Source organism: Carettochelys insculpta, chromosome 2, assembly GCF_033958435.1.
Source record: "Carettochelys insculpta isolate YL-2023 chromosome 2, ASM3395843v1, whole genome shotgun sequence".
Taxonomy (NCBI): domain Eukaryota; kingdom Metazoa; phylum Chordata; order Testudines; family Carettochelyidae; genus Carettochelys; species Carettochelys insculpta.
Genome location: NC_134138.1, coordinates 262,084,036 through 262,155,897, shown reverse-complemented (window position 1 = coordinate 262,155,897; position 71,862 = coordinate 262,084,036). Strand labels below are relative to the sequence as shown.

At 46.9% G+C, this 71,862-nt stretch overlaps 1 protein-coding gene across 1 annotated transcript; it reads left to right on the top strand.

Annotated features, from left to right (window-relative positions):
* Positions 1-27,881: 27,881 nt before the first annotated feature.
* On the top strand, positions 27,882-56,598 carry NOM1 (nucleolar protein with MIF4G domain 1). Its single transcript, XM_074985067.1, has 11 exons — positions 27,882-28,800; positions 29,759-29,883; positions 30,869-31,064; positions 32,751-33,074; positions 34,271-34,381; positions 36,034-36,201; positions 36,785-36,906; positions 40,922-41,054; positions 52,282-52,413; positions 54,383-54,492; positions 55,781-56,598. Exons 1-11 carry the CDS (start codon positions 27,913-27,915, stop codon positions 55,956-55,958), a joined length of 2,487 nt encoding a protein of 828 aa, XP_074841168.1. The 5' UTR covers positions 27,882-27,912; the 3' UTR covers positions 55,959-56,598.
* Positions 56,599-71,862: the final 15,264 nt, after the last annotated feature.

The window sequence follows — 71,862 nt, the reverse complement described above, 5'->3', positions numbered from 1 at the left end:
TACCATACTACTATAAGTATAGAGCCAAATCCTCAAGTTTTTATTTCATCTTTACTGAATGAATTACTGAGTCCTTCATCTGGCAAAACCGAAGTTTTGTCTTAGTAAAAATGTGGTAGAGACTTCACGATTTGGCCCACAGCGTTTATTGAAATGAAGTGATAGATGGCATGAAGATGCCAGGATTTAGCCAGGTTAGTGACAAAACACCGGTGTGCATTTTCACTGTAATTACAATGATGATGTATTACAATTTTTACCCCCCCCTATTATTTTTCAAGATGCTCTATAGTAATTTTGAAATGGACACTGAATCATCCAGGTTACTGAAGAATAAAATACTGTAACATATGTAAGTTCTATTTTCAGAATAATAATATATTATCAATCACTGGGTCCAACATCGGAAATAAGGGCAAGATTATTCTCATCCCATAATTGTTCACAGACATTATTTAATATAAGAAGAACAATCATGGCCCTCTTTAATATATTAACCTATGGTCAGTCTAGCATCTAAGTAGGCATTGCAATGTGCTGTATGAGACATTTAGGTTTAGAAATGACCTTGAATCTCTCAATTTCCTCATTACTGTTGGTTGGGATTGTTCCATGGCTACATTCCCAGTCTGCATCAGAAGGGTGCTGGTCACATCAATCTTAAACACTGGTCCATAGAATAATGTTTGATGTTGGCTTTGACAAAGTCTAATCATTCTGCTTCATCACTTGTATTTCTTCCTGAAGTTGGGAAACTAGTAGGCTGAAGTCCTAGTTTTACATTCTTTTGGAATTTAGTCACAGTCCTTTTGTCTGGCATCAGATATCTAGACTCTCGCATAAATATAGAATGTTAGATGCTTGTAACATCCAATCAGATCTGTTATATCAAAATCCACTCTTAGCATGAACTAGGACAGGGGTGGTCAAAAAAACAAAAAAGCAACATCCTACCTGGGACAAACCCCACCCCATATTTACCTGTGCCTCCATGCGTATTGGGTGATTGCAGTTCTCACTGATCGCAGACGCCATTCCTGGCCACTGAGAGCAGTGGGAAGTGAGGTCCCAGTCCATACCACTTGATGCCAATTCCATTATCTGTAAACAGGGATCTGCATCCAATGAGAGCAACCATTGCCCAATACCTGTGGAGGTGTAAGTAGGACTAACACTGGAGGACTGGATCTAGCCCATGAGGTGGTATTTTCCCATTCCTGAACTAGGATAATTTTAATTTGCACTCAAACTGACACTTCTAAAGAAAAGCTAGATCCAAGTTTATTTATGTATGCAAATTAAACCTGACAAATTTGTCATTGTTTCTCCATGACAGTGACTTTCTCCCTAAGCTTCTCCATGAAGAGAGACAGAAACTGAGCTCAGGTGTGCAGCATATAGGATTGGAGTAGGAAAATTTGCATACCACCTACAGCAGTTATACATTCTCCTTTTCTGAATTGGCAATAATAGAGATGAGATTCTATGACCAACACATCTTCTGGGTGTGATATTCTGTCCCATCTACTGGCATCGAGACCACTTAGAGAAATTAATGAGTCTGCTCTGCATCCTTAGCTAAGAGCCAAGAGGTAGGTTTGCTCTTGCCTGCTGGCGACCAGGGCTAGTTGGTGTTACGCTTGAAAAAAAGTCTGAGGCTAGAACTACACAGTAGCCCTCGCTCAAAATAATTTATGCAATTTGTGCTGTGTGAATTGCATACGTGATTTTGAGCTAACTTATTTCAAACCCAACGCAGGCTAAATTGCACCAAGGTTCAAAATAAGGGGCTATTTTGAAGTTCCCACTAACCCTCATACAACGACGGCTACTGGGAACAAAATACTGCACTCAAAAGAGCCCTGCTATTTTGAGCACAGTGTTTGGCCACACGGTTTCTATTTCGGTGTCCCAAAATAGAAACCTTAGTATAGCTTTACCCTTAGAGTATAAGACCACTTCACCATTACCAGTACTGAAGAAGCTCAGATCAGGTTCAGTATCTGAACTTTCCAGCTCAAATCTGTCTCCAGTAATAATAATTCTTGCAAAGCATTTTTCATCTTCATAGTGCTTTGCAAAGATTGTCTCATCAATCCTTGCAATATTGCTATGAGGTGGGCAAATGCTATTATAACTATTTTACACAGGAGGAAATTGAAGCAAGGAGGTTAAGTGATTTTCTCAGAGAAAGCCAGTAATAGAGTCAGGATTAGAACGGAATTAGAATGCGAGCGCTCCTGGTCCTGTGCTCAGGCTACTAGACCAAGCCTCTATCAATACTGCAGTGGAAAATGGAGGAAACTATGATAAATTAAGACAGCAACTTTTAAATACTACTAAACCAAAAATTCTGAGTTTTGTTCTGTTTCTGTGGATGCTTAAGAAAGGAAATGAGCTCTGTATCTACATAGTTCACCTCTGGATAGATAACCATCATTGCTTGTGGTCACCCTCTGCTGTACAAACAAATGTATGGACATTATTTCTGTATGCTTTACACACATTTACACTTAGGCTCTGGAAGACTGTACAAGCTGCCAGTGGCATATCATTCTCAAAGTTCACTTTCTTGATGTGCAGACCTCTCTAGTATGCAGGAATATTACAGCTGACCAATGAATGACCTCAGAGCTGGAATAACTCACTGCCAAACTCAGCATCAATTAAGGGAACTGGGGTGCTAAAACACATTGTTGCTCTTCATACGACTGACGTGCAAGGAGCAGTCCTTATTTTATTTCTGTAATTATTTATTATTTATTTAAATCTTACCATTGTGTTGATATCTAAGGATTCCAGTCATGTACCTGGTTCCCATAGTCTATGCCCACACAGCCAAGTTATTTCGAGATAACAGCAGTTATTTCAAAATAACTTTGCTGTTGTCCACACTATGCACACGCTATTTCTAAATATATTTGAAATGGCAGGTGAATTATTTTGAAATCTCTGAACCTCATTTCAGGAGGAATAGGGCCTATTTTGAAATAACTATTCTGGATAGGGAGCTGTATCTAAGCTAATACTAGCCAACAGGAACTGCTGGTGAGAGGGCTGTGCCCTAAGTCCCACCCCTTCCTGAATTCTGTGCCTGGGCTGCAAGGAGGCTCTGGTCCCTGCTTGTGATTCATGAACTGGGAGGAGGTAAGTGCTGGGTTGCTTAAATTGCACGCAGGGCCCAATCCACCAGGCATGTTTAACTGTTTCAAAATAGGTGCTGTTAAGACATGAGATAGCGCTTATTTCAAAATAGCAATTTAATACTTTAATAAAGATTTTGAAGCCAATAATGATTAGAAAAAGGACACCACATTTTTATAAATGGCAGCCTAGTCAATGTGAGTCTACTCAGGCTTTCTGAAAACAGTTCGCACTGAGCATGGGCAACATAGACTTAAATGTAAGCATTAACAGCCAGACATACTCCTATTTGCATAGCTGCTCCCATTCTGGTAGCATGATACTTATCCTTACATGTGCTTTTCTTATTTCAATTTTTAAAACAAAAGGATTAGATTATTTAAATAACAGTGACTGTAGCTGTGGTTTTCATTGATGTAATTAATGTATTAACTTCTGTTTATTCTTGAGTTTTGCTTTCCCCCCCAAAAAAAAACTGCCATGTGAAAATTACAGCCATAGTTACAGTTTAATGAAAATAAAGATGATGTTAAAGGTAAAATTGAGGCAAAGAATGACATTTCCTATGTTAAAATAAATTAGTTTTACAAATATGGAAAGAGGACAGAAGGAAAAGGCCATGTTCCATGTTAAATATTTACCACTTCAGCTATAATGAAAAACACACTATAGCTGCATCTACACTAGCCGGCTATTTTGAAGTAGCCGTGCCAACTTTGAAATAGCACCTGCCGTGTCTACACACGCCGAGCGCTATTTCGAAGTTGAAATCGACGTAAGGCAGCGAGACATCGAAGTCACTATCCTCATGAGGAGATGGGAATAGCGCCCTACTTTGGCATTGAACGTCGAAGTAGGGCACGTGTAGACGATCCACGTCCTGCAACATCGAAATAGCGGGATCCTCCATGGCGGCCATCAGCTGAGGGATTGAGAGATGCTCTCTCCAGCCCCTGAGCTCTATGGTCACCACGTGCAGCAGCCCCTTAAAGCTCCCCGCCCCCTTATTTCCTGTGCAGGAAGCTGAGAGCTCGTGCAGGCAGCAGCACTGCCATGTGCCCAGCCTGCACGTCCCTCGGCAGCCCCAACCCACCACCCTGCACCCCATGGGCCCCTGGTCACCTCCTCCCCCCCGGCCACCCTTGACACATCAGCCGACAAGCCCCAGCAGGCCCCGGAGACAGAGTCTGCCCCGGAGGCCAGCCCTGCACCCCATGGTCCCCCCCAGGAGCCCACCCCTGGGACACCGGAGGAGGAGGAGGGGGCCTCCAGCGACGGGGGACTCCAGATCAACCTCCCCTCCTGCAGCTCCAGAGGATGTCTGCCCAATGGGTGTCCCCCGACCGTGGGAGTGGAGCGTCAGGTATGTACCCCCCTGGTGCAAACCCCTGGGGTTAAGGGGCGGGGACAAGAGACATGACCAGGGCCCTCCACACACCCAGATGACCATGGCCCCGAGGACAGCAGTGGCATGTCCCTCAGAAGAGTCCATCAGCTCCTGCCCCCCAGCAGGACAGTGCCATGCCCCATCCCTGGGGATGGGGGGAGCGGAACCTAGGGTCCCCGGGGGGGGATTGGACACCCATCAGCAGCAGCAGCAGCATCTCCAGGGGACGGGGATGGGGAACCAGCAGCAGAGGGGTGGGGGAACAAGGGCCACGGGTCAGGGCCCAGACTAACGGCTGTCTCCACTCTTCTTCCCCCCCTCTGTTCCGCAGCTGCACATCGGAGGGCCCAGAGAGCACCTGCGCACCGTCTGTGGTCCCGGAGAGCCCACTGGGGCCATCCCACCAGGCCAGCCTCTCGGCAGAGCATGGACCAGCCCCAGGACGAGCCCGACAGCAGCAGAGCCATCGGCGGGCGTCCATGGACCCCCAGCTGCTCGCCACCCTCTGGTGTCAGTTGGAGGTGTCCGAGCAGCGCCTGCAGGTGGAGGAGCAGTGGCTCCATCTCCAGGAGCGAGCGCTGGCCTGGCGCCAGGAGGCTTAGGGGGCCTTCATGCGCACGTTCGATGCCATCGTGCAGCACTTGGCCCCCCCCGCCACTCCTCCCGCTGCTCCACCCGCTGCTCTGCCTGCCATCCCTCCACCACCAGCCATCCTGGGGCCTGCCACCGAGGGGGACCATGGGCCTCTGGACTCCGCCCGGCCCTATCTGCCGGTTCTCCCGGCCCCCACACAGCCTCGACTGGGCCTCTGGCGAGACGTGGGTCACGTCCCCCAACACCAGGCGCAGGACAATAGGGGTGCATGGCCGAGGATGTTGCCCCCCAAAGCCCCCTCCTTTGGACTTATTCCCCCATCTTTGTAAATAGTTTTTGTTCTACCCCTGTTCTGTACCTGCCCCCCCATGTACATAGTTCTCCCCTTCTTTTTCTGTTTTAATAATTAATAATACAAGGTTACAGGGTTTTGTTTAAAAAAAATTCCATTTTATTGCACGGAAGTGTGGTGGGGGGTGTGCTCTCGGGTTATCTGTGGTGTGGGCGTGGGGGCAGGGAGTGTTGTGGAGGATGGGGGGGGTGCAGTGGGCGGCTCACCTGCAGCTGGCCCTGCCAGCGTTCACCCCGCAGCCTGGTCAAAATGGGCCTGCAGTGCCTCCCGGACCTGGATCCCCTCAGGGTCGACCTGGCGACTGGGGGCAGCGGGTGGCTGGACGTCGGCCCCGCCGGCCTCCACAGCCCAGCCCCGGAAGAAGGCCTCTCCCTTGCTCTCCACCAGGTTGTGGAGTGCACTGCATGCGCCCACAACCTGGGGGATGTTGGTGAGCCCTGCATCCAGGCGGGTGAGGAGACACCTCCAGTGCCCTTTGAGGCGGCCGAAAGTGTGCTCGACCTCCTGGCGCGCATGGTTCAAGCACGTGTTGAAGCGCTCCTGGCTGGCTGTGACATGGCCCGTGTAAGGGTGCATGAGCCAGGGCCGGAGGGGGTACGCCGCGTCTGCGACGATGCAGAGGGGCATGGTGGTGTCCCCCACAGGGATCTCCCACTGGGGGATGTAGGTCTCTGCCTCCAGCCGGTGGCACAGGCCCGAATTTCTGAACACCTGGGCGTCGTGGGTGCTGCCAGGCCAGCCAACATAAATGTCCAAGAGGCGGCCCCGGCTGTCCACCAAGGCCTGGAGGACCACGGAATGGTATCCCTTCCTATTGAGGAAGCGTCCTCCACTGTGCTTCGGGGCACGGAGGGGGATATGGGTCCCATCCAGAGCCCCAAAGCAATTTGGGAAGCCCAGGCTGGCAAACCCCACGATGGCAGCATCCGGGTCCCCAAGCCGCATGAGCCTGTGGAGGAGCAGGGCATTGATTGAACGGATGACCTGCAGGGGAAGGACATGAGAGAGCACCGGTGAGGGGTGTGCAGGGTGTGTCTGGCCCTCCTCCCCAGGCTCCCCCCCCCGAGGGCTCCCCCCCGGGCTCCCCCCCCTCCCCCTGGGTCCTCTTACCTCCATGAGGACAGCCCCGATGGTGGCCTTGCCCACGCCGAACTGCTGCCCTACGGATCGGTAGCTGTCTGGAGTGGCCAGCTTCCAGACAGCGTTGCCGACCCGTTTCTCGACGGTGAGGGCACGTCGCATGGGGGTGTCCTGGTGCCGTAAGGCAGGGGTGAGCCACTGGCAGAGCTCCAGGAATGTCTGCCAGCTCATTCGGAAGTTCCGGAGCCAGCGGTCATTATCCCACTCGCCGAGCACCAGCCGCTGCCACCAGTCCGTGCTCGTGGGGTAGCTCCACAGCTGGCGGCATGTGCAGCCGGTGGGGCTGGGAGGGCAGCAAGGTCTGGGGCTGCTTCCTCATCCTCCAAGGACAGCTCATCTTCCTCAAATAAAAGATGGTCAGCTGCCTCCTGCATGGCACCGAGCAGGGGAACCACTGTTCCTCCAGGGGCAGGTGTGTGGGCCTCTGGCTGCTGCTGCTGCTGCTAGGGGTCCATGCTGCTTACATGGGGTGTGCGTGCTTGTGGCTCTGCAGACCGCGTGCTGTGCAGGCTGAGTGTGTCTGGGAGGGGCCCTTTAAGGGAGCGGCTTGCTGTTGCCCCGGAAGTGCTAGTCCGCCCTGTGACCCTGTCTGCAGCTGTTCCTGGCACCCTGATTTCGATTTGGGCCGCTTTGGTGTGTAGACACTCCCCTGCAGCTCCTACTTCGATGTAGTGCTCTCCAACATCGACGTTGAACGTCGACAGCACCAGCCCTGGAGGATGTGTAGACGCTATTCGTCAAAATAGCTTATTTCGATTTCACTGCATCGAAATAAGCTATTTCGATGTAGCATCCCAGTGTAGACGTTGCTTATAAGCGACAAAATAATACATTAAGTGTTCCCAAGAGTAAATCAACTTTCAACTTGGAGTTAAGTCTCCTATAAAGGGCAGAATTATATTTCTTGGCTCGTACTCGTTAATTAAATACATTTCATAAAGGAAATGCAAAGTCCCATAACGTGAGATGCTGATTAATGAGGCTATCTTGATTTACTGATGTGTGGTTTTGGACTGTGATATTTAAAAGTCAGCTAATTTAAAAACAACTTTTTAGGTACAAACTTAGTATTCCTAAATAATTTCTTTTAGCAAAAGGAAAGTCTTTCTGTTTACATTTTTCCATTTGTCCCTATGTTGTGTATTAGATGATCTATTTATAAGTTTGAGGCATAATAAAACACAAATGTAGTAGATTGACTTTTCTCCAACATAGCTATTATTTTTATGTCTTCTAAATTATTCATAATAATACTCTGCATTTCTAAAACTCCTTCCAATGAAATAAAACTGTTTTATAAAAAATAATGAATTTAGATTCATAATGCATCTCATGTAGTAAGTAATATCCATTATACACTTTTCACACATAAGGAAACTATGTCTCTGAAAAATTAAGATGACTTTTCCAAGGATGCATAGGAAGCATGTAGCAGAGCTGGGAGTAAGAATCACAGCTCAGATTTTAAAAAGTTTTTGCACATCTGACCGAGACACCTCTTAGAGACCTATATCAGAGAGGTAGCTGTGTTAGTCTATATCTTCAAGAACAACAAGAAGTCCTGTGGCACCTTATAGACTAACAGATATTTTGGAGCATAAGCTTTCGAGAGCAAAGACCCGCTTCATCAGATGCATTGGGGGGGGTCCAGAGGGGTATTTAAAGAGTGGGGTCCCAGTAAAAGGGAGGGCCAGAGGTGACAAGGTCTATTCAGTCAAGGTGGAAATGGCCCATTATCAGTAGTACGTATCAAAAGAGGAAAAAACAAGTCAGATCAGATGGGACTATGGCCCATTGTCAGAGTCTAATGTGGAGATGTTAACACCCAGGGCAGAGAAGCTGCTTTTGTAAGGGGCCAGCCACTCTCAGTCTCTGTTTAATCCTTGGTTGATGGAGTCAAATTTGCAAATAAATTGCAGCTCAGAGATTTCTCTTTCCATTTGATTTTTGAAATTTCGTTGTTTTAGGGCTGCTACTTTTAAATCTGTTACTGAGTGTCCAGGAAGATTGAAGTGCTCTCCCACAGGTTTCTGTACCTTACTGTTCGTGATGCCTGATTTATGTCCATTAATTCTTTTATGTAAAGACTGTCCAGTCTGGCCAATGTAAATTGCAATGGGGCATTGCTGGCACATGATGGCATATATTATATTACTAGATGTACAGGTAAAGGAGCCCCTGATGGTATGGCTGATGTTAGATCCTGTGTTGACATCACTCGTATAGATATGTGAGCAGAGTGGGCAGTGACATTTGTTGCAGGGGTTGGTTCCAGGTTCAGAGTTACTGTGCTGTGAGCTATAGCTGCTGGTGAGAATTTAAGGTTGGCAGGCTGTCTGTAGGCGAGGACAGGCCTGCCTCCCATGGTCTGTGAGAGTGAAGGATCATTGTCCAGGATGGGTTGCAGATCACTGATGATACATTGGAGAGGCCTTAGATAGGGGCTGTATGTGATGGCCAGTGGTGTTCTCTTGTTTTCCTTGCGAGGCCTGTCTTGTAGCAGGTGGCTTCTGGGTACCCATCTGGCTCTGTCAATCTGTTTCCTCACTTCCTTAGGTGGGTATTTGAGTTTGAGGAAAACTTGGTAAAGATCTTGTAGATGTTTGTGTCTATCTGATGGATCAGAGCAAATACGGTGGTACCTTAGTGCCTGGCTGTATACAATGGATCGTGTAGCATGCCCTGGATGGAAGCTGGAGGCGTGTAGATAAGCATAACAGTCTGGGGGTTTTTGGTATAAGGTGGTATTTATGTGACCATCGCTTATCTGCACAGTAGTGTCCAGGAAGTGGATCTCTTGTGTGGACTGGTCCAGGCTAAGTTTGATGGTGGGTTGGCAACTGTTGAAATCACGGTGGAACTCTTCAAGATCCTCCTTCCCATGGGTCCAGATGATGCAGATGTCATCAATGTAGTGCAGGTAGAGGAGGGGTGCTAGGGGATGAGAACTGAGAAAGTGTTTTTCCAGATCAGCCATAAAAATGTTGGCATACTGTGGGGCCATGTGGTTGCCAATAGCAGTGCCACTGATTGAAGGTATAAATTGTCCCCAAATCCAAAATAGTTGTGGGTGAGGACAAAGTCACAAGGCTCCGCCACCATTTGTGCCTCGGTCTCATCAGGGATAATGTTCCTAAGACTTTGGAGTTCATCTTCATGTGGGATATTGGTTTAAGGGGCCTCTACATACATGGTGGCCAGGTTGGTGTTTTCAGGAAGGTCACCAATGGATTGTAGTTTCCTGAGGAAGTCAGTGGTATTTCGAAGAAAGCTGGGAGTGCTGGTAGCATAGGGTCTAAGCAGAGAGCCCACATATCCAGATAATCCTGTGGTGCGGATGCCAATGCCTGAGATGATGGGGCATCCGATCTGATTTGTTTTTTATTCTTTTGATACACACTACTGATAATGGGCCATTTCCACCTTGACTGAATAGACCTTGTCAGCTCTGGCCCTGCCTTTTACTGGGACTCCACTCTTTAAATACCTCACTGAACCCCCCTCACCCCACTCATGCATCTGAGGAAGCGGGTCTTTGCCCACAAAAGCTTATGCTCCAAAATATCTGTTAGTCTATAAGGTACCACAAGACTTCTTGTTGTTCTCTTAGAGACGTGTTTTTCAGAAACAGCTGAGCACCCAGCTGCCAAAAATCCAATATTCTAGGAGACTTTGACGTACATTAAAAATATATTATGGCAGAGATGCTTAATGACTTCTTTGTTTCGGTCTTCACTGAGAAGCCTAACATAGTAGCTGTGTCTACACGTGCACGCTACTTCGAAGTAGCGGCACTAACTTCGAAATAGCACCCGTCGTGGCTACACGCGTCGGGTGCTATTTCGAAGTTAACTTCGACGTTAGGCGGCGAGACGTCGAAGTTGCTAACCTCATGAGGGGATCGGAATAGCGCCCTACTTTGACATTCAACGTCGAAGTAGGGACCGTGTAGACGATCCGCGTCCCGCACCGTCGAAATTGCCGGGTCCTCCATGGCGGCCATCAGCTGGGGGGTTGAGAGATGCTCTCTCTCCAGCCCCTGCGGGGCTCTATGGTCACCATGGGCAGCAGCCCTTAGCCCAGGGCTTCTGGCTGCTGCTGCGGCAGCTGGGGATCCATGCTGCAGGCACAGGGTCTGCAACCAGTTGTCGGCTCTGTGTATCTTGTGTTGTTTAGTGCAACTGTGTCTGGGAGGGGCCCTTTAAGGGAGCGGCTTGCTGTTGAGTCCGCCCTGTGACCCTGTCTGCAGCTGTGCCTGGCACCCTTATTTCGATGTGTGCTACTTTGGCGTGTAGACGTACCCTTGCAGCGCCTATTTCGATGTGGTGCCGCGCAACATCGAAGTTGAACATCGATGTTGCCAGCCCTGGAGGACGTGTAGACGTTATTCATCGAAATAGCCTATTTCGATGTTGGCTTCACGTGTAGACGTAGCCAGTGAATGCTAGTGGGAAAGGGGCAGGTTTAGAAGATAAAATAGAAAAAGAACAAGTAAAAAGTCACTTAGAAATGTTAGATGTCTGCAAGTCACCAAGGCCTGATGAAATGCATCCTAAAATACTCAAAGAGCTGATAGAGGAGGTATCTGAGCCCTTAGCTATCATCTTTGGAAAATCATGTGAGACAGGAGAGATTCCAGAAGGCAGGAAAAGGGCAAATATAGTGCCCATCTATAAAAAGAGGAATAAGAACAATGCAGGAAACTACAGACCGATCAGTTGAACTTCTGTGCCAGGAAAGATAATAGAGCAAGTAATTAAGGAAATCGTCTGCAAACACTTGGAAGGTGGTAAGATGATCTGGAACAGCCAGCATGGATTTGTAAAGAACAAATCATGTCAAACCAATCTGATAGCTTTCTTTGACAGGATAATGAGGTTTGTGGGTAAGGGAGAAGTGGTGGATGTGGTATACCTAGACTTTAATAAGGCATTTGATACGGTCTTGCATGATATTCTTATCAATAAACTAGGCAAATACAACTTAGATGGGGCTATTATAAGGTGGGTGCAAAACTGGCTGGATGACTGTACTCAGAGAGTAGTTATTAATGGTTCTCAATTCTGCTGGAAAGGTATAACAAGTGGGGGTCCGCAGGGGTCTGTTTTGGGACTGGTTCTGTTCAATATCTTCTTCAATGATTTCAATACTGGCATAGAAAGTACGCTTGTTAAGTTTGCAGATGATACCAAGCTGGGAGGGGTTGCAACTGCTTTGGAGAATAGGGTCATAATTCAAAATGATCTGGACAAATAGGAGAAATGGTCTGAGGTAAACACCATGAAGTTTAATAAAGACAAATGCAAAGTGCTTCACTTAGGAAAGAACAATCAGTTTCACACAAACAGAATGGGTCTAGGAAGGAGTATGACAGAAAGGGATCTGGAGTTATAGTAGACCACAAGCTAAATACACTCATCCCTCGCTATATGAGCACAATTGGTTCCTAACTTTTTGCTCATAGATGAAAACTCGTAAGAGGGATTCTAAATTCCCTTTAAAATACTTGTAAAAGTTTCTGATTGATTCCAAGTGCTCGGAGTGGCAGCAGGAGTTGCTGCTTTTGAAAGGTAAATGAACCTGGGGTTGGGAGGGGGCTAAAGGCTGGGGGCAGTTTGGGACCATGAGCGGGAGGGGGTGTTAAAACCTGTAGGCTGCTCAAGTACAGGAGGTGGCGGCTTGTTCCTCCAGGCTGCAGCGGAGGTACTTGGGGGAGTGCAGGGGGCCAGGGTGGGGGGTTTGGAATGGGATGGGGTGGGTGTTGGGAGCAGACTGGGGTAATGTTGGGACTGGATGCGGGGGGCTACAGATTTCCCTTCCCCACAGCCAGGGACCCCGCGGCCAGCTCGGCTCCAGCCGTGGGGCTGCAGGTCTCCCCGTCCCCCGGCTAGGGACCCTGCAGCTGGCTCAGCTCCAGCCACGAGGCTGCCAGACTCGACACCTCCCTGACGGGGACCCCACAGGGCTGCCGGACTCACTGTCCCACCCCACCCCACCCCACAAGGGACCGACCCCACAGCTGGAGCAGGGCCACCTGCAGGGCTGACAGTCTCTCCGCCCTGCCAGCCAGGGACCCAGCGGCTGGTGCAGAGCCAGCTGCGGGGCTGCTGGTCTCACAGCCCCTGCCAGCGGCTGGCTCGTATTAGCAGGGGAAAACTTGTTCTTCCTGGCCTCTGAGGATAGAACAAGAGGCAATGGACTTAAACTGCAGCAGGGGAGGTTCAGGTTGGACATTAGGAAAAAGTTCCTAACTCACGGTGGTCAAACACTGGAAGAAATTGCCTAGGGAGGTTGTGAAATCTCCATCTGTGGAGAAAATATATTTAAGAACAGGTTAGATAAATGTCTATCAGGGATTGTCTAGACAATACTTCGTCCTGCTATGAGGGCAGGGGGCTGAACTCGATGACCTCTTGAGGTCCCTTCCAGTACTAGTATTCTATGATTATGGTAGCTTCTACTCCCCCCTGTCATAGAGCAGAGCCCCATTGTGCTAAGCACTACACAAAAATAATATAAAGACGGTTCTCAACCCAAGCAACTTGCAATCAAAGTGTGAGACAAGAGACCACAGAGAGATAATCCACTGATGGAAATGTGCAAGGAGTCAACAAGATGGTCAGTGGTCTCAACACTTAACTGTTGCCAGGATCAATAGTTACAAAACAGAAAACAATTCAAAGCAGCCACACTTCTCTTCGCTTGTACCTTACCACACACCATGTAATCCCCAGTAATGTGACATACACAGTTTAACCCCTCCCCCCCACACACACACTTTCCCATCAATGCTCATTGAAACAGCATTTCTAGCACAAGGGGCAATGGGCAACCCCAGGACTGAGGGAGGTTTTGATGCTTTGAGGAGATCATTCCAAAAATGCCCTAGCAGCATGGCACAGGGACAGATGCAGTCTCATGAGAATACATGGAGTGGTATCGGCAACTGATCCCACTGATCACATAGGCTACGTCTACACGTGCACCCTACATCGAAGTAGCTTATTTCGATGTTGCGACATCGAAATAGGCTATTTCGATGAATAACGTCTACACGTCCTCCAGGGCCGGCAACATCGATGTTCAACTTCGACGTTGCGCAGCCCGACATCGAAATAGGCGCAGCGAGGGAACGTCTACACGTCAAAGTAGCACACATTGAAATAGGGATGCCAGGCACAGCTGCAGACAGGGTCAACGGGCGGACTAGCGCTTCCGGGGCAACAGCTAGCCGCTCCCTTAAAGGGCCCCTCCCACATACACTCAGCCTGCACAGCACGCGGTCTGACGAGCCATATAAGCACACAGACCCCGAGCGCCGCAGGCATGGACCCCCAGCAGCAGCAGCAGCTAGATGTCCACCCAGCCCTCCCGGCAGAAGCAGGGCTTGCCCTGGCTCTTGTCATGTTGGGGGCAGCTGGGCACCTTCTTGCCCCAGGGGAGGACATGCCCCCAGGGCAGCAGGGCTCAGCCCCTACCCTTGCAGCACCCCGCTCCACCCCCCACCTCACACGCCGGCGGCTGTGGAGCTACCCCACCAGCACCGACTGGTGGGAGCGGCTGGTGCTTGGGGAGTGGGACGACGACCACTGGGTCCGCCACTTCAGGATGACCCGACAGACATTCCTGGAGCTGTGCCAGTGGCTCAGCCCCGCACTCAGGCACCGGGACACTGCCATGCGGCGTGCCCTCCCTGTGGAGAAACGGGTCGGCATCGCTGTCTGGAAGCTGGCCACTCCGGACAGCTACCGATCCGTGGGGCAGCAGTTTGGCGTCGGAAAGGCCACCGTCGGGGCTGTGTTCATGGAGGTAAGAGAACCCACAGGGGGAGGCCAGGGCAGGCCAGGGGGGCCAGGGCAGGGCAGGGCAGGGGAGCCAGGGCAGGGCTGGGCAGGGCAGAGCAGGCCAGGGGGGCCAGGGCAGGGGAGCCAGGCCAGGGGGGCCAGGGCAGGGCAGGGCAGGGCCATGCACACCCTGCTCACCCCTCATTGGGGCTGTCCCATGTGCTTTCTCTGCAGGTCGTGCGTGCCATCAACTCCATGCTCCTGCACAGGCTCGTGAGGCTGGGGGACCCACGTGCCACTGTCGCCGCCTTTGCCACCCTGGGCTTCCCCAACTGCTTCGGGGCTCTGGATGGGACTCACATCCCCATCCGCGCCCCGGACCACAGTGGAGGCCGATATGTCAATCGGAAGGGCTACCATTCAGTCGTCCTGCAGGCCTTGGTGGACAGCCGGGGACGGTTCCAGGACATTTACGTGGGCTGGCCTGGCAGCACCCACGACGCCCGGGTGTTCCGCAACTCGGGCCTGTGCCACCGGCTGGAGGCGGGGACCTACATCCCCCAGCAGGAGATCCCTCTGGGGGACACCACCATGCCCTTCTACATCATCGCGGATGCGGCCTACCCCCTCCGGCCGTGGCTCATGCGCCCCTACACGGGCCACCTCTCCGCCAGCCAGGAGCGCTTCAACGGGCGCCTGAACCGTGCACGCCAGGTGGTGGAGCGCTCATTTGGCCGCCTCAAGGGACGATGGCGATGTCTCCTCACCCGCCTGGATGCCAGCCCCAACAACATCCCCCAGATTGTGGGTGCCTGCTGCGCCCTGCACAACCTCGTGGAGAGCAAGGAGGAGAGCTTTCTTCAGGGCTGGGCCGCCGAGGCCGGCAGGGCACACCTCCAGCCACCTGCTGCCCCCAGTCGGCAGGTGGACCCAGAGGGGACCTGGGTCCGGGAGGCCCTGCGGGCCCACTTCGACGACCAGGCCGCGGGGAGAACTGTGCCCAGGCCCCCTACTGCCCGTCCCTTCCTCCCCCACACTCCTGCCCCAACGCCCACACCACCATGGAGCACCCCACCGCCCCCCCCCACTTGTCCAGGAGAAATGACAGCACGAACTTGTGGGTGAACGTAAATGTTTTTTTTGTCCTCACGATTTTTTTTTTTTTTTAAATAAAAAAATATATATATGTGAGACAGAAACCAAAAAGGAGGGACAAACGTTCAACAAAACCAAGATGGGCACAAATAAAACTATGTACAACAATAAAAATGAAAGCACTGTGCGCCATCAAAAGAAAAACAAAAGGCAGGGAGGAGAACGGGGAGAACTATGTACAGGGGGGGACGGGGCAAACAGGGGAAACACCCACACCACCCACCCAGTCCCCAAAGTCTGTCCAACAAGGGTGGGGGCCACGTCCTGGGCCCCTCGCCCCTACAGCCCAGCAGTGGGCGTGCCCAGCCGGGAGCTCCGCCGGGCCTGCAGTCTGGTGCGCGGCTGGGTGGGAGCGGGCTCCACCGGAAGGTAGCGGCGCCGACGAGTCGCGGGTGGCTCCAGGGGTCCCTCGGCGCGGTGGCCCTCGCGGGGAGGTGGCGGGGCGACGGCGGACGGCCCGGCGACGGCTGGAGCAGCCGGTGGTGGGGCTGCAGGAGCGGGCATGGCGGGCGGTGGCGCGGCCGGCGCGGCATGGGGGGCCAGGGAATCAATCAGCCGATTGATGGTATCCAGAAAGGCCCCCCATGCCTCTCTGCGCCAGGCCAGCGCCTGCTCCTGCAGCCGGAGGTGCTGCTCCGACACCTCCAGCTGCCGGCGGTGGATGGCCAGCAGCTGGGGGTCTGTGGCCGCCGCCGGTAGCAGGCGCGGGGTCCGCCGTCTGGCCCTCCGCGGGGCCGGTCGTTCCTCAGCCGAGGGGCTGCCCTGGAGCGAGGATCCCGGAGGGGTCTCTGGGACGACCGATGCCTCGCCGGCGCTCTCTTCCGGTCCTTCGGATGGTGCAGGTGCAGGTGCAGGACACAGGAGAGGAGGGGGCAAAGAAGAATGGAGACAGGCGTTAGTGTGGGCCCTGAGCCGTGGCCTTTGTCCCCCCAGCCCTGTGCTGCAGGTTCCCCATCCCCATCCCCGGGAGATGCTGCTGTGATGGATGGGGTTCAGGGGTCCCCCTGCCCTGCAGCCCGTCCCCTGGTGGGAGCGACTCTCACTTCACCCCGCAGGGTCTGAGAGCAGGAGAGGTTTCTTAGGCCACAGATGGCCAGTTTCTGGCAGGAGTGACAGCACCAGCTGTCGGAAGAGACAGTCCTTCCAACCTGTCGTGGGGAGAAGACCCCAAGGGGGGCCCCTCTGGGATGCAGCTTTCCCCCTCCTCTGGCTGGCTGCCTACCAGCTCTCCCTTCCCCTAGCCTCTACCTGTGGCCCCCGCCCTCGCCCCCCAATTCCAAGCCAGCTCGGCTCCTCCCTCCTGTTTGTTCAGGGCAGAGGTGTCACCTGCCAGCTGTAGCGCCAGGATCCTCCTTTGGCCCTGGGAGCTCCTCGGCTTGGGTGGCTCATATGTAGCCTGAGTCTCCCTTTGGCACTCCCCCCACTCCATCACATGCTGCTGCTGCGGGGTGTCCGACCCCCTCCGCCCGGGGGCCCCTCGAGGTTCCGCTCCCCCCTGGCCCGGGGATGGGGCATGGCACTGTCATGCAGGGTGGCGGGGGTCAGGGGCTGATGGCTGCAGTGCTGTGAGGGCCATGGCCCTGGTGTCCTTGGGGCCATGGCCATGTGAGCGTGTGGGGGGCCCTGGACACATCTCTGTTCCCCCCGCCTCTCAAGCCCCGGGGTGTCCACCAGAGAGGGGTACCTACCTGTGGGTCCGCTCCCACGGTCCGGAGATCCCCGGGGGTCGGAGGCCCTGCTGCTGCTCCGGGATGGCAGGAGGAGGATCTGCAGGCTGGAATCGGTGGAGGAGGAGCCCCCCTCCTCCTCTTCCTCCTCCTCCTGCCGCGATGTCCCGGCGATAGCCTCCGGGGGGGACCCCTGGGGTGCGGGGCTTACCTCCGGGGCGGAGCCCAGCTGCAGGGCCTGCTGGGGCTCGTCAGCCGAGGTGTCAAGGGTGGCCGGAGGGGAGGAGGTGTGCCGGGAGCCCAGGATGTCCCTGAGCTCCCTGTAAAAGGGGCAAGTGACGGGGGCGGCCCCAGATCGGCTGGCCGCATCCCGGGCCCGGGCATAACCCTGCCACAGCTCCTTGACCTTACTCCGGACATGGTCCGGAGTGCGGGCAGGGTGACCCCGGGCAGCCAGGCCCTCGGCCAGCCGAGCGAACGCATCCACGTTCCGCCTCTTGCTCCCCATTACCTGGAGCACCTCCTCCTCGCTCCAGAGCCCCAGCAGGTCCCGGCATCTCGGCCTCCGTCCAAGAGGGGCCCCGCTGCCACTTCCCAGACTGCGTGGTCCTCTGGCTGCCCTGGCTGCTCTGGCTGCTGTGGCTCCTCTTGGGGGTGGTCCCCTGGGGGCGCTGGGGGGGCTGCTGGGCAGCCATGGCTGCTGTCAGGGGCTGAGGGCTGTGCAGGCTCGCCGCCGCGTGTACAGGCAGGAGCCTGCACGTTGCCTCAGCCTCCTGCAGTCAGGGCGGGGGAGGGGCCCTTTAAGGGGCCGCTCCACGCGGCCACCAGTGAGCTGCGGGGCTGGAGAGAGCGTCTCTCAACCCCCCAGCTGATGGCCGCCATGGAGGACCCGTCAATTTCGACGCTGCGGGACGCGGATCGTCTACACTGTCCCTACTTCGACGTTGAACGTCGAAGTAGGGCGCTATTCCTATCTCCTCGGCTGCGTCTACACGTGCACGCTACTTCGAAGTAGCAGCAGTAACTTCGAAATAGCGCCCGTCACGTCTACACGTGTTGGGCGCTATTTCGAAGTTGAAATCGACGTTAGGCGGCGAGACGTCGAAGTCGCTAACCCCATGAGGGGATGGGAATAGCGCCCTACTTCGACGTTCAACATCGAAGTAGGGACGTGTAGACGATCCGCGTCCCGCAACATCGAAATAGCGGGGTCCTCCATGGCGGCCATCAGCTGGGGGGTTGAGAGATACTCTCTCTCCAGCCCTTGCGGGGCTCTGTGGTCACCGTGGGCAGCAGCCCTTAGCCCAGGGCTTCTGGCTGCTGCTGCTGCAGCTGGGGGTCCGTGCTGCATATACAGGGTCTGCAACTAGTTGTTGGCTCTGTGTATCTTGCACTGTTTAATGAAAGTGTGTCTGGGAGGGGCCCTTTAAGGGAGCGACTTGCTGTTGAGTCCGCCCCGTGACCCTGTCTGCAGCTGTGCCTGGCTCCCTTATTTCGATGTGTGCTACTTTGGCGTGTAGACGTTCCCTCGCTGTGCCTATTTCGATGTTGGGCTGAGCAACGTCGAAGTTGAACATCGACGTTGCCGGCCCTGGAGGACGTGTAGACGTTATTCATCGAAACAGACTATTTCGATGTTGCAACATCGAAATCAGCTATTTCGAAGTTGGGTGCACGTGTAGACGTAGCCCTCATGAGGTTAGCGACTTCGACGTCTCGCCGCCTAACGTCGAAGTTAACTTCGAAATAGCGCCCGACGCGTGTAGACGTGACGGGCGCTATTTCGAAGTTGGTGCCGCTACTTCGAAGTAGCGTGCACGTGTAGACGCAGCTATATGCTGCTATGAGAAGTTCAGGCAATTTAGATAATTTAATTCTGGCACAGACCCTTCAACTTAAATATTATACTTGCTCTGACACAAAGTGGTACTCTACCATTCTCAGAAAGAAGAAATCATTTTCTTCAACTAATGCTGCTTGAATCTTTTCCTGTGGTTACGAAGGGTCCTGTGGCACCTTATAGACTAACAGAAAAGTTTAGAGCATGAGCTTTCGTGAGTTAACTCACTTCTTCAGATGCTGGAGGACCAGCATCTGAAGAAGTGAGTTAACTCACGAAAGCTCATGCTCTAAACTTTTCTGTTAGTCTATAAGGTGCCACAGGACCCTTCGTTGCTGCTACAGATCCAGACTAACACGGCTACCCCTCTGATACTTCCTGTGGTTAGAAAATATTAGAGAAATTATTATGAATTCACAATGACAAACTGAAAAAGAGCCAACATCTATCTGAGGTAATTATATGGCATCATCACCATGATAGCTTGTATGGTAGTCAGGAGACATTAGCAGAAGCCAGAGTAGAAGGAAAACTCTCCTTTTGTAGAGATCAACCTAAAAGAATACATCCAGAAAAATAGTTCATCAGAACGGCCATGTCTACACTAGCCCCAAACTTCGAAATGGCCACGCAAATGGCATTTCAAAGTTTAGTAATGAAGCACTGAAATGCATATTCAGCACTTCATTAGCATGCGGGCGGCCACAGCACTTCGAAATTGATGCGGCTCGTCCCGACAGGGCTCCTTTTTGAAAGGACCCCGCCTACTTCGAAGTCCCCTTATTCCCATCTGCTCATGGGAATAAGGGGACTTCGAAGTAGGTGGGGTCCTTTCGAAAAGGAGCCCCGTTGGGACGAGCCACGCGGCGGCGAGCCATGTCAATTTCGAAGTGCTGCGGCCGCCCGCATGCTAATGAAGCGCTGAATATGCATTTCAGCGCTTCATTGTTAAACTTCGAAATGGCCATTTGCGTGGCCATTTCGAAGTTTGGGGCTAGTGTAGACGTAGCCAACAAGTTTACTGACGAAGATCTCAATAGCAAGCAGGAATACACAAGAGCAATGCTTCTCTGTGAAGGCTTTTCCAAGGAATCTCATCCAAGGAATCCTGTAATCAGCTATATTCTTTATACAAAGCCCTTCTCTGCTACTTGCTGTCTGTTGCTGGTGTCCCTATAAATATGAAGTCTACCCCAAAAATACTCCCACAACTTAAAATGCTCCTCTGATTGCTGATGTGAGCATGATGGTTGGAAAATATAATGGGTGCTTGTGCATGGCAGAAATTGTAGTGAAACTACTACACTAAGTACAAGGGAATTTTTAATAGCTTGTACTTCAGTTTGCAAGGGACTAGCCATATTGTCCAAATTATAATGCATTATGAAATCTATATCCACTAGCAATTGATGCTCATCAACAATATTCATAAAACAATGATTTGCAGCCATTTTAGCAAAGTATTGGAAATATTTGCATCAATTTATTAGTCCAGACATCCTATCAGTTTGTGCAAAACTAGTGAATTAGTTCATGAAAAAATACTATTTTGTGCAATGTTAAACTTCATTGTTTCTGATGTTTGCATTTGTTTGACATTTTGTTTTTTAATTTTGACAAATTGGATATTTTAACTTTACCAACAGAATTCAGTTTTACATATCCTATTTATAAAATGGGCTTTTAGCTTTGGATCTCTTTGTCTATATGTGTATGTGTATATATAGAGATAGAGTCAAAGCTAAAAGCCCATTTTCATTCACATTTCTGAATGTAATATGTCATTCAGTCAAATATGCCTTCAAGACTTTGTATTGAAATATGAAGTGAGGAAAAAGCTCAAATATTGAATAGTTTTGCTTTTTTTCTGAGATTCTTTTGAGAGACAGAATAATTTGTGAGAGTAACTAATCATTAGAACAATTTGCTGAGGGTCAAGGAGAATTCTCCATCACTGACAATTTTTAAATCGAGATTAGATTTTCTTCCCCCTAAAAGATGTAGCTAGAAACTATTTTGCGGAAATTGTGTGGTCTCTATTATATGGCAGGTTAGACTACACGATCACCATTTTGAGTCATTACTAGGTCTCTGAATGCTAACATACGTAAGACAGAAGGGAGGTATAATATTTAAGAGATGGTTGGAAAAAGGCATCAAATATTAGGGGGAGGGATAGCTCAGTGGTTTGAGCATTGGCCTACTAAACCCAGCGTTGTAAACTCAATCATTGAGGAGACCTGTTGGGGATTTGCTAAATAGATTTAAAAAAAAAAAAAAACAGTCAGGGATGGCAGTAGGTCCTGCTGTGAGGGCAGAGGATTGGACTCATAGACCTCAGAAGGTCCTTTCCAGCTCTATGATATAGGTATATCTCCATATATTTTTTATTTTATATTTACTTGTTCCTTAATCAGCTATATATGTCTAGCACCCCAGGCCATTTGAATGCAGATTGTTACCAGCAAAACTATTAACAGGATGCAAATTGCACAAGAGCTTTGGATGTACGAGAAGAATAACAATTAATTTGTGAATTAAAATATAATTTAAAGTATAACCAAGGATATGCTTTGACAAATCAACAGAACATCTTGTGCCACTAAAGGAGAAATGTATGATGCATAAAAGCCTTTCAATGTTGGAACAAAAGAGCAGCATTTCTGAAGGAAGTGGCACGTAGGACCTATGATGTAATGACTAAAAATGGGAAAAGCATAGAAGGTACAAAAATCAACTTCTGGAAATTAATGAGAAGTTCAAATTTCAGCCAGAATGGAATACAAATATTCAGCACTTGCCTGGACAAGAGCTTACAGAGATGGGCCAGGAGCCTAAGTACAAAGAGTCCACTTGCACAATACTTACAAGTGATAAAAATAAGACAAAGATGGCAATCAGTCTTCTTGTTCACAGTCTCTGCAGTGACATTCAGAGCATGGATAGTGAACTTCCCGTTTATCCTTCAAGCGTTCTCAAATTAGAGGAACAGCCTCCACCCCAGGGTTAGACAGGCAAAATATGGCCCCTGGGCTGGATCTGGCCCACCAAACCACCGGATCTGGCCCACTACTGTCTTGCAGCCCAGCGAGAGCCTCAGGCACCCTGCCTGCTGCGCCCACTGTCCCCACCCCCCACTAGTGAGAGCAGCCAGCTGCGGGGCGCATTTGCTCTCTGACTGCCGCTCGCTGCGGCGGGGGAGGTCGTGCACTGACCCCACCACCAGCATAATCTCACAACTCCCATTGACTGCTTTCTGGATAATGGGAACTTCCTGGGCCATGCCTGTAATCCAAGCAGTGCACAGAGAGTCCCCCCACTGCCACCTGCCGCTGGGGAGGTGTGCAGTCCTCAGAGAGCACATGGCCCCCACAGCTGGCTGCTCTGAGAAGCATGCAGGGGGATAGCAGGCAAGAAGCCTGCCCCATGGTCCTGCCTGGCTGCTGGCTGGGAGCCATCTAAGGTAAGGGCCTGCACCTGGAACCCCACCCCCTCCCTCAAACCAACCCTCTAACTCCCCTCCTGTACCCTTGCCCCAGGTCACAACCTAAACCCTCTGCACCCGCCTCCTGCACCCATTCACTCTCTCAGATTCTGGAACCAAACTCCTGCCTGAGGTCACAGCCCCTTCCAATCCTAGATCACAACCCAAACCCCTCTGCACCTGCCCCAGGTCAGAACCCCCTTCCAGACACTGCACCCCTTTCTATGCTCCTACTCCAAGTCAGAATCCTCTGCTGCACCCATATGCCTCCTGGAACATGCACCCCCTGCTGCACCCAACTCCTCTGCCTCAGGTCATAACCCCCTCCTTCATCCAAACTCCCTCCCAAGACACTCTACTCCATCCTGCACCCCAGTCTCCTACCTCATGCTCTCTTCTGCACCAAATCCATCCCAGACACTGCACTGCCTTCATTAATATCATGAAGGAGTGCATCCCTTGGCCACTTACAAATTCTTGGACTGTCCCCCCAATCAACACTTATTGCCTACCCGTGGTCTGAAATGCCTGCCCTTTTTTTTATTTAGAACCTTGGAAACTGAAAGTGCAAGATTTCTGTAGATGATTTCTTGTGTGCGTCTATCAGTTCCAACTTAATAAGGTAACAAAGAAAAAGTAGCAGTGCTTTCCCTGTAGTGATTCCCCCGCCAGTCCCAACTACTGTGTGATGGCACTAAATGTGAAGATATTCTCAGTCTTCCCCCACTTTCAGTTCTCCCATCTCCTTTACTGGAGTCCAGTAATCCTGGAGAAAACAGCTACAAAATTCGGTGCGTGGGGACAGGATGAGAGTAAAGTGGCTCAGGAAGACATAGCTGGGTAAAACATTAGGCAGGGTCTGTGGAAGTGAGTTCTCATTCAGGATATCCTCTCCCTCTCCCAAATAATTGTTTAGACTCCAAATTCCCACCCCCATAACAGCCACAGCTCAGGTTGTCTCTCTAGCCCAATAACTTCCACAGGCTGTCCCAGCCTTACCAATTTCAGTGAAGCACGTCAAGGAGAGGCTATTTTACTATTACATACTTCAGTACTCTAGCATTTCAGTGAGTTAATTTACTTAAATATTCCCTCTACCATTCAAAGAGGTGAGTCCTGAGCATGGCTGCTTTGAAAGTTCAAATTGGGATTGAGGGTAAAATAAGAAGCATCGCTCTGTGTCAGGGTTGAGGTCTGTTGGCAGAAGTTTACACTACCTCTTCATTTTTCTGATCTGTCCAAATTGTATTTTTCACTATTATTCAACCCACTTTAAAAGAAGGCTATATAATGTTACAAAGCTGTTGTGGTTAAGGACTGCTATCAAATGCTTTGCTTTCTGTGACAAGTAAAGCTTGATGTCACATTTTTCCTGAAACAGCTCTTCTTAACCAAGAACTTGTTGTTGGCAGTCTCAGCCAATATTTTACTGGCAATGATATGGAAGAAATTACATACTCTACACAGGATGGGTTTATCTACAGAAGGAAAACTATTCCTTGGTCACTGTAAGCATCAGCAATGAATGGAGTTGAGCAGGTGCTCAATGCAGTTAGTTTGCACATGTAGACAAGGGCAAGTGGGTTCGGCAGTGCTTCAGAAAAGAAACAATGGCTAAACTGGTTTGGAACTGGCAGTGGTTAACTCCAAACTAGCCCACTGCCTGCAGAAACTGGCTCAGTAGGTAGCCAAGTGGCTAAGGCAACGAACTGCTAAAACATTGTTTTCTACAGTTGCTATTTTAAAAGCCAGGAATACTAGTTGGTGGCTCCCTCATCAAGCCATCACCATAAGTATGTATCCGGCATTCTCCTAACACCTGTCCCTTTTGCAGTAAGACAGAGAATCTGGGACATATCTACACAAACGGCTCCTCTACACTAGCCCCCTTCTTCGAAGGAGGAGTGTAAACTAGCCCGATCGGTGAATAGCAATGAGGTGCTATGCTGCATATGCACCACCTCATTAGCATAATTCTCGCCGCACAAATTTCAAAGTTGTTTTGGGAGTAAGGAACTGTGAAGTTGCACAGGTACTTTGAAGTGCCTGTGGCCACACAGCAGCTTGCCAACGCTTCAAAGTTAGCAACTTCGAAGTCTGCATGTCGAAAATTAGGTTAATGAGGTGCTGCATATGCAGCACAGCACCTCAGTGCTACTCACTAATCGGGCTCGTTTACATTACCCTTTGAAGTAGGGGGCTAGCGTAGACGAGCCCAGAATGTATCATGGTATAACCCCCACTTCTGGTTCCTCCACAATCTTACTGGGTTTCTGGCTGCAGTTCTCCACACATCGCTTGATCCTCTAACACCCCATTCATGGTCCCACAAAGTTGCAGGCCCTCCTCATCAATCACTGTCTAGTGTTGGCCAAGATGGTCAACCTCTATCCCAGGAAGAGAAATTTGGATTAGGGAAAAGTCAGTGTGCTCTGCAACTCTGAGGCCTATTTCCAATCCCTTTTGAAGTCACACCTCCAAGCAGCATTCCTCTGGATGGTGTCCACGCACTGCTCACATACCTTTGCGGAAAAGTGGGCACTGTCAGGACTGTTCTGCTAGACATTGCTGTACAGATCCAATTTTTATCCTATGACCTTCACTCCTGGACCTGTTTTAACATTTGTTGCCCCCACTAGGTTTCCCAACTCTGACTGAAGCTACTCCAAGAGATTTATTCTAACATGACTGTGAGGGGGTACAGTCACAGAAGACCCCTTGGGATTGTTCTCCAGTGTGTTGATCATGCTGCTGACAACTGCCTTCTTGCTCCCTGGGGTTCCCTGCCACCCTGTCCTGCTGGGCCAGGTCCTGTGGGCCAGATCCTGCTGGGCCAGATGCATCTGATGAAGCAGGTCTTTGCCCACAAAAGTTTATGCTCCAAAATATCTGTTAGTCTATAAGGTGCTGTAAGACTTTTTCTTGTTCTTGAAGCTACAGACAAACCAGAGCTGTTATTTTGCTCCAGTTTGGGTCAACAGCCTTTCCTAGTTCTTTATCTTTTCCTAGGATGTGGCGGGAAGATTCTAAAGGAGGATGAAAACAAAGAATTAATAGCTTCCTGTTCAAATAGCTTTTCCCATAGGACGAGTAACCTTTGTTCTATAACCACCCCCCATCCTATGGAAAAATACTGGATCAAAATGGCTTTCAGTACCAGGTGGTAAAGTCACAGGTCTTTCTAGCACTATCCATCTTTTAGACTTACAGGATAAACAAGGCTGTTCACAAGTTGTTAAGTTGATCACCCAGCCATTAGGGTTCAGGGTAGTAATAATGGTTGTCACCATTACCTTAAAACTATAAACGGATTTATATTTCATATTTCTAACTTCACATAGAAGAATTATACATGCACCAAAATAGAATACTGTATACAACAGATTGTAGCATTAAAATAGGTAGGTTACATGAGGCATTTTGTCGAAAATATCTCCAAGTTATGCATATTTATATAAACCAATTTTCATAAACCACATAGGGGAGGAACTGTCACAATGATGTAATCTCATTTTCTTAAAATAGCCTATTTAAATTTCCAGGATTGCTTTCAGTAGTCACTGGGAGATTGATGCCAAACCAGTCCTTGAGGGTTGGCAACCCTAGAGTCCTCTGTTCAGTTGTGATCTGGGCTCATTCACCCAGCCTGCTCTGCTGAGGGATATCCTAAAGCTAGGGCCAGCCCTACACCCAACTGCCAGTACACACAACTGATGCTTGGAGAAAGAAAGTATATTATTTTTGACTCAAGCTCCCCGTGACATAATGAGATGCCATACCATATGTTAGAACATAAGAATGGCCATACTGGGTCACATAAAAGCTCCATCTAGCCCAGTATCCTCTCTTCCAGCTGTGGCCAATGGTGTCTGTCAGAGAGCGAACAGATAGATAATCATCATGCTCATTCCCAGCTTCTGGCAAAGGGTAGGAACACCATCTCTTCTCATCCCAGCTAGTAACCACTGATGGAATAGCTGTAGGCAGTAACCACGGGGCAGACAATGAAAGATGCAAAGGTTGTATCTGGAAGATAGCGGTCAGTATCCAGCAAAGTACACCTAGACTTGGTTCTCTGGGGCTGGTTTTGTTCAACATCTTTATTAATGATCTGGATGAGATTGCCCCCAGCAAAAGCGTGGACGACACTAAACTAGGTAGAGAGGGTGATATGCTGGAGGGCAGGGATAGGATCGAGGGAGACCCAGACAAATAGGATTGAGCCAAAGATGTCTGATGAAGTTCAACAAGGACAAGTGCAAAGTTCTACACTTTGGATGGAGGAATCCCAAGCACCACTACAATCTGGCAACCGACTGGCTAAGCAGCAGTTCTACCTAAAAGGACCTGGGGATTGCAGTGGATGAGAAGCTGGATATGAGACAAGAAGGCTAATGGCATGTTGGGGTGCATTAGTAGGAGCATTTCCAGCAGATCTAAGGTAGTGATTATTTCTCTTTATTTGGCTCTGGTGAGGCCACATCCAACTCTGGGGTCCCCCATTACAGAAAGGATGTGGATGCATCAGAGTCTCCAGTGGATGGCAACAAAAATAATTAGGGGGCTGGAGCACATGACTTATGAGGAGCAGCTCAGGGATTTGGGCTTATTTAGTTTGCAGAAGAGAAGAGTGAGGGGGGATTTTATAGCAGCTTTCAACTACCCGAAAGGGGGAGGGGAACTGCAAAAAGGATGGAAAGAGGCTGTTCTCATTGGGGACAGATGACAGAACAAGAGCAATGGTCTCACCTTACTGTGGAGAGGTGTATGCTGGATATTAAGAAAACCTATTTCAGGAGGGCGTGGTGAAGCTCTGGAATGGGTTACGCAGGAAGGCGGTAAAATTTCCTTCCCTAGAGGCCCTGGTTTGAGAAGCCCAGCATGGGATGATGGCCTTGGGTTTGGTCCTGCTTTCAGGGGGGCTGGCGGCAATGACCCCGAGGTTTCCTCCCACTCCCTGATTCTATCAGAACAAAAAGCAGCCAAGTAGCACTTTAAAAACTAGCAAAAAAACCATTTTGCTAGTCTTTAAAGTGCGGCTTGACTGCTTTTTGTTTTGATAGTGTATAGACTAGCACGGCTCCCTCTTTGTTACTACCCCTGATTCTATGTGCGCCGCAGCCGGCGGCTGTGGGGCCCAGAGGGAGTCACGGCTACCTCCTGCCTCAGGCCCGTGCTGTGGAGCGGCAGCGCCGCTGGAGTAGGCCCTCGGCCTGGGGAAGGTCTGGAAGGCCGAGGTAGGCCCCAGGGCCCGCCCTGCCGCCAGCCCGGCGCTCCGGCCGTCCCAGAAGGTGGCGCTGCGGGCCCAGGCCGCGCCGGAAGAAGGTGGCAGCGCGCAGCGCGACGGCGGTCGGCCGGGGGGAGCATGACACGGGCTGCCAGAGCCCGGGGAGGCCGCGGCGGGGGCCGGCAGCCAGGCAGGCTGCAGAAGCTGCGGCGGGTGGTGCAGGAGTTCGTGCAGGCGGCCGGGGCGCTTCCCGCTCCTCAGCCCGGAGCGCCAGGGGCCCAGCCTGCGAGGGGCCCGGGCCGGAGGAGCCGCCGCGAGCTGAGGCAGGAGAAGCGCAGGCTCAAGCGGAGCCGCCGCCGCCGCCTGCACCACGAGGAGCCGAGCGAGCCAAGGGCTGGCCGGGGCAGGCAAACAGAGGGGCTGGTTCAGAGTCCGCGGAAACGCCCCCTCCCCGCCGCGCTCCCGGCCTCGCTGCCCCCAAGACACCAGCGCCCCCGGGAGGCAGCGAAGCGGCTCCGGCAGGAGGGACCCAGCGCCGCTGCTGCGGCCTTGGCGCGCAAACGGGCCTTGCTGGCGGCCAACGAGGAGGAGGAGAAGGAGATCCGGCGGCTGGAGCGGCGGCTGGGGCTCAGCAAGCGCAGGAAAGCGGGTGCCTCCTCCGTGCCGCAGAGCTTCGCCCGCGATGGGCTGGGCTATGTGCTGGGGGCCCTGGAGCCCGCGGGCACCCTCTCGGGCCTGTATGAGCAGAGCAGCGAGGAGGAGGCAGAAGAGAGGTGCTTAGGTCTGGGTGACAGGAAGGTTGAAGATGAGGAGGATCTCGACCTGGAGTCCCTGGACGACACTCAGAAAGGGGAGCTAGATGGGGAGGAGGAAGAGGGGAGCATGGAGGACACTTCGGAAACCTCAGAGGAGGCAGATGTGGAAGGAAACTCAGAGGATGAGTGGGCAGGAAGCAGAATAGAGATATCCACAAAGGATAGTGGCCACTATAAGCCCAGCAAAGCCAAGACCTCCAGAGAGGAGAAGGTATGTTGGGGTGTGGGTTTGCCTTAAATAACTTAATGTTTTCAAATATAGTTTTGCACCTTACATCTGAAGTTTCATGTCAGACCTGAGTTTTGCAAGGCATTGATCAATACATGCTAGGTTTAGTCCTGGTACGGAGCCAAAAAGCCACATTAAACTGATGAATGGGCGCAGTTTTATGATGTTTATTACAGGGTGAAATTTCCTGAGGGGTTGGGGATAGAGCAGTGCCTTGAAGCTTTTGCATTGGTTAATCTTGAAATGTGCACAGAGATTCTTGTTATGATTTTGCTATCATTATTTCAGACAGTAGAATCATAGGCGCTAGCAATGGAAATGATCATTTATCTCATCTCCAGTAGAAGATGGAATTCTGCATATTTAAACATAGCACATTTGGGTTACAAGCACTCTTTGAAAGGCTTGCATAATTCCTGTTGATACTGTGAATCTTGCATTACAATTAAAAAAGTTTCAGTGATTAGAAATAAATATACAGCAAACCCCTGGCTTACATGTAGGTTGCAGTCCTGGGCAACTAGGTGTAAGTCAAATTTTGCGCAAGTTAAAGAGCTTGGAAACTGGTTAGTTTCCTGGCTCTCAGGAGTGGTGGGGAGCTGGGAACTAGGGGCAGCCTGTCTCCCAACTCACGCAAATGGAGGAGAGCCAGAAGCCAGGCTGTCACCTGATTTCCAGCTCCCTGCTGCTCTTGGGATCCAGGAAACTGACCAGCACTGCAGCAAACAGAGGGGAGCCGCCTGGTTCATGGCTCCCCGCCACTCATGATTTCAGCTCACGTTAATCCAAGTGACGTGCAAGTCCAGATCGCCTGTATAGGGGTTTTATTGTACAGGATACCTAATAACCCTATTTCTTATGCTTAATTAAAATATATTTTAAAATCACTGATTTTTTTAAATAACGTACCACTACGTTTTTGCTCTTCTCTTTTGATAAGAACCTTTGCCATAGCTCTAAAAAGTACGTGCCCCCTCCAGGGAGAAAAGCTGATGAGAAAATGGATGATGGAAAGAAGGAAGAACTGGGACGACTAAAGAAAACAGTTAAAGGACTACTTAACAGGTAATTTAACATGAAAATTCTTTGGATTATTTGTCTGTGTTTATAGCAGCCACTGCTCAAGACTAAGAGGGAATGGGTAAAATTTCTTTCTTGTAAACCAATTTTTAAAATAAAAGTTAAATTTTGTGCACCCCATCGACAGTCTCTTTTTATTCTCAATTATTTTGGTCAAGCCTCCTTACCAGATTTTTCAACTTCTATGACAGTCAATATGTATTCATGGATAAGCAAATGTAAAATTTTGAACTGAATTCCACAAACATGACTTCATGTAATTCCATGCACATCAGTGGGATGAGGTATGGTTAAAAAACAGTTGGTAGGATTAGGCCCTTAAATTGTATAATTTGCACATGAAAGAGGTAAAATCATTTAAAATGCTGTTAAAGCTGCTGAGCTCTACAGTACTGGAAGAGTATGCATCTTATACTACTGAAGAGTAGGTTTACATTAATAACATTGCCATGTATTTGTGACTTTTATTTTCAGTGATTAATATTCAGATATTAATTTTAGTATGTGCCAGTGGTACTCAGAGGGGTCTGCAGGCTATGGTTCTATTGGTGTGCAAGATTAAAATTTGTTATAATTATGCTGACTAAATTACAAATGTGAGGCTGAATACTATGGGATTTTAGATGTGATATATTGTGGTCTTCTGAGAACCACTGCTCAGCAGAAAATCTGCAAGCTATCAATTTTTTTTTTTGCAAATACTACTACTATATTTTATTTTTATACACAGTATCATAAGAAGATCTTAAAAAATTTTTGTTTCTGAATTATTTTGATAAACAGGAAAGAGCCAAAACCTTTTTCAAATACTTCTCCCTTTTTCTCTTTGCACTAGTAGTTGAGTAACAGATTAAAAATAAAACTTTGGTTGTTTAGAATTAAAAACAATATTAAATTGAAAAAAATGTATAAGGAATGAGAGAGAAGAAATGGACAGCTAAAGCAGGCACTGAATTTTATTTCCCAATAGGTTGAGTGAACCAAATTTGGCTTCCATATGTGGACAGTTGGAAGAGCTATACATGACTAACAGTAGAAAGGACATGAATGAAACTCTAACGGATGTTCTTATGAATGCTTGTGTTACTGCAGCCATGATGCCTGTTAGATTGATGATGGAGCATGTCCTTTTGGTCAGCATTCTTCATCAGACAGTGGGGATAGAGGTAACTTTTTGCCTGGGCTTCTTTTATTTTCTGATTATGTTGCACAACATTTTTAAGTGTGTGATTTACTTGACTTAAAGCACTGGTGGTATCAATGAGATACGGTTACACTTAATATATTTAACCAAATATTTAAACAAGAAAACACTCCATTCAGTTACAGTAACAAATGCAAGTGCTTTTTATTTGTGAGTGCCTGGCTACTAAACCATAACTGCAACCAAAAGTCAGCCCTGATAACTATATAATGAGGTGTGATTTCAGGGATCTACTGTACATTATAACAGTTTCAGAAATCACACGCTCAGAAATAAATCTGGTTAAGAGCACCCCAGACTTACTTGATTTAAACCCTTGTATTCCAGGTAGAAGATAGGTCATCTACAAGTCTTTCCCATTTCATTCTGTCCTTACAAAACTTCTAGCTCACCCCAGGAGTACCCCAGTTGTTGTCCTTCAGTCTTGGTAGATCTTTTCCATGTTGTCAGAGGTCTTCCTCTTTTGCATTTTCCTTGCGGGTTCCATGTGAGAGCTTGATGGACTATGCTGGAGATGGCTAGGCCACATCCTCAGAAAACCATCCAGAATCTAGTGAGGACTACTTAAATGCATTATTAAGCAATCAACTTTATTTTTTGAAGAAAAAAATAAGTGCACAAAACTGTGATAAGGTAATATTAATTTGCAATTAAATTTTGCGTTTTAGAATCAATTTTAAGGTCCTATAGCAATATTTATAGGGCTGTGGAGTACATACATAATGCTCCTGTGTGCTCTTTTGAACATGCACTTTAACATACTTATGTGCCCTAAAATATGTATCTTAATTCTTTCTGGAAGTGTAATGTGACGAAGTCAGCATTCGGTTTTGGAACCTGAACTTTTACACATTACCTGACTAGTTTTAACTGCACTTTAGTATTATAATAGCTTTTGTGACTGCATAACTCTTTAAAAAAGAAAAACTGAATATTTGACAGTTGATCAGTCGAACTTTAAATTTATATTTTGGTCACACTTTTTCTAGGCTGTTTTCTTTAGAAAAATATAAAGAAGTCTGTTGTTTTCTGGGTAATTTTTTTCCATGTTATATCTGTCTGGTATTTGGCCCTGAGTCTTATCCCCACTATGAAGCTGACAAGCATTATTGCTCAATACACAACCAGGAGCCAAAAAAATTGCTTCTCTTTTTATCAGGACTTTTCAGGCCAATAATGTGTTTTAATGTAAAATGTGATGCTTATGTGGTTTATTTTTTGTATGGTACAAAAGTTGTATCCTAATGTGAAAATAACTAGGAATAATAATGTGTCGCATTGGTCTGGCGGCTGGGAGCTTACCCCACCATCAGTCTCCGTTTTGATAATTCCACATAAGAGATCCATTTCAGTACAAATCTCTGATGGTCAAATCAATACGTCTCTATAAATATGTAATATTGTACAAATATGTTATTTAAATATGTATGAAATTGATAACTAAGAGTCCTGTGGAATATTTAAATACAGAAAATCAATGTTGGCTGACAGAAATAATACTTTTCCTATAAGCTTATTTTAGTTATATTTATTTCTCACTGCATATGCTTCTTGCAGGTGAAATCAAGGGGTCAGGGAGAGGAAATCACATCTGCAAAACACTTAATTGCTTACTAATATTCTGTGTTTTTCATATAACTCTTGCCAGGTTGGTGCTCACTTTTTAGAAGCTGTGGTGAGGAAATTTGATGAAGTCTATAAAAGTGATGCAGAAGGGAAAGAGTGCGATAATCTGTTTGCCTTGATAGGCCATCTGTATAATTTTCACGTAGTGCATTCGCTGCTGATCTTTGATATTCTGAAGATGCTTGTTAGCACTTTTACAGAAAAGGACATTGAACTAATTCTTCTCCTCCTGAAAAATGTGGGCTTTTCCTTGAGAAAAGATGATGCTTTGGCCTTGAAGAATCTAATTAGTGAGGCCCAGAACAAAGCAAATAATATGGAGAAAAAAATTCAGGATCAGTCAAGGGTATGTATGCGTTTTGGATGTTTTGGGGCACAAATTTCCCAGCATGAACCATTTCACAAGAGGCTGGGTGAAATCTGATAATTTGCCAAATTGTTTGATTTTTGTATTAAGTTCATCTACGGAAATTGTTTCACACTGTAGTCTAATTAGACCTTAAAATAGCATTAGTATCCAGTTAGAGTATTGTTGCATTTGGTTAAAATATGGAAAATAATGTGCATTTAGAAGTTTCTCAGAGCATAAACACCAGCATGGCTTGAAATAGCTTGTGTGTTATGCAAATAATAATGGGCATCCAATTAATACAATAATAGTTTGTACACTTTTGTCCAAAATAATGTAATAGCTGGGGTATCGTTTGGCAAAATTTAGATTTGACTCTAACCTTTGTACAGATACATGTAGTTGGAATTAAAGTGATTATTTGTTTTTAGCTAGTATTTTTTATTTGTGATGATATAATCTAGATTCTGGAATGTATTGCCAGCTGAGACGCTTGTGCATGCATAGTAATACATTCCAGACAAATTTTCCACTTCTTACACACTTTGAAACTCTCATGTCCAGCACACTCTCATCCAACAGGTGTTGCTGGATCAGAGAGCCCCAGCTTCCCACAGCACCACTGTGGAGAGCCTGGCCAGCAGCCCTATGGCAGCGGGAAGCCAGGTGGGGGTCAGGGGGTCATCCCCATTCCCATCACCCCACCCAGCCCTGCTTTGGAGAGCAGGACAATGCTGGAGAGCCCCCTGCAGAGAGCCATGCAGGGGCTGTGCAATGGGGAGCCCAGCTGGCATCCCAGCCAACAGCCCCACTGCAGGAAGGCTGGCAGGGCCGGGGAGCCCTGGCAGCCACAGAGAGCTGGGCCAGGGTCAGGGAGTCCTGCTGGCAGCTCCATGTGTGGGAGCTCAGGTGGAGAGCCCCATGGTAGTGGGGAGCGAGCCAGGAGCTGGGGAGCTCTCCGGCACCAGGGAGCCCAGCAAGCAGCCCCACTTGGAGCAGAACCTCCCCCAGGCAGCCTGGGGGCAGGAGATGGTGGCCAGGATGGGTGGCCCTCAGGTGAGCTCAGAGGCCTGGCCTCCCCTGATCCAGCAAATTCCCTTGTTCAGGACCACTCCAGAGGTGCAATCTTTATAGCATTTTTCTAGCATGTCTACTGTACTGTTGTGTTGTGTTTTTGTTTTTTTAACTGATAGGTTCGCTTTATGCTAGAGACTATGCTGGCACTAAAAAACAATGACATGCGGAAAATCCCAGGCTATGAGCCTGAGCCAGTTGAGAAACTGCGCAAGTTGCAGAGAACACTGGTAAAAAATGTTTTTTAGTATGTTCTTGGGCATTGTGACTTTTCTGAAATCATGCTTTTGGAAGTAATCAGTGGTTTTTTCCCTAGGAAAAAATGGTGGCAGAATTCAAGCCCCAACGCCCCACCTGCCATCTTAAGCTCTCCCCATTCTCTTCCCTCTCCCCACCACACGCAGCCCCAGCCTGCCCTCCAGCAGCTCAACACACACATACGTGGCCCCAACTCGCCCCGTGGCTAAACCTCACACTCCCCCAAACTTCTCCCTCCTGCCCCCACACCTTACCTCCAGTGTGTTGCTTCCGTCTCCTTCATGTCTGCCCCCCGCAACTTTTTAGCATGGCAGGCAAGGCGGGGAGGAAGCGGAGAAGGAGTCAGCCAAAGGCAGCAGCATCCAGAGCTGCAAATGGCTCTGAAAGAGCCGCATGTGTCTTGGACAGAGCTGCCCAGCTGGCTTTTAAAAATGGCACTGCTGCCGCCTTAACTATGCCACAAAAAAACGTACCTGGATTCTGTTCCAGGCTATTCCATCAGGAAAAAAAGCCCTGGAAGTAATCATTCGTTAAGATACTAGTAATCCACTGCAGACCAGATGATCTGCTAATATCACTTTGGAATGCGTGTAACAGTACAGATTCAATACCTGCATTTTATGATAACGTTGTAAAAAGTCCTCCTCCCCTCCCCCCCAAGAATTCCAAATAACTTTACACAAGGTGTACAGAGAAAATCATAGAAATGCATCCATTTCAATGTTAGTCAGTGCCCAACATTGCAAAACATTTATGAGAGAGAAAAATTTTGTCCAAAGACACTAAGACAAATCCCTGTGCTTAGAGACAGTCCTGTGGCATCTTTTGATGTTTATGTAGAGCACAGAAGATATCATCGCTGGTGTTGAGGTCTTGCAACTCCCACTGACATTAGCACGATTTGTGAATGCTGAACATGTATGAAAATCAGGCCATTTAGTTTTTAAGATCTTGCTTGAAGAGCCGCACACAGTAAAGATATGTATGCTGTGTTGATTGAGAAACTGCCGTCCTCCTCAGGATTTTAGTTTGGTTCTAGAGAGTCCATGTATCACAGACCTGAGGGTTATACCATTAAGCATACTTGAATTACTGTTTTGTTCTGGTTTTTTTTCCCCCCTGAAATTTGTGTAAATATAGTACACTCAAGTCAGGAATTCAATACAGTAGACTAGATTAGGACAGGTAAGCAAGAGTTTTAGAACCTTTTTACGTTGTTGTGCTATTGCAGTTGTAGCACCTTTTCAAGTATTAACTGTATCACAACTTTTGATGATTTTATGTGAACAGAAATGTCCATTAGAAAATAGGACATAACATTTCATTTGCAATTTACAATTCCATGTTAGACTTTAAAATAAAGGTTTTGGGTAGGTGGATGGAGACAACCTACTGGATTTGTCTTTTTGGTTGGAATTCCTTTAATGCCAAGAATCTTAGATTTAGGCACTCTTGTGTTGTAAATCACAATATATGACAATTGTGGCAGATTTTGTTTGCAGAGGGACATTGTGGGGAGAAACACATGAGAGCATAGTTGAAAAACTTGTTAAACTATCCTCAACTAAAACCTTTGTTGGGGAAAAATCTCTTTTGAACTGAAAACATTTTATTGTTATACAAGGTTCGCAATAGTGGTTCTGGAAGAGAGACACAACTTCGTGTGTCATTGGAATCTCTCCTCAGTGCTGACCAGGTTGGCCGTTGGTGGATAGTAGGGTCATCTTGGAGTGGAGCACCAATGATTGAGAATATTGGCACCAAGACTCAGGACAAACTGCCTGTAGGAAAGGTAAATATGAAGACTGCTATTAATTATTGAAAGTGCCCAGGCAATTTTGTCTTTGAGAAGCAGTTAACAAAATCCTTGTGATATTGCGATTAATATTTGGACTTATGCATGCCATGGCACTGAAATTCTCTCTTCCACCCTGTGGATTTGTGAAAGATTTTTGCGGTGTGTTGTCATGTGACATGGAGCGGGCAGACTCAAACTGAAAATGGATTCTTGAGTCTTTAGCCTTATAGATAGGGCCAGCTGTTCTTGTAGAAATCCTATGGTTGAACAGTTTTAAAAGTGTATAGAAATATGGTAGAAAAGGCATGGCCATTTAGAGAAGGACTTCTCATAATAATCACTTCCAGGCCAGTTTTCCTGGTCAGTTATCTGATATCGTTGCTTGGAAACCTGATAGTCCTTATGTTCGTGTCCAGTGGTAAGGGCACTAGGACGTTGGACTGTTTCTTCACAACTGATTCAAAATATGTGTATGTATAATCATATCAGAAAAGTTATGCTGAAATAAGTTTCCTGTTGCAAAGGCAAAATAAAATCCAGAGTTAGTAAATGTTTCTTTTAAAATGCTTGTTTTCAGATGAGTTCAAAGATATTGGAGCTTGCTCGTAAGCAGAGAATGAACACAGACATCAGGAGAAATATTTTTTGTGTCTTGATGAGTAGTGAGGACTTTTTGGATGCATTTGAAAAACTTTTAAAGTAAGTACACATGTGGATCCTATTAAATCCTAGGAACAAATAGAAGTGCTGTCTGGGCTGGATCCTTTTCGGGTTACATCCTTGCCAGTCAGGGACAACAACAGGGGAAGTTTTGGGACAGGGTAAGTGATATAAAGCAGAGTAGAATAGAACTGTCAGTCTCGTCAGATGGGGAGTGCCCAGAGGGACAAAGTGAGAATGGAGCAGAGAAAACTGATCTGATTCAGGAATGAGGAGTAGAGAAGGGACCAAGTAATGCTGTAGAAGTGAGCTGCCAGTTAGAGGGAGGAAGAATGGGCCAAGATGTCAGACATGAATGATGCCATGGAATAAAGCAGTACAATCAGGAAGAAGTTAAAACTGAGCCTCATTTTGAATGTGTCATCTGTTAACAAGTCTGATCAGAGGTCTGGAGTGACTAGTAAGGGAGACATTGGGTCTAGGCTGCGGTGCTACTCTTATCGGTCAAAGGAAGTAATCATTGCCAGAATGGTAAGCAGCAGTTAAATTCGCAAGTTAAACCAAAATAGATTTTTTTAATAAAGTCAATAACAATTACCCTACTTGCTGTCTCTGTAAAATACATCTCTGTTTTTAGACAGAGATGGAGTTGTTTTGAACTTTGATACAGCCTTTTTAGTTACAAAAATTTAGCAATCACAATAGCAGAGGCCTGGCAGTTCTTTTTGGAAATCAGTCCCTGATTTACTACAGGCTATTTAAACACTTGTTACAATCTTATGTACACACAGACTTGGATGATGTAAAAACTCTCTGAAAAATAATTAGAGCATGTTACACTAGTCCGTTCGGATTTTTTTTTGCAGCAATATGTATTAATACCAACTGAATGCCTTGGGCCAAGTAATCAGAAAGGTTGTAGCATAGAAAATATGCTAAAATAAGGATTATGATGCATAGATGTGTTTTCCAAGGTGACAGAAATCTAAATATCTTCGTCAGTTTAAGTGTCTGAGAAACCTATACAGAAAGCTTTTCTTATTGTGCTTGCTAAGGGATCCACTGACAGATCCAGTAGCTAGACCAGAACAGATGTACAACAAATTTGTGCAAGATGGAAAAGTTCTTGCTCTCTTCAGCATAGTAAACTGGCTGATGCTGTAACATAGAAAATTAAAACATATTTAAAAATTGTGATAATCAAGGTAATATAACTCAAATAAAAATTTTCAGGCCAGAATTTACCCTTTTCTAATTTTATGTTCTTGTATTCCGTATTAGTCACAACTCTGAAGATCAAAAAACTGTCCCTGTCTGCTTGAATTTATTATGAAAGATATTTTCAATCTTTCTCAAATATGTTTTACTATTTGTCATTGCCTTTTGGGAATTAATCTTAAACTCTTGCTGCTGCTGCTTTCAGCTACTTCAGCAGTATCTCCCCTGCATGCTAAGTGTCCATGGTGGAATCATAAAAAATACAGGGGTGAAAGGGCCTTTGAGAGGTCATCTAGTTCAGCCCTTGTGCTGAGGTAGGTCTGAGACAGGATACTAAGTTAGGTGGATCTTTGGTCTGTCGCAGTTTGGCCGTTCGAATGGATGCTTCTAAAATTACACTTAAATCCGTAAAATCCACGTCAAATCATTTATGCACTTGCATATTTTAACAAACTAGTGAACTGCAAAATCTGGTAGGATTAGGGGAGGAATAATATTCTGTATGATCAAGTCTGCATATCAAATGGGAGAATCAAATCTATTGTTACAGGCAGACCCCGACTTACGAACACATTGACTTATGACCATTTGTACTTATGACCAACCTCCAGCTCAACTCCCCCCCCGCCCCCAGTGGGGGCTCCAGCCACACGCCTGGGGCTCACCTCCAATCCCCACAGACCTGGCTCCAACCCCTTCCCAACCCCTGTGTGGCCCCAGATTGTCCCCCGCCCCCCGTGGCTGGCTCAGCAAGTGCGGGGCTTCAACTTGCCTCCCACTCAAGCGCCCTGCTCCCGCTCCCCATGAATGGGACTCCAGTTCTTAGCCACCGCTGGTTTGTTCAGGGGCTCTATCCCCCCTGCCAACTCATCCCACCCCCAGTTCACCCCTGTTCATTCCGGGCCAGCTAGCCAAATAAAACAATGCTAGACTCTGTCTCCATAGTTCCCAGAGGCAGAATAGTTTTCCTGATTTCAGTTTTTCCTAAAATCAAGTAGTAGCTCACAGCACCAAGTGAAAAAAATCCACTTGCCAGAAAAGAAGTAATTTGGAATCTCTACCCTGAGGGTAAAACCTCCAATTTCCTTTGCCGAAAAGGTTGAAAAGAAACAAAAATGCAGGGGCTTCTGAGCTCTTTGCTAAGGTGTCTATGGCTAGGCATGTAGTTTTAAGTCCCCAAAGATTAACCAGTACTTGTTAACAAAGAAAATGACCTTTTATTCTTAAAACAAGACTATCTTTGCAAGCATCGTAAATGGCTTTGTGTATTTGGGGAAGGAAAAAAAAGCCACAAATCGAAGCAAAACATGAGGATTTTTCCCTGGGTCAAATTCTGGGTTACAGGAGAGAACAAAAGAAACAAAGAACCAGCTGAGACATAATGTCCAAAACCCCAACAAAGAAAACAATAAATCTTCTACAACTACCTCAACTTTTCCCTACTTTCACATTCTGATGAACCCAGGGAATCTGTTTTGGAAGAGCTCATTTCTTCCCCTCAATTCCTGGAGAAATCCCCATTTTTTTCTCTGTTTTAAAGGAGATGCAGCTGTGATTTATTTCAGGTTTGATTCGCCCCTCCCCTGCCAGGTCCTATTGGCTCTTTGCCCCTTTCCCCCTAACCTACTTCCTTTCCTAGTTCTCCAGGTAAATTTAGGCTTTCCTTTGCAGCTCCCATTCATAACATCTTCGGTCTGGTCAATTCGAGAGGATGTGTGTCCATGATGATGATAGGTTCTGCTTGGTTCAGTCTGTTTTGGATCATTATTGATGCATATTCATGTTCATCATTTGCATCAGATGACACTACCAGAAGCTGGTTTACTTTTTTTGGAGGTTCATGTTCTATAGTTTCCACATCAGAGTGTTTCTCTTTTAAGGCTTTGAAGATGTTTTCTTTCTCATTCCTTTCTGCTTCGTAGAACTTAAAGGCTCCAGGTCCCTGCTTGTCCCCATTAATCCTGGCAAGGATGTATGTGAAGGCAGCCATTTCCTCCCAAAATCAAAGTAAAGAACATTTGCCAATTTGAATGGGGAAGTCAAAGATTTTACCTCACTGCTTATCTTCCTTATACAGATCATCTCAGTTTTCCAGTCCTCAAATCTTGCCAAGGTAATACTGCTCCTCCAGAAGATGGGAGGACAGATTGGCATGGCAGTAATGGAGAGCCAATCTGTATTACTTTCTTGGAGGAAGTACAAATATCAAAATTAACTTTAATTTTCTTCTCTGGAAACAGGTACAGGTTGAACCTCTCTGGTCTGGCACCCTTGGGACCCGACTAGTGCTGAATGAGAGAATTTGCCAAACCACAGGAGGTTATTATTGTCTAGCAGCATTATCAACACTTGCAGTGCTTAGTGGGGTCTTAGAAGACATTTAGGGGTAAATTACAGCTAAATAACAGCACAGAACTCCGAGAGCCAGAATTGGGGTCTGTAAACAAATTGTAAGGGACCATGGGAAACTTGGCCACCCCCCGATAGGTGGTTAGCCCAACTAACTAAAATCAAGCAGGATTTCAGATGTTGCCAAATGAGAGTGTTAGACTAGAGAGGTTGAACCTGTGTTATGTCTGTAATTCTCTTACCTAGGATTGTTTAGGCCACTTGGTCATGCCGCTAACATAATAACAGAGTTACTCTCCATGATGAAACTGCTATGCTAACCTGCCTGTAATGCTGACAACTTGTTTCAATTTAAACCTTTAAAGATTTCTTTTCACTGGAATATAATGGTCATCTTAGCTAAGAGGAGTTACCAGTGGCTCTTACTAAGGCTGTGAAGTTTCTTCTAAACTCGTATAATTATATTTTGCTTATATAAATATTACAGGCTTGGACTTAAAGATCAGCAAGAGAGAGAGATTGTTCATGTTCTTATTGACTGTTGCCTACAGGAGAAGACATATAACCCCTTTTATGCATACTTGGCTAACAAGTTTTGCGAATATCATAGAAGATTTCAGGTAAACTAAGATTGCTTTCTACCTTGTTGTGATATTGTTTCAGTTGAAATTTTTGAGGGATTTCTATCATTAGAGGTTTGTCTCTTTGACTGTGTAGCTTTATTCCAGCATATAGTACCACAGAAGCAGAAGTCTCTCTGCCTATGCCACTGTTATGAATAAATATAATCAGACAACTAGATCATCACTTATGGAAGCATATCCAGAAGGTAGCAGTGTAGCTAGCAATGGCAACTTATGAGGGTCCCAGCTTATGGTGGATGGAAAGTGAATAAGGTCTGATATCATAGTAGATTATTTTTGTTGTGTATTGTTATATTGCATATCTGGTTGTGGCCACCCATTCCACCTCCTGGGGTCAAGGCGGGTTGTAACCCTGCAATTTAGAGGCAGTAAGCAGAGACACTTGGGAGCCCCTACCATGTAACCAGAGGCAGTAACCAGAGCCCCTCCCCTGTGTGAGTGAGCAAGAGTTGATTGAGCCAGTGAGTGGGATTGCAACCTGACACATGGCCTTCTGCTCCCTCTCCCAGACTTAGCTCCATTCTCCATCAACACAAGCTCCATCACCATCCCATTCCAGTCAGTTTTGATTACTTCTTTCCTGTTGGCAGAGGTATGTCTTCCAGCAGAGAGTGAACATAAGAACATAAGAATGGCCATACTGGGTCAGACCAAAGGTCCATCCAGCCCAGTATCCCGTCTGCCGACAGTGGCCAATGCCAGGTGCCCCAGAGAAGGAGAACAGAAGACAATGATCAAGTGATTTATCTCCTGCCATCCATCTCCTGCCCTTGTACTGAAGGCTGGGGCACCATACTTTACCCCTGGCTAATAGCCATTTATGGACCTAACCTGCAAAAATTTATCGAGCTCTTTTTTAAACCCTAATAGAGTCCTGGCCTTCACAGCCTCCTCCAGCAAGGAGTTCCACAGGTTGACTGTGTGCTGTGTGAAGAAAAATTTCCTTTTATTAGTTTTGAACCTACTACCCATCAATTTCATTTGGTGTCCCCTAGTTCTTGTATTATGGGAAAAGGTAAATAATTTTTCTATGTTCACTTTCTCCACACCATTCATGATTTTATATACCTCTATCATATCGCCCCTCAATCGCCTCTTTTCCAAACTGAAAAGTCCCAGTCTCTCTAGCCTCTCCCCATATGGGACCCGTTCCAAACCCCTAATCATCTTAGTCGCCCTTTTCTAATGCCAATATATCTTTTTTGAGGTGAGGAGACCACATCTGCATGCAGTACTCAAGATGTGGGCTTACCATAGTTTTATATAGGGGAAGTATGATATCTTTTGTCTTATTATCTATCCCTTTTTTAATAATTCCTAACATCCTATTTGCTTTACTAACTGCCGCTGCACACTGCGTGGATGTCTTCAGAGAACTATCCACTACAACTCCAAGATCCCTTTCCTGATCTGTCGTAGCTAAATTTGACCCCATCATGTTGTACGTGTAATTTGGGTTATTTTTTCCAATGTGTATTACCTTACACTTACCCACATTAAATTTCATTTGCCATTTTGCTGCACAATCACTCAGTTTGCTAAGATCTTTTTGTAGTTCTTCACAATCCCTTTTGGTTTTGACTGTCCTGAACAACTTGGTGTCATCTGCAAACTTTGCCACCTCACTGCTTACCTCATTTTCTAGATCATTGATGAACAAGTTGAACAGGATCGGTCCCAGGACTGACCCCTGGGGAACACCACTAGTTACCCCCCCTCCATTGTGAAAATTTACCATTTATTCCAACCCTTTGTTTTCTGTCTTTTAACCAATTCCTGATCCATGAAAGGATCTTTCCTCCTATCCCATGACCGCCTAATTTACATAAAAGCCTTTGGTGTGGGACCGTGTCAACAGCTTTCTGGAAATCTAGGTATATTATGTGGAACCAAGACCCAACAGGAATCACTTACGGGAACTGGAGGCTGGAGGAGTGTGGGGGGGACAGAATCTGAGCCTATGTTGATGGTAAAACAGAGCTGAGTGGCTCTGTGTGAGGCGGGAGCAGCAGCTTTACTAAAAGACGGCGCAGCTTAGTGATCTGTCTCAAGTCTTTTTGTATAAATCAGATTTGGGTGTTATGAGGTGCTAATCAGGTGGGCTGTGGACCACCTGTTTCTATGCCCCTCCTTGAAGGATGGGTCTACATGTCAAAATGGGCCATTCAGCTTGTGATGGAAGAGGAAAGAGAATCCCTTATGCCCAGAATAAACCTCTGCTGCTTTCCAGGTAGGTTTCAGTGGTCAAAGGTATTTCTCTTTCTGTTGCAGACAACAAGCAGTCATGTCGCACCTTAGAGACTAACAGATCTATTAGGTCATGAGCTTTCCTGGGTAAGACCCATTTCTTCAGATGATTGAAAAAGTGGTTCTTTACCCATGAAAGCTTATGACCCAATACATATGGTTACTCTCTAAGATGTTATACATGACTGCTTGTTATTTTTGAAGCTACAGACTAACACAGCAAACCCTCTGAGACATCTCTCTATTGCAGTTATAAGATAGCTATTATTCTTAAGGGAAAAAACGTGATTGGAACTGTTGCTGTAAATGTCTGTTACACAGAGGCTACATCTACACTAGAGATCTGTCGAAAGAAGCTCTTCTGGAAGATCTCTTCTGAAAGAACTTCTGTCGAAAGAGCGTGTCCACACACAAAAAAATGGATCAAAAGAGTAGTCTGCTCTTTCAGAAGAGAGCATCCACACAGCCCCCACTCTTTTGAAAGAATGGGCCAAGGATTGAAAACAAAGACTGTTCTTTTGAAAGAAGGGCCCTGCAGAGTGTCTATACACGTTTTCTTGCAAAAGAAGCTTTTGAAAGGATGCTCTTCCTGAAACAGGAAAGAGAGAGCAGTTTCAAAAGGAGCACCACGTTCTTTCGATTAACTTTTGAAAGAACACTTTTTGTGTGTAGGCTCTCCATGGCAATTTTGAAAGAGCCTCCTTCTTTAGAAGAATCTTTCGAAAGAACTTGCCAGTATAGACGCAGCCAGAGTAGGGCCTTCTGCTGTTTTGACAAAACACACATGAAGTAAATTAAACTGCAATGAATATTTTTGTGCATGTTCGCTGTTGTGTATAAAGTTCCAAAATATGTGTTCAACCAATAAAATATAATAGTGTTGCAAGTGTTTAAGCCTGGAAATGTGTAATTGCTGTAGTTTGTGTTGCCTCTGTGGACATAGTAGTCCAGAAAAAAACAGACCTTAAAAAAATCTAAGTAATCCCAGATACATATATATATATATGGAAGTGAAGGCCCCTATCCTGCAGGACTGGGAGTAGATCTCTGCATCCGCAGAGAGTTCCATTTAAGTCAAAGTTTAAAAAGGTATTTGTCCATGAAATTTGTATTAGTGGGGTAAATTATGTATTGCGGCTTGCATGTCTGTGATGGTGTCTTCCAAAACATTACTGCTTGGGGGAGGAGGAGGGGAATTACATAAGAGAGGTTTGATAGTGTTTTTCAAAAACTAACAAAATATAATAACATATATGATAAGTGTGCTTCATTTTTGCAGACTTTTATGTAAACTGGTTAGACAACTTGCAGGTTTTCCTTTTGGATTTATGTATATGTGTAAATTTTAATTGTGTGATTGCTAAACACTACCAGTTAATGTAAGTTTGCTGATGCTTTGAGTAGTAGCCCTATAGGTGCTGTAACTGAGGTATGCATGTGCCTTCAATCCAAGATTTTCAGCAGCAGTGCCCGTTCAGTTTACACATGCACCCTGTGCATCTTCATGACCCATGCTTGAGGGTGTGTAGTGCTGAGCGTGTGAATGACCTTCAATTCCTTTTCAACTGCCTCAGCCTGAGAAAGAGCACTTGGTGTCTACCTAAAGTACAGCTTCTTCTTTTCTGTTCAGATTTAGACCTTTGCTTACTTTATTATTTAGTTATTTTAATTTTTGTTCCTAGTTGGTGTGGGGGTTTTCCATTTTCTTTTGCCTCCCCCTTGTCCTCAGCAAGGTTCTTCCTTAGGAATCTTCGCTTTTGAGGGCTATGTCTAGATTCCCAGGATACAGATCATCACCTTGCTTGCCAGGAGCCTGCTCCCTTAAGGTTATGCATGGACCATCTCAGTGCAATATTTTCACTGATTCCAGAAGTTGCTCGAAGACGCAGCAAAAAAGCTGTAGCTCTTTATACACACACACACACCTCTTTGAACTGGAAGGGACCTTGGGAGGTCATCTAGTCCAGTCCCCTGCCCTGCTGGCAGGACCAAGCACCATCCCTGGCATCTACTTGCCCCAGTCACTAAATGACCTTCTGAAGGATTGGACTCACAACCCTAGGTTTAGCAGGCCAATGCTCCAGCCACGGAGCTATACGATGGAGTGTTCTCTTTCTCCTGCATCGGATGCAGGCTTGGAACTTCCCATCATCACTTCACACAAGTGCACACCTGGACAACAGCCTCTGAATGACCACAGTGCCCCATCAGTTTCTGTGGCTTGCTCACTCCCAGGTCCTCCAGGGACAGACCTGCAAGTGAATCTGGAAAGCCTTCCTCCAAGATGAGTGCCAGGTTTTCTCATGATGATCACTCAAAAAGGCTTTCCATGCAGGAGATCCTCCACCCCACCAAAAGTGTCTGAGAGATTTCAATACTAAGGAATTCTCTTTGTCGAAGTCTTTGTCTGCTTTCATTGTCCAGGGTACCAAAACCTTGGTAACACTGAAACTTGGGTGACAGGCTACCAAATCTATGCACTCTATAAAGAAGACAGTGTACTCTCCATCTTTCTCTGCTCACTAGTGCTTAAGTCATCAGTAGATCAAGTACCAGAACAATAAGTTCAACCCTCAGTATCTGACATCTCTGATGAGGTCTCACCAGGTCTCCTCAGTACTGCAAGAGTACAGGTTCTCAAAGAATCTGCTCATTTCAGAGCAGTCTCCTCTGAGTTTAGGACTCCCAGTGCCACAACCAGTGTTAGCAGTGGTACCTCACCGTGTGCCAGTGCCAACAGGTTATGAAAGATGGCCGTCTTCTGCCATGTCAGTTTAACAGGCCCTCCATCTCTTTCCACCCCACACAAACAGCAAAAAGACCAGATTAAAAAATATTATGCCCCAACCAGCGGCTCTGAGGTTTTATTTCGCACATCACACCAAATTGTGTGTCCATGGCTGGAGTAAATGAGCATGATAGGCAACATCATTCAAAGCCTATGCCTCTTGACAATGAAAACAAGCACTTGGATCTTTTGGGTCTCAAGAGTTATTCTGTAACCCTACAATTCCCAACTAGCTGTGCAGAGATTCTGAAAAAATATAATCGCATTCATTATATGAAGTTTAGCTCTTGTATTGAACATCTACCCCAGAAGCACAAAGAGCTATTTCAAGTCATCATTGCAGAAGGGCGAAAACAACTGTGCAGATGTAACAGGGTGTATCTCATAGGGCAGTTCATTCCATTGCTACAAGTGTAGTCTGACAAAATGAAAAATTTTGTGGTATTTTTGAGATTCTCATGTGTCTGTTACCCTTTGTAGTTTGTGGTGTTACCCAGTAGTTGCAGAAGGGTTAAATCTACTCTTGGAGAAGAGCAAGAGATATGTAGTGTTGTGTTCTGTAACTGTAGTGAGGAAGGGGTGGCTTGTAAGAACACGTGGCTTGTAAGAAGGATAGGCTGGAACTGGCCCATATCAGTGGAAATTTCTGAAAGACAGTGGGAAAACTAGAGGTCAGAAGATTCACACCTGATAACCATTAATCAAGAGGTGGGATATTTTTGCCAACTTCTCAGAAAAGAAGCTGAGCGAAGTCCTTAGCTCAAGATCAAAAGATGTCAGGATATTTGATCAAGAGTTGGCTCATTATAGAGAGTCAGCAGCTGTCATGTGGAAATGACTGACAGAAATGGAGAGCCAGAGGCAGAAGATGATTCCATGCCACTTGGCTGCATGGAACATGGTCTTGGCCAGAATGAAACATGTATTAATCTTCTGTTTCTCTATATGCCGGTGGTTATCAATCTATTTATGCAGCCCATCAGTATGTTATGTGGGCCGCGGGTTGTGAACAACAGCACCCAATCCCCAAAACTTCCCATAGTCCCCTACGTCCAGCATCTCCCAAACTAGAGACCTCTCCACAGAGCAAGGCTAAGAGCAGAGCTCTGGGTTCAGAGCCTGGGCGTAGGCATCTGGGACCCAAGCCCTGGCAGGCTGGGCAGCCAAGATTCCAGGCATGAGTCCAGATGCTGGGCTCCACCTAAAATCTGGGTGTGCTGCAGCACCCTGCAAATGCCCAGTTCCTGCGCCTGTGCTGCCCAGTGGCCCCCACCCTCTCACTGCCCAGAACCCCTCCTCCTAGCCTCCCCAGAACCTCACTGTCCTGCCCCCTGGAGAACTCACCAGACCCCTCTCTCCTCCCAGCAGAAATGCTCCAGTAGGGCACATGCTTTCTTCCCTTCAGCCAGCCCTAACTGCTGCCAGACCAATACTGCAGAGTTGGAGGGTTTTTTAGCAGACATCTGGACCCTACCTGTAAGGAACAGTGGAGCCTCTTGGACATTTGACAGAGTGAAGCAGTTCACTGACAGGACTGTTTAAAAGCTGAGACATAGTACAGATCCTGTGGATCCAAGACACCGGGCAATCTGGCTTGAGTCCTCAGAATTTCCCTACGACTTCTAGTACAAAGTAGAGCACCAATGTGGCCAAGTTGAGTTTCCGTGCCTTTGCTGCCTTGCCTTTTGACTGACCAGGGCTGTGTCAACACTAGCATAAATCTTTGAAATGGCCATGCAAATGGCCATTTTGAAGATTACTAGTGAGGCACTGAAATGCATATTCATTGTCTCATTAGCATGCCGCCGGTTGCAGGTCTTCAAAATTGCCGTGTTTCACTGTCATGGGGCTCATCCAGCCAGGGGTCCTTTTCAAAAGGACCCCGGGAACTTCGAAATCCCCTTCGAAATCCCCATCTAGACGAAGTGGGCGGCAGCAAAGCACAGCAATTTCGAAGAGCCGTGGCCGGCGGCATGCTGATGAGGCGCTGAATATGCATTTCACCCCCTCATTAGTAATCTTCTAAATGGCCATTTGCATGTCTCTTTCGAAGATTTGTGCTCGTGTAGATGTAGCCCATCTGTCTTCTACTGACATCCAGTCTCCTCACATAGGATTTAGGAAATGTCTTTCAGCACAACCTGAATACACTGCAGCTCAAGATTTCTAGCTCAGAGAGCTGTCATCCTCCACGGCAGCTCAGAAGGTTCTGCTGACTGGTAGAAAATATTCCAACGGAAAGTCTTTTATTTTCATAAATGGAAAAGATTTTCCACTAACGTGCTCACCATAGTTTGTGTCCTATTGACTCTCCCATCTTAGAACACTTACTCTGAAGAGAGCACACTTCCGTTAAAGGTCACCAAGCTGCTATCACAGCATTCCATTTTCTAGTAAAAAATTTCTAGTCATCTTGTAATAATATGATTTATACAGTGTCTGTCAAACCTCTTCCCTAATGTTAGACACCCTTTTCCCATTTGGGACTTAATTTGCTTCTCGGTGCTTTGATGAAGTGACCCTTTTAACTGTTAATAACTTGCTCACTTACAAGTCTCTGTATGAAAACCACACTCCTAGTGGCTATTACTGCTGCCTGAAGAGATGCAGAGTGGGGCGATTTAATGGCTAACCTTCCTTATACTGTCTTTTTTCAACTATAAAAGTTTTCCTCTTGAACCACATTTATGCTTTTTTACCCAAAGATACTTCAGATTTTCATTTATCAGTCATTTATCTACCTCAGGCTTCATCAGTCAAAATACGAAGGTGAAGGATGTCCAGTGAGTATTCAAAGACTGAACACTGAGCTAAATAGGAGGATCAGAAAAGCAGCCACAACTCTGCCCAGACTCAGCAAGAGAGTGTGGAATAACAACAAGCTGTACGCTCACACCAAAATGCAAGTCTACAAAGCCTGCATCCTCAGCACCCTCCTTTATGGCAGCGAGACTTGGACCCTGTATGCCCGCCAGGAAAAGAGGCTGAACGTCTTCCACTTGCGCTGCCTCAGGCGCATCCTTGGAATATCATGGAAGGACAGAGTAACCAACACCGCCGTCCTCGAGCAAGCTGGAATCCCAACCATGCACACACTCCTCAGGCAGCGTCGGCTCCGCTAGCTTGGCCACGTCCACAGGATGAATGATGGAAGGATTCCAAAAGGCATCCTGTATGGTGATCTAGCCTCTGGCAAAAGACCTCCCAGACGCCCCCAATTGTGCTACAGAGATGTCTGCAAGAGAGACCTCAGAGAGGTAGACATCGAGCTGGACAACTGGGAAGAACTAGCAGATGACCGCAGCAGATGGAGGCAGGGGTTACACAAGGGCCTTCAGAAGGGTGAGATGAGGATCAGACAGCTAGCAGAGGAGAAGCGAGCTCAGAGAAAGCACACTAAGGACTTGCCAGACACCCACCACATCTGCAAGAGATGCAGCAAGGACTGTCACTCTTGTGTGCGTCTTCATAGTCACAGTAGACTCTGTAAATGAAGTCCTCAATTGAAACTATAACGGGCGCGATCCATAGTCCATGCAGACTGAAGTATGCCTACATTCCTGCTAACAGGGGTTTTAGTTCTATGCTTTCCTGTTATGTGGCTAACATACCCTTCCCCTCTAAGATTGTTGCTCATTCCATGAAACTATATTCTCTGTGGCATTGCTAAATGATGTACAGTAAAACCCAATCCTGCAACCCCCGTGTAACTCACATTTTCGCGCACATCAGGGTGTGGAGCCGGGAACCAGGCTGCCACTTGGTTCCCAGCTCCCCACAGTTTGCAGGGCCCCGGGAAACTGAACATTGCACCAGAGCTGGTAAGTTTCCTGGCTGCTTCTCCCTGCCTTCCCCCGGCCAGGTGACTATCAGCCTGACAGTGGTGATGCTGGGGAAAGGCAGGGAGAAGGGGCTCTTAGCTTGCCTAGCTGCGCACAACTGCAGGCAGCTGGGCAGGCTGACATCCACAGAGCACCTTCAAGTTGTGCTTAATTTGCGTTAAAGTGAGTTATGTGCAACTTGAAGCTGCGTATTTTGGCGGTTTACTGTGTGCATGGATGCAACCGGGGCTCTTGCAAACAGGCCGACTGCTAACAGGCGGGAGTTTTGAGAGGGGAGTTTAGAGGGGGAGCTTAGAGGGAGCTAGTTACTTCTAATGTCCTTAAATCTTTTATAACATCCCCATCTGAAACTTTTACTTAAGAACCCCATATAGAATTAAATTAAATCAGAGGAGGAAATGGAGGCAGAAGACCAGCAGCAGAGTGGAGGCTATCCTGTTTATTGCGTTGAGTGTAATATGTATGATTACCTACCCTGTGGGTGGGTGGCTTATGCGTGCACTCGACGCAAGGAGCTCCTGGCCCTCAGAGACCGAGTGCGGTCTCTGGAGACCGGGGTGGCTGAACTGGAAGAGCTAAGGGAGGCAGAGAGCTATGTTGATGAGGCTTTCTGGGACATAGTAGGGCTGTCCCACTTCCAATCTGACAGCCCCGATGCTGTTAAGGAGGATGAAAGGTTCAGGGAAGGAGAGCAGTGAATGGGGGCAGAGGGAAACCATCCCATAGTTGGGACCCTCCTCCCAGAGGGTGCTATGTTATCCTCTCGCGCCGAGGATACCTCTCCGGGGGAGGGAACTCCAGTTGTTAGGAAGAGGCAGGTGTTAGTAGTGGGTGATTTGATCATTAGAAATATAGACAGTTGGGTTTGTGATGATTGGGACAACCGTATGGTGACTTGCCTGCCTGGTGCAAAGGTTGCAGATCTTTCGAGGCATCTAGACAGACTTATATGCAGTAGTGGGGAGGAGCCGGTGGTCGTGATACATGTAGGTACCCATGACATAGGGAAGGGTAGGAGAGATGTCCTGGAGGCCAAATTTAGGTTGCTAGGAAGGAGACTGAAGTCCAGGACCTGTATGGTGGCGTTCTCAGAAATGCTTCCAGTTCCACGCGCAGGGCCAGGTAGGCAGGCAGAACTTCAGAGTCTCAATGCGTGGATGAAACGATAGTGTAGGGAAGAAGGGTTTAGATTTATTAGGAACTGGGGACATTTTGGCGTAGGAGGAGCCTATACAGGAAGGATGGGCTCCACCTAAACCAAGGTGGATCCAGGCTGCTGGCATTAAACATTAAAAAGGTCATAGAGCAGTGTTTAAACTAAGAGATGGGGGAAAGCCAATTGGTGCGGAGAAGCTAAGCTAATTAAGCTAATTCTCCACTGTGGCAACTTCAAAGTGTTAAACTTTGAAGTGCCGGCCCGTATCTAGCTGCAGCTCACCCGCTGGTACTTCGAAGTGCCTGGGCAACTTCAAAGTCCCTATACTCCTCAAAATTGAAGAGTAAAGGGATTTTGAAGTTGCCCTGGCACCTTGAAGTACCTATGGGTGACCCACGGCTAGACGTGGGCCAGCACTTTGAAGTTTAACACTTGGAAGGTGCCACGGGGGAGAATTAGCTTAATGAAGAGCTGCAGCACTTTATTAATAATCTCCCAACATGCTACTTACCATCCTCCCTTCGAAGTAGGGAGCTAGTGCAGACACAGCCTATGCCTTCCTGGGTAGATCCTCCCTTAGGCTTGGCAATCTTTACAGTTCTAAAGCCCTCATCTCCTCTAGGGTGGTCTGCTAATGCATCATCTTACATAGAGCACACATAGGGATGTTATTTGAGGAAGAATGTGATGTTATTTCCTTGTAAAATAACTGGAGTGCTTTGAGATGGGTGCTCCTGTGCGCACTCTATTACCTACCCTCCAGCTGATCATCTTGAGGCTTTGAAGTGCAGGAGCAATTGAAGCAGTTCGCCCACACAGCCCTACAGGTTCTCAGTAGGGAGCATGAAAATGTGTAAGGTGCAAACTGAGTGGGCACTGCTCTTGGAAAATCTCCAATTGATGGCATATGCACACCCCCAGTAGAGGACCCAGAAGAATACACATCCCAAAGACCTGCGATTACTGTACCAGGTAAGTCCCATCACTCTCGTTTTGGCTTCCAAATGCATTGAAATTATCAAACTACCGTATTAAATCATCTTAATTAAGTGTTTTATGTTTAGGTACTGAATGGAAAAGGTCCCTAGATTGCTTTTGGAGCCTGCTGTGAATTATATATTATTTGATTTGGACTTTTTGTTTTCTTTTCTGTTTTGCTCTGGCACTTAGATGACATTCCAGTTCAGTATATGGGACAAAATCCGAGATTTGGGAAATCTGTCAGCCATCACATTCTCCAACCTGGTTTCTCTGTTGGCCCACTTGCTAAAGACAAAATCACTCTCCTTATCAGTCTTCAAGGTCAGCATAGTATCTCTTAAAGTACTTGTGCAACTTTACCCTCAATTGTTTATTACATGGTAAATGTGTGTGTTATCCTCCTTATCTAATCTCTGTCACAGCTTCATATTCAGTTTTGAAACACATTATTCTGTATTTCCTAGCTAATGTGAAGTTTACTTGTCTGTTTTCTACAGTTAACCCTGCTATAAAACTACCCCAAATGCAGAGATCTGATTTAATTTCATGCAAGTGTTTTTCAATGGCCAAGCAGATTAGATTAAGTTAATTTGTTTTTATTCATTCATTAATTTATAAAATAACATTGAGCCAGTATTTTGGGCAGTGATTCTCAACTTGCAGCCCATGTGTCATTTGTGGCCCATCAGCACACAGATGACACTGATGTAACATCCTCTGGCCCATACAGGTAGGGTTGGATGCTGCTCACAATGATAAATAGGTTGAGACCCGCTGGGTTGTGGAACTAGCCTGGGACTTGCAAAGCGCAGGTTAAATTTCATGGCCTTCCACAGCTTTCCCATACATCCTGGACAAGTCATTGAATCTCTCTGTTTTATGGCCCCATTCTTTCCAAGGTGGATAGTTGTGCCTCCCTGCCTCGCAGAGGTATCTTGAGGTTAAATTAACAGGTGTGAGGGGCACATATAACATGGGAATGGGAGTCAAAGAAGTACTTGAGATGGGTATCAAGAAAATAAACAGAATTTGGGCTATTTCAGAACAGAGTGAATTATTAATTGTTCCTTTTTAAAAAGAGAATTTGAGTTAAAGAAAACACACTTTTTCCCCTAATCTCATCCTGTCATTACTGGTGGAATTTCACCCTTGTTCGTATATAGGATGTGTTGGTGGAGTTACAGGTTATTCCTTATCGGATAGAACACATGCTCCTGATAGCTGCTGAAAGCCAACAGTGAGGTTTGAGACCATTACTGATTCTTATTTCTTTCTTTGGGGGAGGGCAAGATGCCAAACCACTTAAACAGTGGTTAAGACCTTCCTCAAAAAACATCGCCTGATACTTGTGACCTTGATAATTACTTCCTTATCTTGAATCTTCATGTTATGAGGAAAATTATTGGGAAGTCTGCGGGTGGAATGCTAGTCCCCTGGGTTCCACTGCTTTCATCAGCCTGGCCAATAGCCAGTTTTTAAAAGTGATGTGGCTGTGCCACTTGGGAGTAGGAGAGTGGTAATTTTTCAGAATAAGAGCATCTGCACTAAGGGAGTTGGACCACTTTAATTATAATGTAAGAAGTCCAGCTTTTGTGAAAACAAGCCCTAAGATCTTAATTCATTCAGGTTTAAGTCTGGGTATGATATAGCCACTGTATTAGTTGTCTTAATATGGACAAAATGTGTGATGCCTGTTGATTTTTACTGAATCTGCCTGCAGCCTTTGGGGGCATTCATATATTGCAGCAATGAGGGCTGTTGAAATGTCTGTAAATAAATATGGTATTTTAAGTCCATTAAGGGTGTTTTGGAGTTTTTATTTATTTATTCATTTATTTATTTATATACTTTGGTTGAGTCTTATGTATTTTAAAGGTACCTGTCTTTTTGGTTTCCAAATACATTAGTATCAAGTGGAGATGAACAGGTTGTTCTTCAATGGTGTCATTCCTTCCTGTGAGGTTTTGAAGGTAGCATTAGATGATTCCTTGTGCAATCAGAGTGCACTCACATGCCAGGTCATTGATTCTGTTCTGTTGCTATACTTGCTCATTATCTGTGTGAGGTCAGTAGATGTTTTCCATAATTATTTTAGCTGTTCATCTCAATTCTCAAATTTGCAAGGCCCATTTTTCAGTTTGGTTGGTTTATTTTTTATCTCCAGTCCAGGATACCACCACAAGAAGCATAATAAAAGTTTGTGAGAGGCAAAGTGAAGCATGCTAATTTGCTTACAGTATTTTAAGAAGTCTTTTGTTTTAAGTCTAACATTTGCTCTCTTGTTAACTAGGTAGTTGAATTCAGTGAACTAGATAAACCCAAAGTCCATTTCTTGCGGCAAGTGTTATATATGCTATTAATGAAAACAGACTCAGAAGAACTCACCAGCATTTTTGGAAGGTAAGTTATCAGTGCTCTTCCCAGAGAAAATTTGTTGAGTAGTGATTGAACACACAAAAGGGATTTGTTTATTTTAATTACCTGTTGCTAAACCCAAGCACTCAACACCTCATTCTTGCAAGGCAAGCCTTTTATGGGGGAAAGGCTTATCTGTTCGCATATATTTTGTACAACAGCTGATAAACTGCTGCCCTGGTTTGACTGTGGTCTGTAGGTGTTACTGCAGTATAAATACATTATGGAATTTTACGTATAATGTTTAATACAAAATTTGAAATGCACAGTACATCAACTAGTACTATCAAGCGAGAAGAATAAAATGTTGACGTATGACGCTGACATACCGGCCTGCCCAAAAATCTTTACCCTTTGTGTGGAACTAAAATTCAATCACATTGCTACAGCATTTCCCTGTTGCAGAAATGGAAATGGAAATAATGAAATTCATAAGGGGAAAGTTAACTCTCTAACATTGCAATATCTTACCTAGAAATCACCATTCTTCTTTTTAAGGGAACTAGGGTTATTAACTGAACACCCTTCAGAGGTAATCAAAGGAAATGTCTTAATCATGCTGAAGTGGCTAAAATTTAGGCATGATTCTTCCACTCTTATACCCACAGTGGATGGTTGCAGTTGGTAAGCTTTAAAGATCCTGTCTACTGTACATATTGGAACAATGCTGAATAATTGTGACTAACAGGGAAAGTGGTCCCCTGACACATTGTTTTGTATTCATACTTCAGTCAGAGACTTACTTTTGAAAGCTATCCCAGAAAGGAATTTTGCTTCTTTAATTTATTTGTAATGTACCACGGAAATGGTGCTATGTAAATATTTACTCATACAAGGGGTAATAGTGTCTATTCTGTGGAGTTAGATCTTCCAAAAATTTTAATAGATAAATGTTTATATTTGTAGAACTATGCAGAAAGTGCTGTGAACTGTCTTTCAAGTTCTCTTCGATCCATTCATGTGCATGGGAGAGTTGCCACATGTTGCTTACATTTCTGACTATATCATAACTAATATTTTAAGTCAAGTCTCTTAAAAATACTTTAAAATTCCAAACTACTTTTGAGAAACAGATTGTACATAGCATTTTTTCAACTGTTTGCCAAACCAGAGCAGACCTGCACTTGTTAATGTTTAAAAAAATCTGGCTTTTGAGAAATTTTCAGTTTTTTCCTCAAATCCTGACAGCATTGCAAAAGAGACTTTATAATGTTGTTCAGCTGGAAAATAGGAAACGGGCATTATTTCTGATTTGTGTGTGTCTGTTTTGTAGGTTAGCTGACAACCCAAAATTAGGAATGTTACGTGAAGGTTTGAAGCTTTTTCTTTCCCACTTTTTCCTGAAGAATATGCAAGCACACAAAAGCACGGAACAAGCCAGCCTGTTAAAAGAAAGAGTTGAACTAGTAAGCAGGACTTTGCAAGCCAGAGAATCCAGATTAAAACTATAGTTTTAGTTTTCAAATAAACTTGCCTGGAAAAATAAGGACTTCATGAGAACACAAAGCTGATGCTGACTATTTTTCACAGACTTGAGATGCTGATCAGGATTATAATGCTGCAGAAGATCCCATGTTTTGAGGTGAAGTAGGACTGTACACACCTGAAAATGTTTTGTAGTTTGGGGCAAAATAGAAACACAGAATACTGAAGAAGGGAAAAAGTATGTATCGTTATACGTTTTTGTTCATTGCCTTCAACAGTCATCCACCCAAACTCTGTGTATGTCGGTACCAGTTATCAGGAGAGAGAGCTGAGCTTCCTTTAAAGTTAAAATCACATACAGTAAGCAAGTGGGCATATTCAGCAACCCCAAGCTTCTAGCCTTCCCAGTTTCTACAAGATCATGGGTTAAGATTGGGTTTGATATTCAGACCTGTTCAGTTTTTTACAGAATAAATAAAACAGACATTTGTTTCTGTGCTGTGTTACAACCAGTAGTCTGTTTTAAAGTGTAAGCTTATTAATAACAATCATATTGGTCTCAGTGGTAAAACAGGCCACTAGATGGTGCAGTTATTGGGGAACAAGTCTTGTAACTACTCCACCAATTTTAAATAAAATTGAATTTATTGACTAACTCTGACTTTTTTACCTGCCTCGGTATCAGGAAAAGATCTTTTGATGTTTCTGTTATAAACCTTGGTGGACTGACTGAAGACCTAACTTGTTCATTTATATTGGGTTTAAATATCCCAGCATAATTTATGCTTTAACCTAATTCTTAGTGTAATTTTATCGTGCTTTATGGTATTTGTTTTGCTGACATCTCCATTTAAAATTTTGCCAGCTGTTTACTATTCAAGATATAATCAAAACTTTTTAAATTAATATTTTACTTTTTAATTCAGCTTTGCTATTAACAGTGAGCAAGAGAGAGCCATCAGTTCAGTATCACGTTTTCAGAGCATCTTCCAAAGGACAATACATCAGTTAATACCTACTCTACTACCCATCCAGCTGTTTGAAAGTCCCTGTAATTTTCTTAAATAACAGCTCATCTCTTATGGATGGAGTGAATCTGTTATTTATATTATATTGTTTGCAGTATTGTTTTAGCCATGTCGATCCCAGGATGTTAGACAAAGTTGCATTTTATTGGACCAACTTACGTTGGTCCAGTAAAGCTTTGAAGCTTCACAGAGCCTTTCTTCAGGTCTGAGAAAGTTATTGACAGCTAAATACAAAGTGAAATGGATCAACTCAGTGTCCATCAGACTCTGCCATAACAACAGATGTAAAACCTATAGACCATCTCCATTTCTATGATGATCAATACCACCCCAGTACAGCTTTCAAGATCCATGGGGTCCTACACATGCTTATCGCAACATGTAGTGTACCTTATCCAGCTCATCAGATGCCCCAATGACAGGTAAAACCAGGTAATCACTATGATCTCAAATGAGCTCAGAAAACACTGTTACTTGTTGCTGAACACTTTTCTCAGAGTGATAGCTCTCTATTTGATCTCTCGGTACTTCTTGTCAAAGAAAACCTGCACAGCATTTTCAAAAGATGAGCCTGGGAGCTTAAATTCAGGTATTGGCTAGACGCTAAAAATCATGATTTTAATAGAGACAGCGGATTTATGATTTATTATAATAGTCTGTAACTGACTAACTCCCCTTTTTTGTCCTGTGTTTGCAAAGGTGCTAACTGGCCATTTCACCCTTGTGTATTATGTATGATAAAAAATCTGTTCCCTCTTGTGGTTAGCTGTGACACTGAGAAAGAGCTCTGTGTTGCTCAAAAGCGTCTCTTACATCAATACAACATGATCCAATAACGATGTTCCCATTCCCAAATACTAAATCACACATGTGCAATAAATCCTAGTGGGATGAGTCTAACCCATCTCTCTCTACAGGTGTAAACAAAGAATGTGTTATAACATCTATACTATTGATTAATGAGTCTGTACCTGATTAATGAGTAGTACCTGGTGTTGTGCAGTAAAAGTCCCTGTCCCCTCGGAGCTTTCTGTCTAACTACACCAAGGTACCATTTCAAATGTATAGAGAGTTGTGTTTGCAGGTGCACTCTGTTCTCTGAATGTTAACGATCCCATAGCCATTTTCTGGAAGGGTTGGGCCTACCCATCGAAAATACCCTTTTCTCCAGCTCTTCTGGAAATACTTAATTGTCTTTTCAGTGCTTGATAAAATGCTTTGCAATCCATGACACGCTATTTTAATTACTTAGTCCTTCTGATTTCTGGGGTTTTCTATACCCAGCTGTGAGGCTCCCTCAGATTTGCCTCTGTCCGATTAATTTGTTTGTAGCTAAGAGCCCAGCAAAAATGTGTTCCATTGTAATTGTTGCCCAGTAGGGTTACGATACACTAGACAATAGAACTGGTTGAAGATGAGAAGATGGTGGGGTTTTTCATAGTTTGTCAGTCTTATTGAAAAATAAAAAACATTTTGAAAATAAATCTCCCCAGTTCAACTGAGCAGTAACATTTGGGCCTAGCAAAAGGGATGGCACCCGGAACAGACATTGGGGTCATTACTGAGGAGGTTGTTACAGTATTGCCGTCCTCTGGGGAGGCGAAGATGCACAGAGCTGTGGACAAAGAAAGTTGAAGATACACAATCAAGTTAAAAGTCTGAGCTCTAATTGAAAATATTTTACATAGTATTGTGGTAGGTTTAACACCTCCAATCACTAAAAGGAGAGATTAGGCTATTGGCAGAACTTTGTATGCTCATTTCCTCTTTTTCTGAAAAATAATCTTAAAACAGGAAGATGCAACTGGAGTCACAGAATTGGCAGGGAGCTTTAACCTATTGAAGTACCTAAATCTACTTTTTTACTCTGTTTCAAACTGAAGGCATCCCTCTAACTTACACACACTGGCAAACGCTGGGATGCAGATAGTTCCCTTGGGAGTGACAGTACCAAGCCTCAAATCCCTGTACCTGCAGCTGGAGTTACACTGACATGAAACTGGAAAAAGTGTATAGAGATTTAGGCTGCTGGGAAATGCATGAAAAGCACTCAGTTTAGGCCAAAGCACCTGACTATTAATTTCTTTGCTTTAGGGTGGGCTGAGGGGAAAATGAGACCTCAGAACATTCTTTTAACAGTTTTGTGGTTTAGTATGTAATGAATCTTTAAATGAAAACATGCATCTTCATTCCAGCTGGAGTTGGCCAGAAAGGCAGGGATAGCCTTGTTCTTAAAAAAGAAGATTAAAATGTTTCCTCTTTAAAATAGTCTATATGTGGTAGGCTGCTATTTCCTTGTTTGGTTGCTTCTTTCTGTAGTCAGAAGTGAATATCCTCTGCTATCAAGGGACATGCTGCTTAGCCTTTTATGAACAACAAGAAGTCCTGTGGCACCTTGTAAACTAACATATTTTGGAGCGTAAGCTTTCGTGGGCAAAGACCTGCTACCTCAGATGCAAAACTAGTGCTCCAAAATATCTGTTAGTCTATAGGGTGCCACAGGACTTCTTGTTTTGTAAAGATGCAGACTAACTCGACTACCCATCTGATATCCTCTTGTGGTTCTCCTGAATATTTAATTTATTGAAGCACAGTTCCTAATGCGATTAAGGGTGCTGCCTTTAACCTCCCAGTGAAAAGTTACTATTTGTTTTATTTTTTCTTAAGTGAGACTTGCCTTTCCTGAGCTATCATCATATGGACTGATATGTTTGCTTCTGACATACAACATACCTATTGCTGCTTTTTCCAGCAAAAATCTGCTTTGCATCCAACTTGACTTTTCTCGAAAAACCTATTGATGTGGCACATTTTAAGACTTTTGAAAATATGCATTTCCCGGGTAAGTTGCTGAAGTATGGGACTGCCCTACATTGCAATGCTCAGAGAACAACAGATGTTGCTTTCAGAAAATTTGAACAAATACTGTGAACGAGTGAAGGAAATCAAACAAGATTTGAAAATTCTGAGATAGGTGATATCTTAAATCCAGCTTGTTGCATGCAGTTTAATCTAGTGCTTTTCATAGTCCCAAAGGCAAGACTGCTATGAGGTACTGAGGGCAAGTAGCTTTGGGAATGCCTCATTTACATCTCCAGGCATATACACATTAATTTAACTGCAGCATGTTGCCAGTTGATGTTCTGGTACTATCCCAAGTATAGAATGAAATTTTGAAAAGGAAAAAAATTCAACATCTTTTTATCCCATAAAGTTAACTGGGTCCAGGCACCTCCTCTTTCCAACAGTGTTCTTTATGGCATTACTGCAGCAAGTGGCTTTCTCCAAAACAGGACTCCAGTAGGCGTTTGCTGTGGAAATTGTATATCGTTCAGCACTTTTGTTCCATTTTGTACATCACAGAATACGTCTTCACTAATTTTTAAGTATTGCAGTATTTTGCACATATTGGCTTTTCTTCATCCCTCATCAAAGTAAAAGCTGAGAAATGTTTCCTGTTCATTCTAATGAAACAAAATGGCTTTTTAATATAATGGCCAAAATCCTTTCTAAAGGGCTAGGGTTTTTATTATTCCATGACTATAGTATGATTTACAGAGTAATGGAAAATACAGTATATTGGAAAACCATACAGCTATTGTAAATTTGGCTCTTACACCTGAAAAACTAATGGAAAATACGGTGTGACTTGCTTTAGACTGCATCTAGCCATAAGTGTGATGTTTCATTGTTATATATACTGCAGAATATTTAAGTCCTTCAATCTAGGTAGTATAAGCCACACAAATCTATTATCACTATATCAGCACTTTTTTTTCTAAAGTAGACATTGAGGTTTTAAACCCTTTCGTGTTTTTTGGATCAAAATTAACAGGGCAATAAAGTCAGTTTTCCAGCTTTGGCTGGAGTGTTGCTCTGGTAAATCATCTGCAAATCCATTTGGCAGGTTTTAACACTATACCTGAATGGCCCAAGTTTCTGCAGGCTTTTCAACTTCGTTTTTCCATTGTCATGTGCAACCGGGATGATAGCTGATATCAATTCTATTCTGAAATCACAATTGCAAGCCTGTCATTTCTGTCTGGCAAAGGTGTGCAATTCAATCCTGCCATTAAAACACATCTGGCATGGTTCTATTTGTGTTTTTCTACAAGTGAAATTCACAGGAAAGTTACTGCCCTGGAGGAAAAGTAGGCCAAATACCTTTCTTTTGTGACTGAGTGTTCAAGATAAATTGACTATTGTTACTCTAACTTTTGTTGCACACAATCCAGTATAGTTTAGTGGCTGATCACACGCCTTTCGTATATAAACCAATAGGGGATATAGTGGTATTCTGGATGACCAGAGTCTAGTCCTCTGTTTTAAAGACAGAATCTGACCTTTACGGTAGGCTTTCCAAAGGTTGGGCTCCAGATTGAGCGATATCCTATTTTTGTAGTGGGGGTGGGGCAGGGTTCCCCCAGTGGCCTGGTTTCTGAAAATAGTAGATGAAAATATCTGACATTTACCATATGTTGCTTGTTGTGATTTCATCTCCTGAAGGAACTTTTTCTCTCTCTCTCCAATAAATCTTAGCTTAGTTCACCTCAAGGCCTGGAAGAATCACAGTTGTTCCTATAAATCAACTGTTCGGTACCTAAAACCTTTTGCAGTCTGCATTCTTACTTTACAGAGAAGTGCATTTCAGTAGCCTTCCACTGATGGATTCATGCACATGCAAGGTCTGGTATCACTTGGCTTCCTAAAACTCATTTAAGTTATAGGAAGAAATGTAACAATTGCCCGAGGACAAGGAGTTTAAGAATGGGTATTTGACAGCAAATCCTACTATATGCTTTGGCTATGGTTACACTAGTGAGTTAAAGCCTTGGTTTTGTCAACAAAACTCATGGAGTGTGCACACAAAATGTGTTTTGTTGACAGTTTGTCAACAAAACTCAGAACTTTTGCCTGCAGCGTTCTGCCTCTCAGCCATGAGGCGTAATGCTGCGGTTGACAGATTGTGTCGACAAAAAAAGCTGCGTGCACATTCCAGCAGGCCTTCTCTTGACAGACAGGGCATCCAGAACAATAAGCAGCCCTGTCTGTTATGTTTCCAGGTGTCTGTTTTGGCAAGAGAGCAGCTGGGCAGTTCAGCTGCTTTGTTGACAGAGTGGCACACTCTTCCAATGGGCTTTCGTGTGTGGGCGCGCTCTGTCGACAGAAGCTTTGTTGGGAAATCTCTTCCAACAGTGACTTTTGTTGACAGAGTGCTGCAGTGTAACCATGTGAATATATTTATTAGGACCTTTGTCCTTGGATTGTGAAACTCCTAAATATGTTTAAACCCATTGCAAGGGTTTCAGGCAGTTAATTTCGATAACCTGAAACTTGTAAGTAAATACTAACTACTTGCATAAAAGAGCCTAGATCATGTTTGAAAGGAAGGGTAGACAGAATGGCCAACCAGAAGCGCAGCAGAAAGGGCTGCCCAGTGTTCTGGAAGCCCTGTCTGCTGACAGAGGGCCCCTCCGGAGTGCCCACACTGGCTTTCTGTCAACTGACTCTATGGAGAAGGGCTTTCTGCCTCCTGGGGGGATGGCAGAATGCTGCCGACAGAAGTGCCATGTTCTGACGATTTACTGTTGCCATTTGTAATGTGGATGTTCTGCGAGTTTTCTCAACAAAACTGGTGTTCTGTCAACAAAACTCTCTAGTGCAGACATAGCCAATCAGTGCCAGGAAGAGAACACGTCTCCCACTTCCCAGTGCAGTACCTCAAGCACAAGATCATCTTTCCCCTTGCTTCAGAATTCTACATGGTTTTTTGGACTAAATGTTTTATGTGTAGCTCAGTTCACCTGTTTCTTTCCTTCCCTCCTCCCTCCCTCTCTGCCTCACGTCCACTCAAGGGGAATGGTTTATTTTTATGACGGTGGGTAAGGTAGGCTTGATGGATCTCTTGGTTTCAGGTACGCTCTGGAGTAGTTTGTGCACCATGACCATGCAGAAAAGATGAGGAAGCAGGAAACCAAGAAAAACCAGTCATGAATTCCAAGTATTGCCTCCAATGATAAAATTTTAAGTGGAGCTCCAGAAGGCTGTCCACCAAAAATTCAGACTGGGGGACTGCTCCCACTAGGCTGCTCAGCAAAGCTTATGAACTGATTGCCTCTCTCACCAAACTGAGCATGATAAGCCATTAGTGATGTGTTTGATTCAATTTTTTTGAGCTGAGATGTGAAACCAGCAAGACAAATGAAGCTACAGTGACACTGAGTGAAATCCTGGCCCTAACTGAGTCGGTGGGAATTGTCTTGCTGACTTCAGTGAGGCCAGGATTTTACCACCTAAGCTCCTGTGAGCAATCACCAAAATGGTACATGTTCCTGCTGCAGTATATCCTCCTTTGCAAATTATCCCCAGGCCTGCAGATTAAAGGGCTCTTTTTAAGAACACTGGGGCTTGATTTGCATACCCTTATTTACATCAAACGGTAGCTTGGGCTCAGATGCACAAAGACACTTAGGCACTTAAACCCTAGCTGCCCCCAACACCTCACTTTGCTGCCCTCTAACTCTGGAAGTAGCCAACCTCATTTAGGCTATGCCTACACTGCCCTACGGTTTGGACTATAGGGCTGTGTCTACACATGCCCCAAACTTCAAAATGGCCATGCAAATGGCCATTTCGAAGTTTACTAATGAAGCGCTGAAATGCATATTCAGCGCTTCATTAGCATGCGGGCGGCAGTGGCGCTTCGAAATTGACGAGCCTTGCCGCCGCGCGGCGCATCCAGACAGGGCTCCTTTTCAAAAGGACACCACCTTCTTCGAAGTCCCCTTATTCCCATGAGCTCATGGGAATAAGGGGACTTCGAAGTAGGCAGCATCCTTTCGAAAAGGAGCCCCGTCTGGACGCGCCACGCGGCGACAAGGAGCGTCAATTTCGAAGCGCGGCTGCCGCCCGCATGCTAATGAAGCGCTGAATATGCATTTCAGCGCTTCATTAGTAAACTTCGAAATGGCCATTTGCATGGCCATTTCGAAGTTTGGGGCACGTGTAGACACAGCCTAGGAGTGCTAAGACCCATGCACCCCAAAGTACTGCACTATCACCCACCTCTGCATGGATACTGCATCTGCACATTAAAAAGGTTCCTAGTTCACATTAATGTCGTCCCCTTCATGAGGACGACATCAATGTGAACTAGGAGCCCCAAGGGAGAGAATGGATGATTTGCAATCCAGGGGTTAGGGCACTGTACTGAGATAGTGGCCTCCCACTTAGCCCACCCTAGGTCCTCATGGGAGGAGACAGGTCATGTCTGTGCAGTTAAGAGGCAGGACAGAAAGCATAAAGAGTGGTTCCCAGAACTCAGAGTGCCGCCACCAGAGAAGACAGACTCCTACTCTGAAGGGAAGCTACGCTAGCCTGAAGACAGGCCAGAGCTGCTGGCTGACTGAGATGTTGCAGGGACTGCTGCTAGTTCTCTACCCCAGAGAAACAGATGGCACCTGTGGATCCAGGTGCACCAAAGGGGAGAGGAAGAGGTTCTGAACAGCACACTCCAGTCTGGCTGCAGTGCTGTCTGAACCCTGCTCAGTACGGTATGACAGGGTTCTCAGGTCACCCAGAGGCAGAACCCTCTGCCGGTGTCAGAACCCTGAGCTGGGACCTGGTGAGGTTGGGTGGGCCTGGGTTGCCCTGCCACATCTTAAGCCAGGCAGTTTACGCTGATCTGCCAGGGATAGAACAACAGACCTTTTATTGTTCTGCCCTTTTATTGCTGAGTCCCTGGCCTCCCCCAAGCTGTTCGGTGCTTCGCCCTGCTTGAGGGCCTGAGTCCCTTCTGCTGTGCCCTGCCTGAGGCCTAGTGCAGAGGATCCCCACCTTTCTGGTAAGATGTCACACTTCAATGAGAGAAACAATTCCGTGGCTCACCCGATTTTTCAGCTGAATTGATTGCTCATCAACGTCACATTTACTTACATTTACTATGGTTACAGTCTTATAAGAAAGGTTTGCAACATAGCAGTACATGCAACAAGTCACACGAGGATCAAATGCATTAATGCTTCACCACAGGAAACACCAGAATCTGCTCAACACCATGCGGGGCACATTGTGTAATGAGTAACCACTGAAAGCAGGGTCCCCTCCCCTCCAGCCTGTTGGAACCAGGATGTGGCATTGAAACCACATCCCAGCTCCAATGGGATCCCAACCTCCCCTTTTCTAGAGCAGAAAGTGGGGCAGGCCCCCATTAGCTCGTTTGGGCCAGGAAACAACATTACAGCTGCCTCTGAACACGAATAGGGTCCTTCAGAGTCAGCAGTTCCCCTCATGGTGGCTCTGCAAAGATCCACTGTGGGGATGATGAAGAGGGAAAGAGAACTGACAAATCCCATGGGGACTCAGGCAGTCTTTCTGCTTGAGCCCCAGCAGGCGTGGGGTAGTCATTTCCACCCCCCCCACCACCCCAGTTCTCCACCCCGGCTCTGCAAAGAGCCACAGTGAGGGGAAATTGACAAACTCATGGCACACTTGGCCAGTTCTCAAGAAACAGCAGTGTGCCACGGCGCACTGCTTGAAACCACTGGCCGAGAGCACACATACAGCCTATAGCCTGCCTGGCCTGAAAGCTAGAGCCCCTTAGGACTGAGTCTGCTCCATGCTGCCAGCAGGGCCCCAGATTCTCACACGAGAGTGACCAGACGGCCTGTTTTCAAAGGGACAGTCCTGTATTTCAGCCCTCCTACCAGTGTCCGTACTTTTTCTTTTAAAAATTGGCAAATTGTCCTGTATTTTCTGTCTGTCCCCACCCACCAGTACTGGGGGGCGGCTACTGCTGTCTGGATCCTTGCTCACCAGCTGCCCATGCACCAGCAGTGAGTGGGACGATCCAATGGCTGAGGATGCGGGGGGGGGGGGGGTGTACAAGGCAGGTAGTCTGGCAAAGCTGCAGCCTGCAGGGCTGGCTGCTCCCTGCTGCTGTCCGTGCTGCATGCCTGTTCTTGGCCAGCAGGCTCTCCATGGCTCTGTTTTCAGCCAGCACTGGCTGCTTGCTGCAGTGGCTCGTAGATGTGGGTTAGCCACAGACAGTTATGTGTCATCACTGCTGCCCACCGTTCAGCCCTTGACGTGCTTCCCCTCTCACAGTCCTTTCCCTGCTGTGCCAGTTCACATACACACCTTCCCCCTGCTCCTCTGTATGCCCCCTGGCAGGGTGCCTCTCTCGGTCAGATCATTCAGCTCATCAACAGCCTGGCTGGTGGGCTCTTTCCTTCCTCCACAGCTGCTGGCTGAGCTGGCACCCACAGAAAGTTCAAGCCGTGCTGGCTAAGAAGCTTTCATGTGCCAAAGCCCTAAGCAGCACTGGCATGGGGAAGCTTCTCCACCCCCTCAGCTAAGCTGGGGAGACACATCGAGAAAGCTATTTCTAACCAGTGTGATCCCTGACTCTACAGGTATCCAGGCAGGGGCACTTAGCCCCTTCTTCACACTCTGGTCCCATCCTAGGTCCTTTCCCCAGGACTGCTCTGTCTTCTAGTCACCCTAACCTCCTGAGCTACTTTGCTGGCCAGGTTCACTGATGTCCCTGCACTCAGGTGCCCCAGCCCTGGTGTTCAGTGCATCCTTTGGGCTCAACCCAGCTACCCCTTTGTCCGCCGGCTACAGCATGGGCAGGAAGGGGTTGGGTCAGTAGCCAGTAGCCAGCAGCCATTTGGAGGTGTTAGCTACTTTTCTACACTCTGCAGGCAGGCAGGGACAAGCTGCTTCTAGCCACACTGGAGTGGCTGAGGAGGGAAGCGATGACCTCTGGAAAAACACGTACCAGGTCATCCCTACTTGCTCCCCCACTTGGCTGGAAGCAGCTCCAGTCCCTACCCAGTGTGAAAGGCTGCTGCTTGCCATCTTGCGCTGTGAACAATGACAACTCTGGGAAGGGGGGCCTATGCATGCCCTTCACATATTGTCTTGAGAAGACATGGCACCGGGGGGAAGCAGGTCTGTCCCACAGCCTCAGCCAGGCAGGGATGGTAGAGCACACCTGGGTCAGGTCAGTCAGTGACCCCCCATCCCTGTGTGAGAGAGGTGTGTGTGTGTGTGTGTGTGTACACGTGTGCACAAGAGAGTGAGAACGAGAGAGAGAAACCTCTCCCCATGCAAATCTTAAATATAAGATGGTACATAAGACTCCAGCTACACAATAATTCTTTGTAACAGGGTTTCAGTCAACTTACTGTTAATTTGAATGCTTGTACTGTATAATTCTGATTGATTGCCATTGAACTCACCAGAATATGAGCAATTTTACCAGGTGTCCGGTGTTCAGCATAGAAAAATATGGTCATCTTATAGTATACTCTGTTAATTCCCTGAGTGTGGGCCGTTGTTACTGATGTAGTGAGAGAGCCTGACCTCCCTCTGAGCCAGAGCAGGAAGAACCACTGCTAATGCACTACCGAAATCTACCTGGGTGGTGGGAGACGACAGCCCCGCCCCCCGCACTAGTCACTTTCATCACCTGGATTCCATTTTCTACAAGCCACGATTAGCTATTAAATATCCAGCTCACTGCCAGAGGTATAAAAGCAAGTTACCTGATCTCAAGAGGAGTAGCCGAAGGCAGCTTTTGCCTGCAAAGCCAAGACACGTCTCTGGGAAATATGGACAGAAGGAATGGGCCCAGTTCTATCCCCACTGAAACCAATGAGAGCTTTGGCACTGCCTTCAATGTGGGTCACTTAATCTTTTTTTTATTTTGTTTTTGTTTTTTTTTTGGTCAAATCAAATTCCTTCAAGAATTTTAACCCAGTGCCACACATTAGAGAACTAATTATGTGCCCAGACTCTCAGTTCCTAATCATTCCTAGGGAGGGCCAAGATGTGGCTTTTATTTCATTTTGGTAATAGGGATTTACATGGGTACCACATATTCAGGTCGGGGCTCCTGCTGATGCCAAGAGGTACAGCCTATTCCACCTGCTCATAGCTTTATATCAAAATGTCTGTGATAGGGTAACACTCCTTAGGGGTTGATTCATTTTGGCTATTGCCTGTTTGTAATTCAGAGGGTCAATTGTATATCAAAAACCAGAGTTATGAACTGACCAGTCAACCCCCACCTCTCATTTGGAGCCAGACGTATGCAATCAGGTAGCAACAAAGACCTAAACATGCAAATATTGTTCAAGATATATAAACTATACATTTAGTTAGGTAAACAATAAAGGGAAGGTTGTTTTTTTTAAATGACACAGTGAGGAAACTGCTTCTGTGCTTGTTTCATTTAAGATGTTTTAAAAGAAGCATTTTCTTCTGCACAGTCAAGTTTCAAAGCTGTATTTCCTTCAAACGAACAACCCTAATGTTTTGTTCCCTTATGAACAGCTTCCATTCCTGAAGTGTTTGTAACTAAGGTTCTCCAATAATTCTCATACATGATATCATCTATAGAGGTCAGTCCTGGAAGAAATTTAAACTTTTCCTACTTATTTTATAATATATAATTCTATTATTAACTTTTCTACTCTGACTGGGTCCTTATTCAAGACCTGAACAAACACCCCCCTCACCCCCCTGCCCTCCCCTCAAGGACATGAACTTTTCTTCCCCCATATTTACTCATTTTATTTTATAAATTTCTGTCCTTTAATATTAGCTTTTACTAAATTCACTTTAGTCCAAGAACATGATAGATACGATCTTGATAAGAAGATGGGTAACACCAGTACAGCAGTGCCAGCCTTTCCAAGGAACAGATATAGACTTGAACCACAGCCTAGTGATTGTGAACATCAAGATGAAATGCAAGGAAAAGTATAAGACACAGTTCAAGAACCAAAGCGACATGGCAAGGCTAGGTGAGGAAGAAACAGGAAATGTGTCCAGAACAGCACTCAAAGAAAAGATGAGGTATGTGGACACAGAGAAAGACTAAGATAAGAAAGTTGCAGGGATAGTCATAGTGATAGAAGAGGCATTTGAGCAGACAGTTCTGGAAGAAGAGAAGATCAGTGCGAAGTGGATTACATGGGAGACACGGAAGTTAGTCCACAAGAGAGCTCAAGATCAGAAGGGATGTTTCCAAGAGGGAGGAACAGCAATATGGAGTGAAATGCAATGAAGTAAGGAAAGCAGCCAGCATGGGTAATGTGAAATGGTTAGAGGAGCAGTGTGAAGACCCAGGCTGCATCTACACGAGCCGGCTACTTCGAAGTAGCCGTGCCAACTTCAAAATAGCGCCCGCCGTGTCTACACGTGGCGAGCGCTATTTCGAAGTTGAAATCGACGTAAGGTGGCGAGACGTCGAAGTCGCTATCCTCATCAGGAGGTGGGAATAGCGCCCTACTTCGACGTTGAACGTCGAAGTAGGGCACGTGTAGACGATCTGCGTCCCGCAACATCGAAATAGCGGGGTCCGCCATGGCGGCCATCAGCTGAGGGGTTGAGAAACGCTCTCTCCAGCCCCTGAGCTCTATGGTGGCTGCATGAAGCAGCCCCTTAAAGCTCCCTGCCCCCTGCCTTCCTGTGCAGGAAGCTGAGAGCTCATGCAGGCAGCAGCACTGCCACATGCCCAGCCTGCACGGACCTCAGCAGCCCCAAGCCACCATCCTGCACCCCATGGCAGCCAGCCAGCCCCCCAAGCGCCCCCAGGGCACCACCCCAAGGGGAGCCAGGGCTCCCAGGCTGGCAGCCAGTCAGGGAAGAGGCAGCGGGGCCCCTCCTGGACGGAGGCCAAGATCCAGGACCTCCATGGGGAGCAAGAGGCAGAAAGCGGATGTATTCGCTCAGCTGGCCGAGGGCCTGGCTGCCTGGGGGTCACCCTGCCCGCACTCCTGACCATGTCAGGAGTAAAGTCAAGGAGCTGTGGCAGGGTTACGCCCAGGTCCGGGATGCAGCCAGCCGATCTGGGGCCGCCCCCGCCGCTTGCCCCTTTTACAGGGAGCTCAGGGCCATCCTGGGCCCTGGTACACCTCCTCCCCCCCAGCCACTCTTGACACCTCGGCCGACAAGCCCCAGCAGGCCCCGGAGACGGCGTCTGCCCCGGAGGCAAGCCCTGCACCCCAAGGGCTCCCCCAGGAGCTCACCCCTGGCATGCCAGTGGAGGAAGATGGGGGTTCCTCTAGCGACGGGGGGCTCCGCATCGCCCTCCCATCCCGCAGCTCCAGCAGGGCGTCTGCCCAATGGGTGCCCCCCGACCGTGGGAGTGGACCGTCAGTGCACACCCCGGGGTTAAGGGGCGGGGACAAGAGACATGACCAGGGCCCTCCACACGCCCAGGTGACCATGGCCCCAAGGACAGCAGTGCCATGTCCCTCAGAAGAGTGCATCAGCCCCTGCACCCCCAGCAGGACAGTGCCATGCCCCATCCCTGGGGATGGGGGGAGCAGAACCTAGGGTCCCCCAGTGGGGGGTGGGTGGGACACCCATCAGCAGCAGCATCTCCCGGGGACAGGGATGGGGAACCAGCAGCAGAGGGGTGGGGCGGACAAGGGCCACGGGTCAGGGCCCACGCCAACGGCTGTCTCCACTCTTTCCCACCCCCCCCGTGTTCCGCAGCTGCACCATCGGAGGGCCCGGAGAGCACCGGTGAGGTGTCCATGGTCCAGGAGAGCCCACTGGGGGCATCCCAGCAGGCCAGCCCCTCGGCGGAGCACTGACCAGCCCCAGGACGAGGCCAATGGAGGAGCCATCTGTGGACGGCCACGGACCCCCAGCTGCTCGTGACCCTCTGGCATCAGCTGGAGGTGTCGGAGCGGCACCTGCAGGTGGCGGAGTGGCGGCTAGAGCTCCAGGAGCAAGCGCTGGCCTGGCGCCAGGAGGCTTGCAGGGCCTTCATGCGCACTTTTGACTGTATTGTGCAGCACCTGGCCCCCCCGCCCCGCCTCACCGCCCACCGCTCCGCCCGCCGTGCCACCCGCTGCTCCACCTGCCGTCCTTCCACTGTCTGCCACCCTGGGGCCTGCCGCCGAGGGGGACCATGGGCCTGCAGACACCAGCCGGCCATATTTGCCAGTTCTCCCGGCCCCCACCCAGCCTTGACCAGGGCTCTGGCCGAGGCGTGGGTCGCGCCCCCCAGCACCGCATGCTGGACATTAGGGTGCGGGGCCGAGAACGTGCCCCCCCCCTGTACATATTCCCCCATTTGTTGTAAATAGTTTTTGTTGGACCCCCTGTTTTAGTCGCTGCCCCCCCATGTAAATAGTTCCCCCCTTTTCTTCTGTTAATAATAAGGTTACACTGTTTTGTTTGAAACAACATTTCCATTTATTTCAAAGAAAAGTGTTGGGGGGGGGTGTGCTCTCGGGTTCTCTGTGGTGTGGGCATGGGGGCAGGGAGTGTTGTGGAGGAATGGGAGGGGTGCAGTGGGTGGCTCACCCACAGCTGGCCCTGCCAGCATTCACCCCGCAGCCTGGTCAAAATGGGTCCGCAGGGCCTCCCGGACCTGGATCCCCTCAGGGTCGACCTAGCGACTGGGGGCAGCGGGTGGCTGGACGTCGGCCCCGCCGGCCTCCACAGCCCAGCCCCGGAAGAAGGCCTCTCCCTTGCTCTCCACCAGTTTGTGGAGTGTGCTGCACGCGCCCACAACCTGGGGGATGTTGGTGAGGCCTGCATCCAGGCGGGTGAGGAGACACCTCCAGCGCCCTTTGAGGCGGCCGGAGGTGCGCTCGACCACCTGGCGCAAATGGTTCAAGCGTGTGTTGAACCGCTCCTGGCTGGCTGTGACATGGCCCGTGTAAGGGTGCATGAGCCAGGGCCGGAGGGGGGTACGCCGCATCTGCAACGATGCAGAGGGGCATGGTGGTGTCCCCCACAGGGATCTCCCACTGGGGGATGTAGGTCCCGCCTCCAGCTGGCAGCACAGGCCTGAATTTCTGAACACCTGGGTGTCGTGGGTGCTGCCGGGCCAGCCAACATAAATGTCCCGGAAGCGGCCCCAGCTGTCCAC

Coding starts and splice junctions, on each gene's coding strand:
- NOM1 (XM_074985067.1), top strand. CDS start 27,913: ATGACACGGGCTGCCAGAGCCCGGGGAGGCCGCGGCGGGGGCCGGCAG. Junction 34,382..36,033: donor GCAAGTTGCAGAGAACACTG/GTAAAAAATGTT, acceptor TTGTTATACAAG/GTTCGCAATAGTGGTTCTGG. Junction 36,907..40,921: donor GCATTTGAAAAACTTTTAAA/GTAAGTACACAT, acceptor TAAATATTACAG/GCTTGGACTTAAAGATCAGC.